The sequence below is a fragment of the Triticum urartu genome, chromosome 3 (genome assembly GCF_003073215.2).
Source record: "Triticum urartu cultivar G1812 chromosome 3, Tu2.1, whole genome shotgun sequence".
NCBI classification, from domain to species: domain Eukaryota; kingdom Viridiplantae; phylum Streptophyta; class Magnoliopsida; order Poales; family Poaceae; genus Triticum; species Triticum urartu.
In genome coordinates, this window is record NC_053024.1 from 582,108,554 (window position 1) to 582,180,642 (window position 72,089).

At 45.9% G+C, this 72,089-nt stretch overlaps 1 protein-coding gene across 1 annotated transcript; it reads left to right on the forward strand.

Annotated features, from left to right (window-relative positions):
- The first annotated feature begins 26,553 nt into the window (after positions 1 to 26,553).
- Positions 26,554 to 30,628, forward strand: LOC125545145 (2,3-bisphosphoglycerate-independent phosphoglycerate mutase). The gene is made up of 10 exons (XM_048709026.1): positions 26,554 to 26,572; positions 26,888 to 27,046; positions 27,456 to 27,583; positions 27,974 to 28,124; positions 28,218 to 28,421; positions 28,537 to 28,961; positions 29,517 to 29,709; positions 29,790 to 29,885; positions 30,033 to 30,188; positions 30,282 to 30,628. Exons 2-10 carry the CDS (start codon positions 26,891 to 26,893, stop codon positions 30,444 to 30,446), a joined length of 1,674 nt encoding a protein of 557 aa, XP_048564983.1. The 5' UTR covers positions 26,554 to 26,572; positions 26,888 to 26,890; the 3' UTR covers positions 30,447 to 30,628.
- The last annotated feature ends 41,461 nt before the right edge of the window (positions 30,629 to 72,089 follow it).

Here is a 72,089-nt window from a genome sequence, read left to right on the forward strand (position 1 = left end):
TAGTACAGGTGAAGGCTAGCAAAAGACTGGGAAGCGACCAGCTAGAGAGCGACAACAGTCATGAACATGCATTAAAATTAATCAACACCGAATGCAAGCATGAGTAGGATATAATCCACCATGAACATAAATATCATGAAGGCTATGTGGATTTTGTTTCAACTACATGCGTGAACATGCGCCAAGTCAAGTCACTTAAATCATTCAGAGGAGGATACCACCCTATCATACCACATCATAACCATTTCAATAGCATGTTGGCACGCAAGGTAAACCATTATAACTCATAGCTAATCAAGCATGGCACAAGAAACTATGATCTCTAGTTGTCATTGCAAACATGTTTATTCATAATAGGCTGAATCAGGAACGATGAACTAATCATATTTACAAAAACAAAAGAGGTCGAGTTCATACTAGCTTTTCTCATCTCAGCCAGTCCATCATATATCATCATAATTGCCTTTCACTTGCACGATCGAATGATGTGAATAATAATAATAGTGCACGTGCATTGGACTAAGCTGGAATCTGCAGGCATTCAATAAACAGGAGAAGACAAGGCAATATGGGCTCTTTTGTCAGATAAACAATAATGCATATAAGAGCCACTTCAACAATTTGATTATGGTCTTCTCCCATCGACCCCCAAAGAAAAGAAAAGAAATAAAACTATTTACACGGGAAAGCTCCCAACAAGCAAAAGAAGAACAGGAAATATTTTTGGGGTTTCTTTTTAATTACTACTACAAGCATGGAAATTAAACTGATTAAAAGCTACAACTAATTTTTTGGTTTTTCTTAAGGTTTATTAAACACACAAGAAGAAAGCATGAAAAAGGAAATAAACTAGCATGGATGATACAATGAAAAAGTATGAGCACCGACATCTAGCAATGAGTGTGTGAACATAAATGTAATGTCGGTGGGAAATACGTACTCCCCCAAGCTTAGGCATTTGGCCTAAGTTGGTCTATGGCCATGGCTGGCCTGGCGGATATCCATAATAGTAGCTGGGGTCGTACTGCGATGCAGCGGCTATCGCCTGCTGGGCTGCAGCGTGGCGACGAGCGGCCTCCGCTCTCCTCTCGTACTCATCAGCCTCCTCTCTGGTAATGGTATACCTTCCTATTGCCTGATAATCAAAGAAGGCAGGAGCAGGGAGAGTAATATGGACAGCACGGCGTCTGTCAAAGATTAGTCGATACTGGAGAGGTGATTCATTCCTCTCAACAAACTGGTGGTGAACCATAGCATTAAAGTCTAGGTAAGCAGGTGGTAATTTAATATCATCTTCGCGTATGGCTACACCAAGAAACTTAGCTGTGCGGGTTGCATAAATTCCTCCAAAGAAATCTCCATTAAATCTATTAAGATGCAACCTACGTGCAACAATGGCTCCCAAATTATAAGATTAGTCTCTAACACAGCACTCCTAAGAATACTGAGATCGGGGACACACATGTGACATGCCTCATCTTTACCATTGATGCATCTACCTATGAAGAGAGCAAAATAATGTATAGCAGGAAAGTGATGCTCCCTATGGTAGCTTGTGTAATATCTCTAGATTCTCCCACCGTTATGCTAGCAAGAAAATCTCTAAATTCAGATTTGCGAGGATCCCTTATACTACCCCATTGTGCAAGTTTGCACGCAGTGGTAAAATCCTCTAAGTCCATAGTGTAAGAATTATCATAAAGATCAAACAGGACAGTTGGAGAATTTTTATTTTCGGGGTATTTTTATATTGCATGGATAATCAGATAAGAGACAGAAAAATATTTATTTTTATTTTATTTAATATAAATAATAGAAAGTAAAATTGGGGTACAGAAGGTTGTGCCTTCTAGTTTCATCCATCTCATGGTCATCAAAAGGAATCCACTAACAAGGTTGATCAAGTCTTGTTAACGAACTCATTCCGAATAACATGGAACTGGAGAAATTTCGAATAACACTATGTTACCTCAACGGGGATATGCACATCCCCAATAATAAGAATATCATATTTCTTCTTGACAGTAGGAAGAGGAAATTCAAAACCTCCAAATATAATCGATGGAATTTTTCCAATAGAGTTGATACTATGAACTTGAGGTTGTTTCCTCGGAAAGTGTACCATATGCTCATTACCATTAACATGAAAAGTGACATTGCCTTTAGTGCAATCAATAACAGCCCCTGCGGTATTCAAAAAGGGTCTTCCAAGAATAATAGACATACTATCGTCCTCGGGAATATCAAGAATAACAAAGTCCGTTAAAATAGTAACATTTGCAACTACAACAGGCACATCCTCACAAATACCGACAGGTATAGCAGTTGATTTATCAGCCATTTGCAAAGATATTTCAGTAGGTGTCAACTTATTCAAATCAAGTCTAAGATATAAAGAGAGAGGCATAACACTAACATCGGCTCCACGATCACATAAAGCAGTTTTAACATAATTTCTTTTAATGGAGCATGGTATAGTTGGTACACCGAGATCTCCAAGTTTCTTTGGTATTCCACCCTTAAAAGTATAATTAGCAAGCATGGTGGAAATTTCAGCTTCCGGTATCTTGCTTTTATTTGTAATGATATCTTTCATGTACTTAGCATAAGGATTGGCTTTGAGCATATCAGTTAGTCGCATATGCAAAAAGATAGGTCTAATCATTTCAGCAAAGCGCTCAAAATCCCCATCATCCTTTTTCTTAGATGGTTTGGGAGGAAAAGGCATGGGTTTCTGAACCCAAGGCTCTCTTTCTTTACCATGTTTCCTAGCAATAAAGTCTTTCTTATCATAACGTTGATTCTTTGATTGTGGGTTATCAAGATCAACAACAGGTTCAATTTCTATATCATTATCATTACTAGGTTGAGCATCATTATGAACATTATCAATAACATTACCACTAGTTTCAGGTTCATTACCAGATTGTGTTTCAGCATCAAAAATAGAAATATCATTTGGATTCTCACGTGTTTCAACAATAGGATCACTAGAAGCATGCAAAGTCATATCATTTTTCTTTTTCTTCTTTTTAGAAGAACTAGGTACATCTATATTATTTCTCTGAGAATCTTGCTCAATTCTCTTAGGGTGGCCTTCAGGATACAAAGGTTCCTGAGTCATTCTACCAGTTCTAGTAGCCACTATAACAACATTATCATTATTCTTATTATTTAATTCATTGAGCGAATCATTTTGAGCTTTAAGTACTTGTTCTACTTGAGTGGTAACCATAGAAGCATGTTTACTAATAAGTTTAAGTTCACCTTTAACATTAGCCATATAATCACCCAAGTGTTCAAGAATATTCGAATTGTATTTCAATTGTCTACCAAAATAAGCATTAAAGTCTTCTTGCTTAGCCATAAATTTATTAAACTCATCTAAGCATGGGCTAGCAAATTTAGTAAATGGGATTTTAGCTTTATCATGCCTGTAGAGAGAGTTTACCTTTACTGCCTGTGTCGGGTTATCAAGACCATGAGTTTCTTCAATAGGTAATGGATTAAGATTATATGTTTCTTCAACACGCGGTAAATTAAGACCATGTATTTCTTCAATAGGAGGTAAATTGTTAACATCTTCAGCTTTAATACCTTTTTCTTTCATAGATTTCTTTGCATCTTGCATATCTTCAAGACTGAGAAATAGAATACCCCTCTTCTTCAGAGTTGGTTTAGGAATAGGCTCAGGAATTGGCTCCGGAGGTGTCCAATTATTTTCATTTGTCAACATATTGTTCAATAGAATTTCAGCTTCATCCGGTGTTCTTTCCCTGAAAACAGAACCAGCACAACTATCCAGGTAATCTCTGGAGGCATCGGTTAGTCCATTATAGAAGATATCAAGTATTTCATTTTTTAAGAGGATGATCAGGCAAAGCATTAAGTAATTGGAGAAGCCTCCCCCAAGCTTGTGGGAGACTCTCTTCTTCAATTTGCACAAAATTATATATATATATCCCTTAAAGCAGCTTGTTTCTTATGAGCAGGGAAATATTTAGCAGAGAAGTAATAAATCATATCCTGGGGACTACGCACACAACCATGATCAAGAGAATTAAACCATATCTTAGCATCACCCTTTAATGAGAACGGAAATATTTTGAGGATGTAAAAGTAACGGGTTCTCTCATCGTTAGTGAACAGGGTGGCTATATCATTCAATTTGGTAAGATGTGCCACAACAGTTTCAGATTCATAACCATGAAAAGGATCAGATTCAACCAAAGTAATAATATCAGGATCAATAGAGAATTCATAATCCTTATCAGTAACAAAGATAGGTGAAGTAGCAAAAGCAGGGTCAGGTTTCATTCTAGCATTTAGAGATTGCTTACTCCATTTAGCTAATAACCTTTTGAGTTCATTTCTATTTTTGCAAGCTAAAATAGCTAAAGAAGCTTCTTGATCAAAAACATAACCCTTAGGAATAACAAGTGATTCTTCATCATCACTTTCATCAGTATCATCAGATTCAATATTTTCAATTTCTCTAGCCCTAGCAAGTTGTTCATCAAGAAAATCACTAAGTGGCACAATAGTATCAGGCATAGAGGTAGTTTCACCATAAGTATCATGCATAGCAGAAGTGGCATCATCAATAACATGCGACGTATCAGAACGAATAGCAGAAGCAGGTGTAGGTGTCGCAAGCTTACTCAAAACAGAAGGTGAATCAAGTGCAGAGCTAGATGGCAGTTCCTTACCTCCCCTCGTAGTTGAGGGATTGATCTTGGTTTTTGGATCTCTCAAGTTCTTCATAATGATAAGCAGATATATATCCCAAGTGACTCAAAGAATAGAGCTATGCTCCCCGGCAACGGCGCCAGAAAATAGTCTTGAAAACCCACAAGTATAGGGGATCGCAACAGTTTTCGAGGGTAAAGTATTCAACCCAAATTTATTGATTCGACACAAGGGGAGCCAAATAATACTCTCAAGTATTAGCAGCTGAGTTGTCAATTCAACCACACCTGGAAACTTAATATCTGCAGCAAAGTGTTTAGTAGCAAAGTAATATGATAGTAGTGATAACGGTAGCAAAAGGTAACCATAGTAAAAGTAATGTTTTGGGTATTTTATAGTGATGATAGCAATAGCAATGGAAAAGTAAATAAGCGGAGAACAATACATGGAAAGCTCGTAGGCAATGGATCAGTGATGGAGAATTATGCCGGATGCGGTTCCTCATGTAACAGTCATAACCTAGGGTGACACAGAACTAGCTCCAGTTCGTTGATGTAATGTAGGCATGTATTCCGAACATAGTCATACGTGCTTATGGAAAAGAACTTGCATGACATATTTTGTCCTACCCTCCCATGGCAGCGGGGTCCTTACGGAAACTAAGGGATATAAAGCCTCCTTTTAATAGAGAACCGGAACAAAGCATTAACACATAGTGAATACATGAACTCCTCAAACTACGGTCATCACCGTTAAGTATCCCGATTATTGTCACTTCGGGCTTAACGGATCATAACACATAATAGGTGACTATAGACTTGCAAGATAGGATCAAGAACACTCATATATTGATGAAAACATAATAGGTTCAGATCTGAAATCATGGCACTCGGGCCCTAGTGACAAGCAATAAGCATAGCAAAGTCATAGCAACATTAATCTCAGAACATAGTGGATACTAGGGATCAAACCCTAACAAAACTAACTCGATTACATGATAGATCTCATCCAACCCATCACCGTCCAGCAAGCCTACGATGGAATTACTCACGCACGGCGGTGAGCATCATGAAATTGGTGATGGAGGATGGTTGATGATGACGATGGCGACGGATTCCCCTCTCCGGAGCCCCGAACGGACTCCAGATCAGCCCTCCTGAGAGGTTTTAGGGCTTGGCGGCTGCTCCGTATCGTAAAACGCGATGATTTCTTCTCTCCAATTTTTCTCTCCCCGAAACACAATATATGGAGTTGGAGTTGGAGTCGGAGAGGCAACAGGGGGCCCACGAGGTAGGGGGCACGCCCTACGGGGGCAGGCGTGCCCCCACCCTCGTGGAGAGGTGGTGGGCCCCCTGGCCTTCATCTTTTGCAGGTATTTTTCATATTTTCTGAAAAGTTGCTCCGTGAAGTTTCAGGTCATTCCGAGAACGTTTGTTTCTGCACATAAATAACACCATAGTAATTCTGCTGAAAAAAGCGTCAGTCCGGGTTAGTTCCATTCAAATCATGCAAGTTAGAGTCCAAAACAAGGGAAAAGGTGTTTGGAAAAGTAGATACGACGGAGACGTATCACCACGCCATCATGCTGCCGGAACTCATCTACTACTTTGCCCCTCTTGCTGGATCGAGAAGGCGAGGACGTCATTGAGCTGAACATGTGTTGAACGTGGAGGTGCCGCTACTTGATCGGGACGGATCGTGAAGGTGTACGACTACATCAACTGCGTTGATAAACGCTTCCTCTTATGGTCCACAAGTGTACGTAGACAACACTCTCCCCTCTCGTTGCTATGCATCACCATGATCCTGCGTGTGCATAGGAATTTTTTTGAAATTACTACGTTCCCCAACAGTGGCATCCGAGCCAGGTTTTATGCGTAGATGTTATATGCACGAGTAGAACACAAGTGAGTTGTGGGCGATACAAGTCATACTGCTTACCAGCATGTCATACTTCGGTTCGGCGGTATTGTTGGATGAAGCGTCCCGGACCGACATTACGCGTACGCTTACACAAGACTGGTTCTACCGACGTGCTTTGCACATAGGTGGCTGGCGGGTGTCATTTTCTCCAACTTTAGTTGAACCGAGTGTGGCTACGCCCGGTCCTTGAGAAGGTTAAAACAACACTAAATTGACGAACTATCGTTGTGGTTTTGATGCGTACGTAAGAACAGTTCTTGCTCAGCCCGTAGCAGCCACGTAAAACTTGCAACAACAAAGTAGAGGGCGTCTAACTTGTTTTTGCAGGGCATGTTGTGATGTGATATGGTCAAGACATGATGCTATATTTTATTGTATGAGATGATCATGTTTTGTAACCGAGTTATTGGCAACTGGCAGGAGCCATATGGTTGTCGCTTTATTGTATGCAATGCAATCGCCCTATAATGCTTTACTTTATCACTAAGCGGTAGCGATAATCGTAGAAGCATAAGTTGGCGAGACGACAACAATGCTATGATGGAGATCAAGGTGTCGCGCCGGTGACGATGGTGATCATGACGGTGGTTCGGAGATGGAGATCACAAGCACAAGATGATGATGGCCATATCATATCACTTATATTGATTGCATGTGATGTTTATCTTTTATGCATCTTATCTTGCTTAGATCGACGGTAGCATTATAAGATGATCTCTCACTAAATTTCAAGGTACAAGTGTTCTCCCTGAGTATGCACCGTTGCAAAAGTTCTTCGTGCTGAGACACCATATGATGATCGGGTGTGATAAGCTCTACGTTCAAATACAACGGGTGCAAGACAGTTTTGCACATGCGGAATACTCAGGTTAAACTTGACGAGCCTAGCATATGCAGATATGGCCTCGGAACACTGGAGACCGAAAGGTCGAGCATCAATCATATAGTAGATATGATCAACATAGTGATGTTCACCATTGAAAACTACTCCATCTCACGTGATGATCGGACATGGTTTAGTTGATATGGATCACGTGATCGCTTAGAAGATTAGAGAGATGTCTATCTAAGTGGGAGTTCTTAAGTAATATGGTTAATTGAACTTTAATTTATTATGAACTTAGTCCTGGTAGTATTAGCATATCTATGTTGTAGATCAATAGCTCGCGTTTTACTCCTCTGTTTTATTTTTGATATGTTCCTAGAGAAAACTAAGTTGAAAGATGTTAGTAGCAATGATGTGGATTGGATCCGTGATCTGAGAATTATCCTCATTGCTGCATGGAAGAATTATGTCCTTGACGCACCGCTAGGTGACAGACCTATTGCAGGAGCAGATGTAGACGTTATGTACATTTGTCTAGCTCAATATGAGGACTACTTGATAGTTTACTGCACCATGCTTAACAGCTTAGAATCGAGACTTCAAAGACGTTTTGAACGTCATGGATCATATGAGATGTTCCAAGAGTTGAAGTTAATATTTCAAGCAAATACCCGAGTTGAGAGATATGAAGTCTCCAACAAGTTCTATAGCTAAAAGATGGAGGAGAATAGCTCAAGCAGTGACCATGTGCTCAGATTGTCTGGGTACTACAATTGCTTGAATCAAGTGGGAGTTAATCTTCCAGATAAAATAGTGATTGACAGAATTCTCTAGTCACCATCACCAAGTTAGTAGAACTTCGTGATGAACTAAAGTATGCAAGGGATGAAGAAAATGATTCCCAGGCTTTTCATGATGATGAAATCGATGAAGGTAGAAATCAAGAAAGAGCATCAAGTGTTGATGATTAACAAGACCACTAGTTTCAAGAAAAGGGCAAAGGGAAAGAAAGGGAACTTCAAGAAGAACGACAAGCAAGTTGCTGCTCAAGTGAAGAAGCCCAAGTCTGGACCTAAGCATGAGACTAAGTGCTTCTACTGCAAAGAGACTGCTCACTGGAAGCGGAACTGCCCCAAGTATTTGGTGGATAAGAAGGATGGCAAAGTGAACAATGCTATATTTGATATACATGTTATTGATATGTCATTTACTAGTGTTTATAGCAACCCCTCAGTATTTGATACTGGTTCAGTTGCTAAGAGTAGTAACTCAAAACGGGAGTTGCAGAATGAACAGAGACTAGTTAAGGGTGACGTGACGATGTGTGTTGGAAGTAGTTCCAAGATTGATATGATCATCATCGCACACTCCCTATACTTTCAGGATTAGTGTTGAACCTAAATAGTGTTATTTAGTGTTTGCGTTGAGCATGAATATGATTTGATCATGTTTATTGCAATACGGTTATTCATTTAAAGTCAGAGAATAATTGTTGTTCTGTTTACATGAATAAAACCTTCGATGGTCATACACCCAATAAAAATAGTTTTTTGGATCTCGATCGTAGTGATACACATATTCATAATATTGAAGCCAAAATATGCAAAGTTAATAATGATAGTGCAACTTATTTGTGGCACTGCCGTTTAGGTCATATTGGTGTAAAGCGCATGAAGAAAATCCATGCTAATGGGCTTTTGGAATCACTTGATTATGAATCAGCTGATGCTTGCGAACCATAACTCATGGGCAAAGATGACTAAGACTCCGTTCTCCAGAACAATGGAGCGAGCAACTGACTTATTGGATATAATACATGCTGATGTATGAGGTCCGATGAGTGTTGAGGCTCGCGGTGGGTATCGTTATTTTCTGACCTTCACAGATGATTTGGGCAGATATGGGTATATCTACTTGAAGACACATAAGTCTGAAACATTTGAAAAGTTCAAAGAATTTCAGAGTGATTTGGAAAATCATCGTAACAAGAAAACAAAGTTTCTACAATCTGATCGCAGAGACAAATATTTGAGTTACGAGTTTGGTCTTCAATTAAAACAATGTGGAATAGTTTCACAAACTCATGCCACCTGGAACACCACAGCGTAATGGTGTGTCCGAACATCATAACCGTACTTTATTTGATATAGTGCAATCTATGATGTCTCTTACCGATTTACCACTATCGTTTTGGGGTTATGCATTAGAGACAACTGCATTCACATTAAAAGGGCACCATCTAAATCCGTTGAGACGACACCGTATGAACTATGGTTTAGCAAGAAACCAAAGTTGTCGTTTCTTAAAGTTTGGGGTTGCGATGCTTATGTGAAAAAGTTTCATCCTGATAAGCTCAAACCCAAATCGGAGAAATATGTCTTCATAGGATACCCAAAGGAGACAGTTGGGTACACCTTCTATCACAGATCCGAACGCAAGATATTCATTGCTAAGAATGGATCCTTTCTAGAGAAGGGGTTTCTCTCGAAAGAAGTGAGTGGGAGGAAAGTAGAACTTGATGAGGTAATTGTACCTGCTCCCTTATTGGAAAGTAGTTCATCACAGGAATCTGTTCCTGTGACTACTACACCAATTAGTGAGGAAGCTAATGATGATGATCATGTAACTTCATATTAAGTTACTACTGAACCTCGTAGGTAAACCAGAGTGAGATCCACACCAGAGTGGTATGGTAATCCTGTTCTAGAAGTCATGTTACTAGACCATGACGAACCTACGAACTATGAGGAAGCGATGATGAGCCCAGATTCCGCAAAATGGCTTGAGGCCATGAAATCTGAGATGGGATCCATGTATGAGAACAAAGTGTGGACTTTGGTTGACTTACCCGATGATCGGCAAGCCATAGAAAATAAATGGATCTTCAAGAGGAAGGCAGACACTGATAGTAGTGTTACTATCTACAAAGCTAGACTTATCAAAAAAAGGTTTTTGACAAAGTTCAAGGTGTTGACTACGATGAGATTTTCTCACTCGTACCGATGCTTAAAAGTTTGTCCGGATCATGTTAGCAGTTACCGCATTTTATGAAATCTGGCAAATGGATATGAAAACTACATTCCTTAATGGATTTATTAAAGAAGAGTTGTATATGATGCAACCATAAGGTTTTGTCAATCCTAAAGATGCTAACAAAGTGAGCAAGCTCCAGCGATCCATCTATGAACTGGTGCAAGCATCTCGGAGTTGGAATATATACTTTGATGAGTTGATCAAAGCATATAATTTTATACAGACTTGTGGTGAAGCCTGTTTTTACAAGAAAGTGAGTGGGAGCACTACAACATTTCTGATAAATATATGTGAATGACATATTGTTGATCGGAAATAATGTAGAATTTTCTGGAAAGCATAAAGGAGTATTTGAAAGGAGTTTTTTCAATAAAGACCTCGGTGAAGCTACTTACATATTGAGCATCAAGATCTATAGAGATAGATCAAGACGCTTGATAAGTTTTTTTCAATGAGTACATACCTTGACAAGATTTTGAAGTAATTCAAAATGGAACAGTCAAAGAAAGAGTTCTTACCTATGTTACAAGGTGTGAAATTGAGTAAGACTCAAAGCCCGGCCACGGCAGAAGATAGAAATAGAATGAAAGTCATTCCCTATGCCTCAGCCATAGTTTCTATAAAGTATGCCATGCTGTGTACCAGATATATTGTATACCCTACACTGAGTTTAGCAAGGGAGTACAATAGTGATCTAGGAGTAGATCACTGGACAACAGTAAAAATTATCCTTAGTGGAATAAGGATATGTTTCTCGATTATGGAGGTGACAAAAGGTTCGTCGTAAAGGGTTACGTCGATGCAAATTTTGACACTGATCCAGATGACTCTAAAGTCTTAATCTGGATACATTTTGAAAGTGGGAGCAATTAGCTAGAGTAGCTCCGTGCAGAGCATTGTTGACATAGAAATTTGCAAAATACATACAGATCTGAATGTGGCAGACCCGTAGACTAAACTTATCTCACAAGCAAAACATGATCACACCTTAGTACTCTTTTGGTGTTAATCACATAGCGATGTGAACTAGATTATTGACTCTAGTAAACCCTTTGGGTGTTGGTCACATGACGATGTGAACTATCGGTGTTAATCACATGGTGATGTGAACTATTGGTATTAAATCACATGGCGATGTGAAATAGATTATTGACTCTAGTGCAAGTGGGAGACTGAAGGAAATATGCCCTAGAGGCAATAATAAAGTTATTATTTATTTCCTTATATCATGATAAATGTTTATTATTCATGCTAGAATTGTATTAACCGAAAACATGATACATGTGTGAATACATAGACAAACATAGTGTCACTAGTATGCCTCTACTTGACTAGCTCGTTGATCAAAGATGGTTATGTTTCCTAACCATAGACATGAGTTGTTATTTGATTAGCGGGATCACATCATTAGGAGAATGATGTGATTGACTTGACCATTCCGTTAGCTTAGCATTTAATCATTTAGTATGTTGCTATTACTTTCTTCATGACTTATACATGTTCCTATGACTATGAGATTATGCAACTCCCGTTTACTGGAGGAACACTTTGTGTGCTACCAAACGTCACAACGTAACTGGGTGATTATAAAGGTGCTCTACAGGTGTCTCCAAAGGTTCTTGTTGGGTTGGCGGATTTCGAGATTAGGATTTGTCACTCCGATTGTCAGGGAGGTATCTCTGGGCCCACTCGGTAATACACATCACTATAAGCCTTGCAAGCATTGTAACTAATGAGTTAGTTGCGGGATGATGTATTATAGAACGAGTAAAGAGACTTGCCGGTAACGAGATTAAACTAGGTATTAAGATACCGACGATCGCTCGGGCAAGTAACATACCGATGACAAAGGGAACAACGTATGTTGTTATGCGGTTCGACCGATAAAGATCTTCATAGAATATGTAGGAGCCAATATGGGCATCCATGTTCCGCTATTGGTTATTGAACAGAGAAGTGTCTCGGTCATGTCTACATAGTTCTCGAACCCGTAGGGTCCGCACGCTTAACGTTCGTTGACGATATAGTATTTATGAGTTATGTATGTTGGTAACCGAATGTTGTTCGGAGTCCCGGATGAGATCACGGACATGACGAGGAGCTCCGGAATGGTCCCGAGGTAAAGATTCATATATTGGATGATATGGTTAGGCCAAGGGGCCAGGCCCACGGGGCTATGAGTCAGTGCAAAAGGAGTTTTGCGGAGGCCAGGGGGCCAAACGCCGGAGACCCTGGCGTCTGGCCCTGGGCCAGACGCCGAGGCCCATGGCGTCTGGGCCAGACACCAAGGATTGTGGCGTTTGGCCCTGGAGTCCGAGAAGGACTCTTGCTTTTCGGGTGAAACCAACTTTGTGGAGGCTTTTACTCCAAGTTTCGACCCCAAGGCTCAACATATAAATAGAGGGGTAGGGCTAGCACCCAAGACACATCAAGAAACACCTAGCCCTGTGCCAGCTACCCCATCCCCTCTAGTTTATCCTTTGTCATAGTTTTCGTAGTGCTTAGGTGAAGCCCTGCGGAGATTGTTATTCACCAACACCGTCACCACGCCGTTGTGTTGCCGGAACTCATCTACTACTTCGCCCCTCTTGCTGGATCAAGAAGGCGAGGACGCCATCAAGCTGAACGTGTGCTGAACGAGGAGGAGCCGTACATTCGGTACTTGATCGGGATGGATCGTGAAGGTGTACGACTACATCAACTGCATTGATAAACGCTTCCGCTTACGGTCTACAACACTCTCCCCTCTCGTTGCTATGCATCACCATGATCCTGCATGTGCATAGGATTTTTTTTGAAATTACTACGTTCCCCAACATGTTGTATTCCAAGCAAGACCGCGAAGGAAATACGGCGAGGGTGTGAGCTCAAGATGCCTTGTCGACGGGCTGGCTTCCCCGGTTGACTCCACGTCGTGAGCACCGCGCGGTCTTGCAGCTCTCAAGTCTAGCGGGAGAAATGAGGCGAGAGGAGGTTGCTTCTCAGGAGATTCCGCGGCCTTGGCAGAAGGGATCCTGAAGAGACATCGTCAGGAAGGGAAGCAACACGCGGAGAATCACCAAGATAAGGTACTTACTTGTCAACAGCGATGTACTTTCTCTGTTTTAACGGCCCGAAGGTGCCGCTGCCGCGGCTTGGGGACCCCTTCCTCTTGCGGAGCTCTTCGAAGTCCACACAAAGCCGACCGAAGCGCTGGACATGGCGGCCAACACGAGGCACAACCGGAGAAGCGCTCGAAGGGGCAACCTCGGGAGCGTCAAGCTGAGGGGAGCTATCGGGCTCTGCCTCGCAGCGACCTGCCGAGGCCTCAGGAGCCTCGGCCTCGGGAGTCGCGGGCTGCATCGCCCCCTCAACTGTCGCCCCAGGGCAAGAATCACGAGTTCCCGAGGATGACGCCTTGGGAGCCCTAGGCGGCATCAACACCTCGGCACCTGTGCCATCAGCCTCCAGCGGTGCTCTCCCCCCTGCATCCACACTTGGAGCGAGCTCGACGCCAGCGGCAAGGAGGGGAACCACGTCGACGGGGTTCTCACGGGGCCCCACCAGACCGACTGGACGCAGCCCCTACTCATCGAAGGAGGGCATACGCTCCACAAATTCCACCTTGTTCAAGCAGCGATACAGCAGGAAACTCTTCACCGGCATGTCATCTGGCAACGGGACACCCGTCAGGACCTTGAGCACCGTTCGCCGCGCCTCAAGGGGGAGCCCAGACTCCTAAAGTCTCATGTGGTCCTTGCTGCTGAGCAAGGCCCGCATTGGTCGGGAATGGCGCTGAAGCGGAGCAACCCAGCGCCGGACGAACTCCTTCACCACCAAAGGCGCAGTCACGCCAAGGTCTTTTAGCCCCTTCAGCTTGAGCCAGACAGGGACAAGGCGCGAATCAGCGAGCCTTTGATGGCACCAACCGGAGTTGGGAATGGCAGGCGCCAACGGGGAATGGAGCAAAGGGTTGAGCACTCCGACATCAACAAATACCCACCGTGTCCAAAACTCGCTCGTGGATGGTGGAAGCTCAAAGTCAATCCCCGCGCCTGCCGTTGCCGCCACGGCCTGGAAGCTCAGGCACCCCGAGCTCTGCCGAGGATCAATCAAGTGCAACGAGAAGAAGTGGCGGAGAAGGGCCACGGAAGGAGCAATGCCCACCATGGCCTCGCAAACAAAGGCGAAGACGACAAGAAGGGTCATAGATTGGGGATCAAGGTGCAGCATGTGGATCTGATAATGGGCAAGCACTGCGTTGAAGAAGGCGGAGAAAGGTGGAACCAGGCCAGCCCAAAGGGCGCCGATGAAGAATGGGACCTCGGTGGTTGTCCGGTCGATACAAGCACAAGACGCAGGCCAAGCCACCACCCTCCCCACTCATTGAAGCTGGAGGCGAGCATGGGACACACCTTGTCCATGGCTTCTTGGTTGAGCACCAGTGACCTGCCAATGACAGGCTCAGTGGCCGGGCGTAGCTCGACGGAGGACAGGGGACTCTTCCCTTTCTCCGATTGGTCCAGTGCCATGGCAATGGGAGCATTGAGCTCAGATTGGATCGGGGGAAGAGGCTGAGCTTCGAGGAAGCAGAAGAATTGGGGAGTGCGCCGCAACAACGAGAGGGAAACCGTGTAGACCGCGGTGGCCGCCTAGCTAGGCGGGTATCAAGGCAGCGTGGGGAAGCAGAGACGCCCATGTCCAATCAACTGCCACACGTCGACCATGGCCACAGGCTGTTGGGGCCCGCGGCGCTCCGCACTTGCCCTTTGGCTTCGCCTCGAAGCCAAGCCCGAGCGCGCCTTAAGCCCGGGGGCTACTGTCGGTGTTCTGGGAACGGGGGTCCCCAGACTTGCCTGCCTGTGGCCCACGGCATGGCTCTACGAGCAGGGCCGTATGGCCCATCTTCAACAAGCATTCAAGACCCTCGCGAGGGGCCAAGCCTTGCAAGGCGGACGACACAAGACCTCCTCGGGAGCGGCCTCACCAGGCTGGCTCGCGAGGGGCGGAGAGATCAAGGCCAGGCAAACCTCATGAGGTTCCAATGACGTGAGACATGACGATCGAGACCAGGCAGGCGCCAGCGCGCACAGTGTCCTTGTTTCCTCTTTGGTGCTAAGGAGGCAAGCGCAGGCGAGGAGTACAGAGGCGTCAAGAAAAGGTTTCCATATCGGTGCAACAAGACCAAGACCAGCAGGACGGCAAGATGGAGGTCACCATGGAGCCCAAGGCGGCATCACCACCAGAGCCTTTGGCAGACGAAGACTGCTTTTGTCAGGATAACTTGTACTAGCTGTCCCCTTTCAAATTGGCCATTGTTGGCTCCCTTCCCGCTCAATATTTGGGGATAGGACCAGGGCCTCTATAAATAGGATTAGCCACCACAGTAGGAGAACGGAGCCTCAGTCATCTCATCTTGGACTAGATCCAACCCATCCTCACACCCACCAAGCACAAGAACACCTTACCTCAGGAGGCTGTTCTTCCCCTTGTACTGTTAATCCTCAGCTCGAGAGGCAATCCACCACACCACACTGGAGTAGGGTATTACACCGAAACAGTGGCCCGAACCAGTATAAATCTTGTGTCTCTTGTGTTGCGAGTTCGTCGAGCTTGCCTTTGAGATCGTGGCGAGGTTGAGGGCGTGAGTTGGTAGGGGGAGATCTTCGTGCGCACCCCAGTGTTTGAACCTTATGGGTTTTACCGGAACCCGAGATCCGACATGATCTATGCCAACTCAACAAACACCATCGGAGACACCTGTAGAGCATCTTTATAGTTACCCAGTTACGTTGTGACGTTTGATAGCATACTAAGTGTTCCTCCGGTATTCAAGAGTTGCATGATCTCATAGTCATAGGAACATGTATAAGTTATGGAGAAAGCAAATAGCAACAAACTAAACGATTATCGTGCTAAGCTAACGGATGGGTCAAGTCAATCACATCATTCTCTAATGATGTGATCCCGTTAATCAAATGACAACTCATGTCTATGGTTAGGAAACATAACCATCATTGATTCAATGAGCTAGTCAAGTAGAGGCATACTAGTGACACTCTATTTGTCTATGTATTCACACATGTACTAAGTTTCCAGTTAATACAATTCTAGCATGAATAATAAATATTTATCATGATATAAGGAAATATAAATAACGACTTTATTATTGCCTCTAGGGCATATTTCCTTCAGCTTCTCAGAGACAATTGATAGCTCATCGACGAACCGGGTGATAAACAAGTAAGTTGCATGGGGGATTTGAAATATGCCTTCATGGATGGCCTTCCTACGCGCTGACCAGGTCACCCACAACGTAACAGAGAGCTTGACAAACATGTCATGAGATAATAGTTCCATCAACGTAAAGATCCATTGTTTGGCATTGGTTTCTGTGGTCTCTGCTAATTTTTGTGCTAACTCGTCATCAACTAGTGCCCATATGCATCGTGACATAGTGCAGTTGACGAGAGAATGCTTCCATGAATCTGGAGCTCTACAAATGCCACATGCTGCTGAATCTGTCATATGTCTATGGGCCCTAACATCGTTCATGGGTATCGAATGTTTAGAGAGGCGCCATAAGAACATCCTGACCTTCCCTAGAACCTTAGTATTCCAAAGAGTTTTCCATGACTTCTCTTCCATGTTCGTCTGGGACAAGCCAGCGGTGCCATCAAGCCATGCCTCCCTCCTTTGCATGGTTGAAACAAGCATTCTATAAGCTGACTTCACCAAGAAATTGCCATTCTTTTTTGAAATTCCAACTCCCAAAATCTGAGATATTTCTTATGCATAGGGGGATCCCGAGAATAACCGAAACATCCATTGGCATAAAGACCTCCTCCACTCGTTGTCTGATCCATGTTGCGGACGTTGGATCAATCAGCTCGGACACTAGAGTGGGCCGCTTATGTGAGATACAACCGTATGGGTGTAGCATCTCATCCCGTGGCAGCCAATTATCGTTCCATATGTTCGTTGTAGTTCCATTGCAAATTCGTTTGATTAAACCCAGTTTCAGAGTGTCCCTTCCCTCTATCATAGCCATCCAGATTTGGCTTGGATGATTTCCCAAAACAGCTTCCAGAATTATGGTGTTTGGGAAGTAAACAACTTTCAAAATTCGGCCACTTGGGGACCCTGGATTCTGCAATAATCGCCATGCCCGGCGGGCTAGCATTGCTAGATTAAATAGCTCAAAATCTTTGAAACCTAAACCTCCCATACCTTTAGGTTGTGTCATTGTTTTCCAGGATACCCAATGTGTCCTCTGCTTGCCATCTTTAGACCCCACCAGAACTTTCTGATCATCATGTTCAAATGCTCACATAAACCTCTAGGGAGTTTGAAACAAGACATAGAGAAAGCCGGCACTGCTTGGGCGACAAATTTAACAAGAACTTCCTTTCCAGCTGATGACAGGGCCTTCACAATCCATCCCTGAATCTTGCTCCATAGGTGATCTTTGAGATATTTAAAAGCACCATTCTTAGACCCTCTAATGTCCGATGGCATCCCAAGATACTTTTCATTTAAAGTTTCGTTCTGGACATTTAGACTGGTTTTAACTTCCCATCTTGTACTATCTGGCACCCCCTTGCTAAAGAAATAGAGGATTTAGCACGATTAATGTGCTGCCCTATGGCCTGACAATACAGATCCAAAACCAGGTTCGCCTCATTAGCTCCCTCACCGTTTGCCTTGAAAAATAGCAGACTGTCATCAGCAAATAACAAATGGTTTACCGGTGGCGCCGATGATGCCACCTATATACCTTGCAAGTTGGATGACTCTCTTCTAGATTTAAGTAGGCACGACAGGCCCTCTGCTGCTAGCAAGAACAAGTAGGGAGATATTGGGTCCCCTTGTCTTATTCCTCTTGATAAACTCTTCCAATCTCTTACCATTAAACATGACAGAAAATTTTACCGTGGTCACCAGACTCATCACAATGTCCACCCATATGTTGGTGAAGCCAAGTTTGACCATAATTGCCCGTAGGTATGACCACTCCAGTCTATCATATGCCTTCATCATGTCAAGCTTCAGCGCACATGACTGGTGTATTTTTGCCTTGTTCCTCTTCATAAAATGTAAACATTCATATGCTGTTATGATATTATCTATGATTAACCTCCCTGGAACAAAGGCTGATTGCTCCTCTGATATTATATCAGGTAAAACTACCTTTATACGGTTAGAGATCACCTTGGATGCTATCTTGTAAAGGACATTGCATAAACTTATTGGGCGAAACTGAGCGAGGAGTGTGGGGCTTTTTATCTTCGGAATCAAAACTAGCACTGTCTCATTGATACTCTCGGCTAACTCCTTTCCTTCACCAATTTTTAGAACCACTTTGGTTACCTTGTCTTTGCATATATCCCAATGCCTTTGGAAAAAGTGGGCTGGGAACCCATCCGGCCCCGGCGCTTTTGTTGGGAACATCTGGAACAAAGCGGTTTTAACTTCGTCTTGGCTATATGTAACACCCCGGATATGATTTACCTAATATGTAATCCAACTCTTGCCGTTTCCGGCGTTAAGTTATTTTATTTTCTCGGGTTCGGGTTTTTGTCTCTGTGTGTTGTTATCGTTGTCATGCATCTCATATCATGTCATCATGTGCATTGCATTTGCATACGTGTTCATCTCATGCATCCGAGCATTTTTCCCCGTTGTCCGCTTTGCATTCCGGCGCTCCGTTCTCCTCCGGTGGTCATTTCTACCTTTCTTTCATGTGTGGGGATTAAACATTTCCGGATTGGACCGAGACTTGCCAAGCGGCCTTGGTTTACTACCGGTAGACCGCCTGTCAAGTTTCGTACCATTTGGACTTCGTTTGATGCTCCAACGGTTAACCGAGGGACCGAAAAGGCCTCGTGTGTGTTGCAGCCCAACACCCTTCCAATTTGGCCCAAAACCCACCAAAACCCTCTCCATCATCTAGAGCGTTCGATCACGATCGCGTGGCCGAAAACCGCACCTCATTTGGACTCTCCTAGCTCCCTCTATGCCTATATATAGACCCCTCCTCGAAATTCCGGATCCCCTCCTTCCAAACCCTAAAAAATCTCATCGCGCCGCCGCCGGACACGTCCGTCCCGGGCGGACGAAGTCACGCCGCCGCCCCGCACCAGTGGCGTAGCACCACGTGGCGCCTCACCGCCCCCGCGCCGCCGGCCCGCTTGGCCCATTGCCGGCCCCCGAGGCCCGTGCGCCCACCGCCGCCACCTACCTCGCCTGCCGGCCTGCCTCGCCTCCTCGCGCCGCCGCACTTCTCCTCGCCGGACGCCGCACTCCCTTGTCGCCGGCGACCGCTGCTGCAGCTCCGGCCGCCGCCCCCGCCGCGCAAGAGCCGCCCGAGTCCGCCGCCCTCCGCCGCGACTCCTCCCCGGCGACCTCTCCCCCGTCCGGCCGCCTCCACCGTCGTCGCCTTCGTCAAGTCCGGCGACGAATCCGGCCATCCTCGGGAACCGCGCCGCTGCTACAGTACCCTCGGGCTGGATCTGGAATCGTTTCGGTTGACTTTTGCCCCGAAACCCTAACTTTTTGCATTTTTCATCATGTTGTATCTCCGCATCCGTAGCTCCATTTTGGACATATAGCATATCAAAATGTTTGTCTCAGAGAGCACATCATTTCATCTCATTGCATCATTTTCATTTGAGTTCATCTTGATGCCCGAAATGCTGTTGGAAGAGTGCTAATTGAGATAATTGTCAGATCTGCTGCTCCATTTAGATATTTGTTTTTTTGCCATGATTAATGTGTGCATGTTATGCCCCTGAGCTCTACATATATTTTGTTTTATGCTTTGCCATCTTTCCAGAGGTGCAACCCATGTATTTTTTTTTTGATGTGTGTGGTGACTAGCACAAGCTTGCAAAGTGGTGCATTCGTTAATGCTAATTTCAGGGACTTAGCAATTCCACTAAGTCCTTGATCTGTTTATTTCAATATGTCATATATTCATGTTGTTTCCTAGTGATCCGTGCCTATTTTAAGGATGATCAGTAAGGATGATTTGTTAATCTTGTAGTACTCTATCCATCCATGTCTTTGTTTGCAATTATGGAGCACCCTAGTTTGAGTCAATCGAGCTCTACTTTTGCTATTTTGTGAATCTGGGCAGATTGTCTACTTGTTAGCGATTTTGCCGAGGATGTTGTAGTTGATCCGTGCATGCTATGTTATTGTTCTTGCCATGTCTAGCTTGTTTAATGTGTATTCTTGATGGGTGTATGCTTAGATGGTCATGACTCGCTCTGTAGTGAGTGTATCGAGCTCATAAACATGCCTACTTGATATCTGATTTGCATGCTCCAGTTTTTCACTAAGTCTGTGATCTGATTATGTTTTTGCCATGTTCACATGCTTGCGAATGTATTTTCCGATCCCTTTTGGCTCAAGGTCACTAAGGGACTTTTGTTAAGCTCTTTGAGTAGCTCCATGCCATGCTTTACTTTGCCATGTTCAGGCCCTGTAGCATATCGTTTTCATGCTCCAAAGTGTGCTACCTGATCTGAAATTCCAGACAAGTGTTAATTTCACTAAGTCTAAAATCTGTTTACCAAATGCATTTTTGCCATGCTTGTTTGAACCTGTTAATGGATGAATTGGCCGTAGCTCAGTGTTCATCTTTTGTTAAGCATCATGAATGGGTCCCTGCCATGTATTTTGTTGTCATGTTTGAGTGTTGTAGCATGTTTAACTTGTTGCATTTAGATGGCTACTTGTTGTATATCGCAGACCGTTGTCATATTTGAATTGCTTGCCATTTCCAAACCGTGACTCCGATTCCGGTGATCTTTATATCATTTTCAAGCATTTTCATCTCACCTTTCCAGTGGCACACTTGGATTTCTAAGTTGAGGCCAGGTTCATTCATTCCTTGTCAAATCTTGCATATGCATCACATATCGCATCCCGCATAGCATACCATGATTGCATCATGTTGTTTGAGTTTGCACGTGGTTGATTGTGTTCCGTTTGCTTGTTTGTCTTTTTTGGGTAGAGCCGGGAGACGAGTTCGCTAACGAGGAGCCCGTTGAGTTTGCTTTCGAGGATCCAGTCAACTCTGACAACTTTGCAGGCAAGATGATCATACCCTCGAAATCACTACTATCTTTGTTTTGCTAGATGCTCGCTCTTTTGCTATGCCTATGCTACGATGCCTACCACTTGCTTATCATTCCTCCCAAATTGTCATGTCAAACCTCTAACCCACCATGTCCTAGCAAACCGTTAATTGGCTATGTTACCGCTTTGCTCAGCCCCTCTTATAGCGTTGCTAGTTGCAGGTGAAGATTGGAGACCGTTCCTTGTTGGAACATTATTTATTTGTTGGGATATCATTATATTATCTTGTTATCTTAATGCATCTATATACTTGGTAAAGGGGGGAAGGCTCGGCCTTTTGCCTAGTGTTTTGTTCTACTCTTGCCGCCCTAATTTCCGTCATATCGGTGTTATGTTCCCGGATTTTGCGTTCCTTACGCGGTTGGGTGCTAATGGGAACCCCTTGATAGTTCGCCTTGAATAAAGCTTTTCCAACAATGCCCAACCTTGGTTTTACCATTTGCCTCCTAGCCTCTTTTTCCCTTGGGTTTCCGGAGCCCGAGGGTCATCTTATTTTAACCCCCCCGGGCCAGTGCTCCTCTAAGTGTTGGTCCACCTGTCAGCTGCCGGTGGCCACCAGGGGCAACTCTGGGGTGGCCTACCCGTACCTAGGACAATCTGAGTGTGCCCTGAGAACGAGATATGTGCAGCTCCTATCGGGATTTGTCGGCACATTCAGGCGGTGTTGCTGGATTTGTTTTAACTTGTCGAAGTGTTTTGTAGAACCGGGATACCGAGTCTGATCGGAATGTCTCGGGAGAAGGTCTATTCCTTCGTTGACCGTGAGAGCTTGTCATGGGCTAAGTTGGGACTCCCCTGCAGGGATTTGAACTTTCGAAAGCCGTGCCCGCGGTTATGGGCAGATGGGAATTTGTTAATGTCCGGTTGTAGATAACTTGAACCTTAACTTAATTAAAATGAATCAACTGTGTGTGTTACCGTGATGGTCTCTTCTCGGCGGAGTCCGGGAAGTGAACACGGTGTTGGAGTAATGCTTGCCGCAGGTTGTTCTTTAGTTACTCGTTCGCGCTTTGCCTTTCTCTTCTCGCTCTCTTTTGCGAACAGGTTAACCACCATATATGCTAGTCGCTTGCTGCAGCTCCACATATTTTACCTTGCTTTACCTATAAGCTTAAATAGTCTTGATCGCAAGGGTGCGAGATTGCTGAGTCCCTGTGGCTCACAGATTACTTCCAAACCAGATGCAGGGTCTGATGACTCCGTTCCAGATGACGCGCTTGAGCTCAAGTGGGAGTTCGACGAGGACCCACGCTGTTACTATGTGTCTTTCCCTGATGATCAGTAGTGGTGCCCAGTTGGGGCGATCGGGACCGTGTCGCATGTCGGGTTGATCTTTTATTTTGGCACCGTAGCCGGGCCATGAGTGATTGGATGATGTAATGCTATTTATATACTTTGATTGACGTGGCGAGTGTAAGCCAACTATGTATCTCCCCTTTTATTGTCTATATTACATGGGATGTTGTGAAGATTGCCTAACTTGCGACATTGCTTTCAATGCGGTTATGCCTCTAAGTCGTGCCTCGACACGTAGGAGATATAGCCGCATCAAGGGCGTTACACTATACGGTGCATTTAAGACTTGTTTCATCTCTGGAGTTACCTTTCTTGGGACTGTATGTAGCACTTGATCCATGTTATGAGTCCCCTCCGAGGTATATAACTCCTTATAAAACGTCGTGGTCAGTGCCTCCATCTCACCGCTATAGTCATCTGCCCATCTTGCAGTGCTTTAATTTGATTTTTCCTTCTTCGTCTACTTGCTTTGAGGTGGAAAAAGTAAGTGCTTTTGTCTCCATGAGCCAGCCAATCAAGTCTTGCTCTTTGGCGCCATAAAATCTCCTCCCGGTGGAATAATTCAACGAGCCTATCAGTCACTTTCAACTCTGCATGGCATGGCCCTGTGCGGCCTGGGATCTGGTGCAGGATCTACAGCTGGCATTTCAGTTGGTCTATTTCTTGTCTCACGCTGCCGAAGTGTGTATACTCCCAATTGGTCAGGTCAGCCGACAACCCCTGCAGCTTTGCATGCAAAGAATCCACCGAATCTCCTGTCACACACGCCCATCCATTCTCCACTATTGCGGGCAGTGCCTCATCGCGTTCCCGGCATAACTCGTATTTAAAGGGACGGAGGCCCCGGCTGCATGCATGCACGTCGTGCAATCGGAGCAAGATAGGGATATGGTCGGACGATGCTGCACTTTTATGTTCAATATTTGCATTAGGGAAGGTCAAGACAAAAGCTGAATTAGCAACGCCTCTATCCAGTCGAACCCTAGTATAGGTCATCCGATGTCTGTTAGCCCACACGTATCCAAGGCATCGCGAAACGAGTCCATCTATGCCTGACTTCGGTTACCAACTCCATCATTCTCATGGGCATGGATTACCTCATTGAAATCACCCATGGCTATCCATGGTAAGGTGCTTACTCCTGTAATTCCTCGGAGCGTGTCCCACGTTTTATACCTTTGGTTGCCTTATGCCTCCCCATAGACAAAAGTCACTCGTATTTGTACATCAACAATATCCTCCACAGCAACATCAATATGATACTCTGAATAACCAAGAACTTCAACTTTTATTGAATCTTTCCAAAAAATCCCAAGACCCCCACTTCTACCAGAACTACTAACTGCATAGCTTTTATCGAAACCAAGAGTACCTACTAAATTCTCAACACGAGATCCCTATATTTGAGTTTTTAAGATACAAAGTATAGAGGAGGCATACTCACGAAGCTCTCGAACTGTCGCGGGTTTGCCACCCCCACGATAGTTCCAACATAGTATACTCATTGCGCGGGGTGCGACCCCACTTGGGGCCCGCCAATCGCGCATCAGACGGTTTGTTTGTTGTTGAATTCTTATCCTTCCCCTTCTCAGTTATCTGTGGAGTTTGTTTGTTCCTCTTTGACTCTTGTTTTGATGAGGGGCTCGCCAGCACAGGTGGAGGCGGAAGGGCAAGCAGAGTGTTGCCCTCTAGCTGAAGATTAGTGGTTGGCTTCATTGTGGCTGGGGCTTGCGGGGCTCCCCTTTTCTGTTTTTATCAGCGTACTCCATCTCAAAGTCACCAGGCTTGCCCATTGAGAGGTCATCCTCGTAGGGCTACTGTTCTTGGGTATTCCCTCTCCCTCGTCCTTTTCCAGTGCTTGATCGACCCCTGCCTCGGCCGCCTCCCGAGCCCCTTCCTTCACCTGGACCACGCGCTGGTCCTCTGAACCAAGAGGTCTGCAGATCCTTGAACGCCAATGCTTCAGGAAGATGGATGCCATTGCCGCACTCATACTTGTGACCAAGATGACCGCACACAACGCATCAATCTGGGAGTCTTTCATATTTGCCCCTATAAATCTCCCTGACTACCCCCTTCTGCCTCTTGATGAGGAGTGACACCGCGTTCTTGAGCAGCTTGTCAACATCTATTCTTATGCGGACTCTGAAAAAGTTACCTTCAAAGTCTTGAGATTTTGGCTCGGCAAAAGTAAACTCTCCCGCTGTCGAGGACAACGATTTTATCTTGCAGAAGTACCCTTTCGGCAGATCATGGATTTGGATCCATATCTCCACCTTGTTCATCTCTATCATGGATGGTTTTGTGAAGCCATCATATGATGCGATTACCACAGTTTTCCCCTTGAAGGTCCAAGGCCCCTCCATCACACGTTCCCAGTCGCCTAGGCATGAGAACTGAAAGGGTGTAGAGGTTTTCTTCCAACGGGCGAAAATTCACCTCTTACGCGAGATCCCATGCCGCGCATATTGCGGAAGAACCAGTACTGGATATATGATTTATCCGTATGAACGCGAGCTAAAGCCATCCATCTTGTAGCCTCCTCAGGAAGTTCATTTGCTTCAATCACCACATTTTCTAATTCGTCTTTCTTCAGACCAAGTTCCTTCATCATCGCCTCCATGTCGCTCACGGCCGCGGCCGAGCTTGAAGACAGATCTGACATCTCTTAATAATCTGGCGCGAAGAAGAAATCTGTTCCGCGAGCGGTGAGAAAGCGAGGGAGTCCGGCCTTTGGGCGCATCGACGGGTTGTCGCTGGATTTTCCGGGCCCCAGGACGCCGGGGCCGCAAGAGCGACCGAACTGTTTTGTTGTGCAGCGACCAACCAACCCATGTGCGTGAGAGCGACGCGAGTCCTCTTTCTTGACCCCCGGCGGCCGGCCAACTCCGACTTGCCTAATTTCCGCCGCCCACGGCCAGCACCATGGATTCAAAAACTTGTCCTGTAAACACGCTGTTTTCCACGCCGCATCACGGAGAAAGCTTGCACGTAGCTCAACCGGGTGGTCCTTTCGAGGGATCGCACAGGTGGTCGGCTATTAGCACGAAAGAACCCGGTTCTCCTTCCCCCGTTGGAGAAACAATACAGAAAAATAAAACATTTTTTCTTGCGGAGAAACATTTTAAAATAGCATGGGAATTCGATTTTGAAAACGGCATCCAAAGAGAATATCCAACTCACGGCCTCACGCTCACGCACGCCGTCACGCCTGATGAGTTTTCAAAATCAAAAGTAATAGAAAGAGGAGGCCTGCGATCTGACGTGGAGAGCCTAGGACTCGTGACGGCGTGACAGCCACATGTCTCCGCGACAGCCGGCCCCATCAGGACCGTCCAATATAAAACTGGCGGACGGATCTCGTCGCGCGCACCGCATCTACCAAATCAGGCGAAGAGACCGGTGACACCTCCTCAGCCGTCCGATGGCCCGACCCGACGCCCCCAGAGCCGATCGGGCCGTCCGAAGATCTTCTTGGCCAACACCCTAAAATTATTCGCACCCCACGGCTCCGTGGCCCGTCCCTCCCCCTTATTAATACCGCGGCCGCCCCGCCTTCGCCTATTATCCTCCGCCACTCCGCTCTCCCAAAAGTTCTTCTTGTTCCGCAAACCACACGAAGAAAAAAAAGCAAAGGTGAGAACAGCCCCTCTCGATCTCGACGACGCCCCTCCCCTGTTCGTAAGCTCGCCGAAATTTGCCTTTTAGTTTCCTCCGATCAATCGCCGGATCTGACCGCCCAGGTCCTATTCATCGAATCTGAATTTTAGAGCAAGAAAAATACAGCCTTTGTCGTTTGATTAGTTATAGGGGGTTGTTACGCTTTAATTCGTGCTCTTGGCGCTTTAATTCGTGCTAATGGGATCGATTTCGGTCGAGATACGCGTCCCGATCTGGTGATTTAGCGCGGGTTAATGACGCCTAGCGCAGATCTGCCTGGATTCGCTGCACGTGACCTGATTTTGTGTGCGGTGGTTTGCTTGATTGATTTTGCAGGAGATGGCGACCACGAATTGGACGCTCCCCGACCACCCCACGCTCCCCAAGGGGAAGACGGTGGCCGTCGTCGTGCTCGACGGATGGGGCGAGGCCAGCCCCGACCAGTACAACTGCATCCATGTCGCCCAGACGCCCGTCATGGATTCGCTCAAGAATGTAGGTTACCCGCACCTGTGCCCAGCTGCACATATTACCTTCATCTATTTAATGTGATTATGGTTGCATGCATCCTTTTGTCGGATTTAATGTGATTAAGTCACATACTCACTCCCGCTGTAGATTAAGCATCCTGATTGCAGTTGTTGCTCTGGTTTGAGCATGATGATGAATCTGATGTGAATGTTGGACCCTTCACTATAAAAAATAGTGTCAATATCGTGCAATCGTAGCTAGTGCACACTGTAATTCTTGAGTCTCGATACAATGTTTGTTTACATTACTACCGTAATTCATATGTTGCATCCAACCTGAACTTGTTCGGATGTACTGTAATTTTTTGCATGCTAAATTTTTACCCCCTAACTTTGCTTGAGATGAGCAATTACTAAGCTTAACTCCGTTTTAGGGTGCTCCTGAGAAGTGGAGACTAGTGAAGGCTCATGGAACTGCCGTTGGTCTCCCAAGTGACGACGACATGGGCAACAGTGAAGTTGGCCACAATGCTCTTGGAGCTGGCCGAATCTTTGCTCAAGGGTATGTGTTTTTCCCCCTTTGAAATATGTATTCTCCGCTGTTAGTACCGAGCAGTGCAATTTTTTGTTACAAGTTCTGATACAGTAGTGAAAAAGGACACCTGACTTCAGCTGGATTCTTGATAGTATCAATATGGTCTTCTAGTTTTGCATCGTCGTCAATATTGTTTGTAACTCTGCTAGGAACCATGTCTTGTGGATGCTTATTAGTTTTTTTGCTTTAGTTATGTTACATAGTTTGCTGTCTAACTGTTTGAGTCGTTTGCATAACCATGTGCTAGACTTTATCAATTACTATTGTCCCATTATATTCTGTTTCACTTGTATGCTTCTTTCACATTTTGTTTTCAACAAAGCTAATTAAGTTACATTATATACTTAATTTCTATAGTGCGAAGCTTGTTGATGCTGCTCTTGCTTCCGGGAAGATTTGGGAAGACGAGGGGTTCAATTACATCAAGGAATCTTTTGATAAGGGTACTCTGCACCTTATTGGTTTGTTGAGTGATGGAGGCGTTCACTCCCGGCTAGACCAAGTGCAGGTTAGCTTAGCAATCATTGTGATGAACGCCAGACGGTCTTGTGATGATTTGTCAAATACTAAATTGCTCTGTTTTGTTTCACTTTATTTTCAGTTGATTGTGAAAGGTGCCAGTGAGAGGGGAGCAAAAAGAATTCGCCTTCACATTCTTACTGATGGGCGTGATGTTTTGGATGGCAGTAGTGTTGGTTTCGTAGAGACAATTGAGAACGATCTTGCTCAGCTTCGTGAGCAGGGTGTTGATGCACGGATTGCATCTGGTGGTGGAAGGATGTATGTTACCATGGACCGCTACGAGGTATACTCTCATTTTATAGTTTAGCTTTGTGAGGTGCAATTTTGTGTTATATTTTAGTTGGAAAAATACACATTTTCCTGGTGAAATTGAAGTCATGTATTTTGATGCATTGCAGAATGACTGGAGTGTGGTCAAGCGTGGGTGGGATGCCCAGGTACTTGGAGAAGCACCACACAAATTCCAAAATGCACTTGAAGCTGTGAAGACTCTAAGAGCAGAGCCCAAGGCCAATGATCAGTATTTGCCCCCCTTTGTGATAGTTGATGAGAGTGGCAAATCGGTTGGTCCTATAGTAGACGGTGATGCAGTCGTGACTTTCAATTTCAGAGCTGATCGCATGGTTATGCTTGCGAAAGCACTCGAGTTTCCTGATTTTGATAAATTTGACCGTGTTCGTGTACCAAAAATTAAGTACGCTGGGATGCTTCAATATGATGGTGAGTTGAAGCTTCCAAGCAAGTACCTTGTTTCCCCACCTTTGATTGAGAGGACATCTGGTGAATACTTGGTGAAGAATGGTGTCCGCACCTTCGCTTGCAGGCAAGTACCTAGTTTTCCATTCTATTTGTTCCAATGCTAAGGCACTTGGTTCTTCATGTTCATCTCTATACTATAATTTCTGGTCATTAGTTAGTCATGACTCGGGTGTTTGATTACATGGAACATTACTTATGTGAGGTTAGCATACTCCCATTGAAAACAAATGTGGGTCAAGTACTGTGTAAAATGTGAATACACAAGTCAGATGCAAAGCTTTATATTTGTTGCCAATCATATATCAATCACCAAAATAGGAAAGTGATTTCTTTGGTTTGTTTTACTTTCTGGAACCTATTAGTATAGTTTGTCTGGGGGCAAAGCTTAACTACAGGGTCCGTAATTGAAATTATCTACATTTGAGTACTTTTTTCTGAAAGTCCATTCAGCGTTTATTGACCTTATGACTCCCCTATTCTCATAATTGTGAGGGAATTATTATTTTTGCAAACCGTTATTTCAGTTGTTTTGAGGTCTAAAGTTTGTTCTGTGCTTCGAAATTTATCCTATGTTTCTGCACATTTGTATTTATGAGTTCTTTTTATTTGTTCATAACAGTGAGACAGTGAAGTTTGGCCATGTCACATTTTTCTGGAATGGAAACCGTTCGGGATACTTTGACGAGACCAGGGAAGAGTATGTAGAAATTCCCAGTGACAGTGGTATCACATTCAATGAGCAGCCCAAAATGAAGGCACTTGAAATTGCTGAGAGAACTCGGGATGCTATCCTCAGTGGGAAGTTTGACCAGGTAAGGAATTTGGAAAGGTGTAACACGCGACATCCTTGGTTTGCCCCCTTAAATTTACATAACATGTTATATGCTTGTAGGTGCGTATTAACCTGCCAAACGGTGACATGGTTGGTCACACTGGTGATATTGAAGCTACAGTTGTTGCTTGCAAGGCTGCCGATGAAGCTGTCAAGGTGAGAACAAACAAGAAACTTCAATGTTTTGTTTACATGATCTATATCCTGAAAGTTGAATTGGGGCACAGTTTCAGTGACAAATTCTCTGAATTCTACCTCATTTGCCTTTTACTTATCTGTATCATTGGTTCCCCTTGAAAACAGATGGTCTTGGATGCTGTGGAGCAAGTTGGTGGTATCTATCTTGTCACAGCTGATCATGGAAACGCAGAGGATATGGTTAAGAGGAACAAAGCTGGCCAGCCGATGCTCGACAAGAGCGGTAGCATCCAGATTCTTACCTCGCATACGCTTCAGCCAGTAAGTGCAATGGCCTTTGATGCTCTTCCTGTAAGACCAGTTTTAAGTGACGATATTTATCGCTTGGTTTTGACCTGCCTGCGAACTTTGCAGGTCCCTGTTGCTATCGGAGGCCCTGGTCTCCACCCCGGAGTGAGATTCCGCTCCGACATCCAGACACCTGGGCTCGCCAACGTTGCCGCCACCGTGATGAACCTCCACGGCTTCCAGGCTCCTGCTGATTATGAGACGACCCTCATCGAAGTCGTCGACAAGTAAAAAAACAATGCGCTCTTTGAAGCCAAAATTGCTGTAGCCAATTTTGTCGCTATAGTTTTGGGGTTGGTCAAGGAATGATCGCATCATTGAATAATTTGAGATTTGACAGCACGCTTGCTCGAACTCATCATGTGTAACATTGAGAAAGGTGGATTTTACTTGCAGTTAGCTCTATTTTGTAATTTGGGGTTTTGCCATGCGGGTTTGCTTAACAGACCGATAGCGATTTTTGCTCAGCTATATGTATGAGATTTCATCTTCAGGTAAACGCCCGATAATAGCGTTCTTATCCTCGCTCTCCCTTGAGCCTAAATAGTCCCCTTCCCCAAGCAATGAAGGAAACGGGGAAAATTTCAAAGCCAGACTGCTTTGTAAGCCGTGACTCACAGAACTGGTGAGGGCGGGGCGTCGACCTGTTGGCTGGGCAGTTGTGGTTGCTGCCAGATCAGCTGAATTCGAGTCCCGGCTTGGACGCACCTTGCATGCCAAACTCCAACTCCCTTTGGAAGAGCTCCGTGCACTAACCCCAGGTTGTGCCTCAGCGGGCGAGTGTTGGGTCGAGTGGTCTGGCTAGCTGTTGGGGCCAAAAGTACAATTGGTGTTACATGCGTGCTCTTCAGCGAAATAAGGAAATAATGAGAAGCTAAACCTCGTCTGTCTTTCGATCATCAGTGATCGGCCATCGCATGGGGCCGAGGGCAGGATAGGGTCATACAAAGCAAAAACACTCTTTTATCCTTGAATTCCTTCGCCTGTCATGGTGACACAGATGACGGTTGAGCAGGAAGACGACGGTGCGCCTTGGCTGGCCATGACGAAGATAAGAATGTGCGGGAGGGTCGTGGTAGACACATAGGTGACAACGGCGGTGTGTGTGGGTGACAACAGAGGAAGCAACAGTTAGGCCAGTGCTCATCAGGAAGACGAGGACAGTGCTGATCCGCATGTGTTCGACCATGAATTAGTCCTCAACAACACGCCCATAGTCGATACGGACCGTGAACTATCTCCCCTAATAATAAAGCATCTATTGCTTCTGATGATACGTCATCTAATTTGCCCCTAAAGTTGCTAAATATTACCCACCAATGCTACCTATAAGTAAGGAAAAACGATTCAGTTTTTTTCTCGCGGCATTCGCCTCTGGTTTATCTACGGGCGGTGTCCAAAAAGTAGCATAAGGACTCCCATAGCGCATTGGCTGGACCGAGCCCTGGCTCTCTCATCTTTTTCAACTTTTTTGTTTCTTTTTCCTGACATATTAAAATGGTCTCAAAATATTTATCTTTCAAACACTAACTCAAAATATAACATGTTATATATGAAATGGTCTTTAAAAAAATTATCTTTCAAACACTAACTCAAAATATAACATGACAATAAAACCTGAGAAAAAAACACTACCTCAGAATATAACATGTTATATATGAAAAAAACCCTGAAAAAATGTGTATAAGTTTTAAATATACATACGTATATACCTAAAAAATCCTTTCGTCCGCCTAAATTTTTACGTCTAACAGATTAAAATGGTCTTTGAAATATTTATCTTTCAAACGCTAACTCAAAATATAACATGTTATATATGAAAAAAAACTGAGAAAAATGTGTATAAATTTTAAATATACATACATACCTAAAAAATCCTTTCGTCGACCTAATTTTTTGCGCCACATTCGTTCGAGTCAGGCACAAACAATACACACGTTTTTTTTGCTCATTTCCCTTTGATATTCCATATGAATCTGTTGAACGTGGACACAGGACTCTAGATATATACATGTATAAAAATATCAGGACCAACACGGTTCTTGAAAAAATAGGCTCGCCTCAGCAAAGCCGTCGCCGCCATCAGTAGCAGCCCTCGAGCGCGGACGCAACGATCTAGACGTCATGCAACACGTTTTCGACCAGGTACATTAGTACCACTATACTGACCGCTTCAGCCGCTGCTTCCATCAATCAATCATCAATGGTATAATGGACCCTCGATGATCACATCGTATGCACATATTAGTGTAGGGAGTTGGCCATCTTGTGATTGACCATACCATTTATACGTGTATGCACTTCATGGAGAGACCGGGAGAAGAAGTACTGCTACCGCAACTTTTGATTGCCCTAAACATACTTGTGACTTGGCATAGTCTACAAGTTTACAACAAGGTGGGGAGCTTGTAGATGTTGGGAACCAGGCTGGCTCCGCATGCCTCGCTTCCCTCGAGTGGGAGCTCATAGGATAAGCAAGTCTCTCGCTGGGAGGCCGACACGGTCATCAATGTCGAATCGGTCACTCACATATCTTCTTTGACTCAGAGCTCAAGCTGATGTACATGCCTTTGCCTGTTGTCTAACTGACCATCAACTGCAACAACACCTGCAGTAACGCATGTCGCAAAATCTAAGTAGATGCTTTCTACCGGACCATACATTATTTGACACGTACTCCCTCTGTAAAGAATTAAGCGCTCTTATAACTCTTTATAAAGGAAGCGCTATTTTTCAAGTTGAATATATTTGTAGGTAACCTACATCTTTTTTACCCTTCATCGTCGTTGGTACCAAAATTTTCCATGTGCATGATCCCACACAAATATATTCGATGCAACATCACAGCCTTCTATTGCAGCTATAATGATTACCATCAAGGAATGTGGACACTAACTCCACGAGGAGCATTTGGTTATATAACCCAGATACAAGCAAATCAGAATCATTAATTGTGCTGACAAGGAAAGTAAAACAGATCGAGGCTCCAATTATTAAGATGACACTCAGAGTAGGCCTTGACCTCCGCCTCTCCTTTCTAACTGGCATTTGCTCAGTATGACGATGGAAACCACAAGGCCGTGTACATAATAAAACTTGCAAAAGGGCAGAAGGATGAATAGGTTGATGACAGTGACGAGACGGAGCAATTGTGATAAGTGACGAAACATAATTTTGTTATCCCGTTGCAAGGCACGGGCTCTTTTGCTAGTTCAACACTCAAATACAGACTGAAGCAGCAAAAAGCGCCATAACAGTCGATACAGACCGAAATCACTAGTTGAGGAGTACTTGTTGCAAAGATCACTCCAACTCCCCTGGTTGCGGCCAGTGGCGCACATGCAGAGCGCCACTTGTCGCGACCTAGGAGTTTTTCCTTTTTTCTAGATCCGTTTATTCAAAATGTTTTATCTCTCAAACCATGCGTCCAAATCTCGAATCGCTTTCACCGTTGGATTCCTCGCGTCGAGATCTTCAAAACTAGATCCCATGTTGCTAGGTTTTGACGAACTTTTTTTTACGAAAAAACGAAGAACGAAAAAACCGAACCGGGAGCACGAGTTTTTTCCCTTTCCGAAAGAGACACGCCCATGCCTCTCACGAAATCACAACCGTGATTCTCGCGGAAGGAAATCCTTGACTCCCGCGGAAGGAAAAAAAAAGAGAAAACACGTTTTTTTCGTTTCCGAGGAGGCACGACCGTGACTCTCGCGAAAGCACAACCGTGCCTCTCGTAGAAGCAAAATCGTAACTCTCACGAAAGGAAAAAAAACAGAAAAGGTGTTTTTTTCGTTTCCGAGAGGCACGACCGTGACTCTCGCGAAAGCACAACCGTGCCTCTCGCGGAAGCAAAACCGTGACTCTCACGAAAGAAAAAAAAAGAAAACGTGTTTTTTTTCCGGTTTCCGAGAGGCACGGCCGTGACTCTCGCTAAAGCATAACCGTGCCTCTCGGAGAAGCAAAACCGTGACTCTCGCGAAAGGAAAAAAACAGAAAACGCGTTTTTTTCGTTTCCGAGAGGCACGGCCGTGACTCTCGCGAAAGCACACCTGTGCCTCTCGCGGAAGCAAAACTGTGACTCTCGCGAAAGAAAGAAAAACAGAAAACGCGTTTTTTTCGTTTCCAAGAGGCACGGCCGTGACTCTTGCGGAAGCAAAACCGTTCCTCACACGGAAGCAAAATCGTAACTCTCGCGAAAGGAAAAAAACATGTTTTTCGCGCAATTTTTTTTCAATTTTTTTATCAAAAAGCTAAGGAAGACCGGTGGAAAACCAAAACGTCAAAAAATAGAAAAAATCGTTTAAAAAGCCGAAAATGCGTGCCAAAAAATAAAAAACAAAATCCGGAGGGAGCGCCCAAAGCGCGACACGTGACGAATGACTGAGAGCGCGCTAAGTGGCGTTGATCGTTGCGAGGCTCCCGAAGGAGCGCTCGTTAACTAGCTGCTCTGGGAGCTTCCTGTACACATCGCGACCATATAGAAATTTATTGCGTACAAACTTGGGGTGATAAGGTTTTTTTAATACAATACACACACAAGCGCTCATATATACGCGTATACACTCACATTATGAACGCACGCGCGCGCACACACACCCTACCTGTGGTAGAAGAAGGAGAGGACCAAAACTCTCCTGACAAGGTCAAGGTAACCCCACGTTCAAATCCTCCTCTTTTCACTCCGTCTACTCCTTGTGATGAGTATCTTGATGCGGAGGATAATTGTGATGATGATGATGATTTAGATGATCCTATGCTTGCTAAACTAAATAAGTTCACGTGCTCCCTTAAAGGAAAGAAGCTCACTATGTTTCGTATGCTTATAGAGATGGTGAGTAAGCACACCATTACCATTAAGGAACTCAAAACCCTCGTCAACAAGGAAAATGAAAAGTATGAAATCCTTGAGCGGAAAGTCCAATATGAGGAAGCACGAAATGATGAACTATGCCTAAAAATTGGTGCAAACATTGATGTTCATGCAAAAAAACTTGCCTCCTTGAAAAAGGCCAAGAACTCTTGCAAGGAGTTGATGAATGATAAAAGTAAGCTTATGGAATCTCATGCTTGTCTCCCTAAGGATTGTGAGCTTCTATCCATTTCCCTCAAGACTAAGGAAGAGGAGCTCACTCTTCTTACAAAGAGTTTTGAGACGCTCAAACTTACTTATCTTGAAACTCTAGCCAAGGTTTACTCTCACCTATTATCAATGTTGATGCTTGTACTAAATCTAGTGGTGACCTAACATCTATTCTTCAGGAAAACCGTTTTCTAAAGGCACAACTCTAGAGAAGACTCATGACATGTGCTCAAGGACAAAAGAACCTTAATGAGGTATTGAGCCAAATGAGGTGTTTGCCAAGGAAGGGCTTGTGTTTGACCCAAGCACAAGCAAGAAGAAGACGTCTTCTCAAAAGTGCACCACCCCTCTCAAAGAAACATTTGTACGAGAAGGGCACAAGGAGAAAGGTAAGGTTGTGAGTGGGAAGGCCACCAGCGGCATGCCCACTCTCAACAAGCCAAAAGAGTTCATGCCTCCATCCTATGTACTTTGTAAAACAAAGGATGGAGAAGTTTATGCGAAATTTGTTGGTCCTCGTAATGCATTCCGGTTTTATGCTATTTGGGTCCATAAGACCCTTGTGACTAACTTGAGAGGTCCCATTGCAAAATGGGTTCCTCTAACCAAGCCATAAATTGTGTGTAGGTTGCTTTCTCTGGTGGAGTCAAATGGTTGATCGATAGTGGATGTACCAACCATATGACCGGAGATAGCAAATTGCTTTTCGATTTCATGGAAGCTATTCAACCATTTATGAGCATTGTGTTTGGTGGAGGATCAAAAGGACAGGTACTTGGGTTGGGTAAGGTGCCTATCAAAAATGACATGTCTCTTGCAAATGGCATGCTTGTCCAATCCCTTAAATACCACTTGCTTTCCATTCGCCAATTGGCTTCCGTTGGTTATGATACACTATTTGGACTAACAGATGTGAAAGTCTTTAAGAGAGATACTCTCGAAGTGGCCTTTGTTGGAGAGTTGGATGGCAACCTTTACACGGTTGATTTCTTGAAAGAGAGCACATTCCATGCAACTTGTCTAACGGCCAAATCCGACAAGGGGTGGCTATGGCATCGCCGGCTAGCCCATGTCGTCATGACAAATCTTCAAGATCTCTTAAAGGGTAATCACATCCTTGGACTAACCAATGTTTCTTTTGAGAAAGATCGTATCTTTAGTGCATGCATAGCCGGGAAGCAACATCAATCAAAGTACCCACCCAAGAATATTGTATCTACTTCAAGGCCTTTGGAGCTTCTTCACGTGGATCTTTTTGGGCCTCCTTCATGTGATAGTCTTGGTGGGAAAAAGTATGGACTTGTCATTGTTGATGATTACTCAAGATATACATGGGTGTTTCTCCTCAAGTCCAAGGACGAGATGAAGATCACCTTCATTGATTTTGCCAAGCAAGCCCAATGCAAGTTTGACAAAGAAATTTTGGCAATAAGAAGTGATAATGGCTCCGAGTTCAAGAACTACACCTTGGAAGAATTTTTTAGTGATGAAGGGATTGAGCATCAATATTCCGCACCCTACACTCCTCAACAAAATGCTGTAGCCGAGAGGAAGAACCGTACACTTGTGGAAATGGCACGGTCCATGTTGGATGAATACAAGTCACCACATAGTTTTTGGGCCGAGGTTGTCAACACCGCATGCCATGCATCAAACCGGCTCTTCCTCCGCACGATATTGGAGAAGACTCCATATGAGCTCCTAACCGGGAACAAACCAAATGTCAAGTACTTCCGTGTATTTGGGTACAAGTGTTTCATCCTCAACAAGACAGAATGGTTAGGAAAATTTCAATCCAAAACAATTGAGGGGATATTTGTTGATTATGGATCAAGCTCTCACGCCTATAGAGTCTACAAAAAATCCAATGAATGTGTTGTAGAAACTTGTGACGTGGTGTTTGATGAATTTAATGGCTCCCATGGGGAGCAAGTTGATCTAAGTGATGCAGGTGAAGAAGATCCCTCTCAAGACATTTTGACCATGGGTGTTGGTGCTCTTCTTCCAATGGAACGAGAACTGTCGGTGTCAAAACCGGCGGATCTTGGGTAGGGGGTCCCGAATTGTGCATCTGAGGTTGATGGTAACAGGAGACAGGGAACACAATGTTTACCCAGGTTCGGGCCCTCTCGATGGAGGTAAAACCCTACATCCTGCTAGATTAATATTGATGAGTATAGGGGTTATAGGAGTTTATCTACCATGAGATCGTAATGTCTAAAACCCTAGAAGTCTAGCCTATCTGATTATGATTGTCCCTACAGACTAAACCCTCCAATTTATATAGACACCGGAGGGGAATAGGGTTATACAAAGTCGGTTACATAGAAAGGAAATAGTATGTCCGGCCGCCTGGCTTGCTGTCCATGCAAAGAAGAGTCCTATCCGGACACGGGAGAAAGTCTTCCATCTTGTATCTTCATGGCCCAATAGTCCGGCCCATGCCCAACAGACCGGACGCCCGAGGACCCCTTAGTCCAGGAGTCCCTCGGTAGCCCCTGAACCAGGCTTCAATGAAGAGGTGTCCGACGCGCAGATTATCTTCGGCATTGCAAGGTGGGTTCCTCCTCCAAATACTTCGACACAGTCTTCAAACACAAAGATCATGTCCAGATCTGCAAAACAAGTTCCACACGCCACTGCAGAGAATATAATATTTCACGAGTCCAATCTGCTGACAATTTTTCTGTGACGTGATATCACGTCATCACCTGGTTATTATATCGAACCGTTTTTTTCTCGCTCACCGTTCCACGTTCCGAGATGTGGTTTCATTGGCACGTCTTGTCAAAGCACAGATCGTGCCCCCTTATTGCGGGATCCTCATCAACACGGGCATGGGTATTCCAACCGTCCGGTTGGCATGATTCCTTACGAATAGGCAGGTTTCAAGGTCGAGGAGGAGGTGTTTGATATTTATTGCCTTTATAAAGGGACTAGGGCCCGTCTGGCTTTGTTACGCCAACCCTTTCCTCATCCTCTCCAACCTCGAGCTCCAGCGCCTAAGGTTTCGATTGTTTCAAGCTTCCCAGTCATGGCCGGCCCCAGTCCTCAAGGTCGGCGGGTGCCCTCCTCCATCACAGAGGAGGACATCGCGAAGCTCCGGGCAGCCAGATACCTGACCGCAGAAATCCCCCACAAGCTTCCTGCTCAAGGGCAGGTTATTCCTACTCCCAGATCCAGCGAGAGGGTCGTATTCATCTCCCACTTCCTCTGAGGGCTAGGGTTTGCCCTACACCCCTTTGTTCGAGGGCTTATGTTCTATTACGGGCTAGATTTTCATGATCTAACTCCGGACTCCTTCCTTCACATCTCGGCATTCATTATCACATGCGAAGCTTTCCTCCGTATTGCCCCACACTTTGGCTTATGTCTTAAGACCTTTAATGTGAAGCCGAAGGTAATCAGCGGGGTACGAGCAGAGTGCGGTGGTGCTACAGTGGGCAAACTTATCAACGCTCCCTGGCTAAAAGGATCCTTCACAGAATCTTCCGACTTATGGCAACGGGAATGGTTTTACATCACTGAACCCCGTGGCACCAAGTGGGCGGCTATACCTGCGTTCCGATCTGGCCCTCCAATTCAACTCGCATCATGGGTTAATAAAGGGTTGGAATGAGGATCATCCGATGAAGTTCAGACTCTACAGAGCCCCATCCGGAGTCTCCTTGAGAAGAACACCAAACTCATCGACGTGATTCAAGTAATGCTAGTCCGCTGAGTCCTCCCGTGCCAAAGACGGCCCCTCCGTATGTGGGAGCTTAATCCAGAAGGACCACGGACCCTTCAGCACTTCTTCGGTGTGACGCACAAAGGAATGTGGAAGTTATTTTTTGGGAAACGAAAACAGTTGCCGGACACTACAGAGGACATCGGCCTTGACTGCAACCATCCGGATACCTCGGTAAGCACTCGATTCTCGAACACAACTTATATACGCATCTCATAATAAGATGCTGAGAAAACCATCTTCTTCCAGGGCTGGATAAAGAAGGCAGAGCGAATCAGGTGTTCGGCTCCTCTTCCCGAAGACTCAGCTAGTCTCGTTCTAGCAAGGATGCTGGTCCCGGCGCCATACCAAGCGCCACGGGAAGAGGAGAGCAAGAAGAGTGGGGGAGCCGAAGGCGGCTCCCATCCTGGAGGTGACCACACACTGTGTTCGGGGAGACTAGGGCTCCCTCTCCCGAACACAAAAGGGAAGGAGAAGCTGACATCCCTTCTTCCTATAGTAAGAAAAGGGCCGCCTCCAAGAGTTGGGAGGTAAGGGCTCCTAAGCGGGGCCAAACGCCCCTGCCGAGTGGTTCAGGTTCGGAAGGTGTTATTGTCGCACAATCCCTTCATAAGGACAAGCCTCCAGCCGAATCGTAAGTGAACAAAGATATTTTGAACATACCCCGTTCCTTCTTTCTTTCTTTGCAAATGTAACATCTAGAATATGCGTTTTGTAGTCCGGCATGCAGTCTTCCTCAACAATCCTCCTCCTCGGGGGACCTCTTACCTGAGATGATGGAAAGAGAAACGCCTCCACAAGCTTCCTCGCCCAACAGGGCGGACGACATCGAGGCGTCGTCCCGGAGGGTCTCTCCCGATCAGGGGATAATAGAGCCAGCGCCCCAAGGTGAAACTTCGGCCGCCCAGAGTCCGAAGTGTGCGGTCCTTGTAAGGGTTAACAATAAAGGCTCCAGACTATTCGGTTTACAGCCGGAGACGACTCTAGGGTCGAGTAAACATACCCAGTCAAAGGGAGTCTGTACTGCCATAGCTGCTTCCAGGAATCTGAATGCGCCAGATACACTAACGGACATGTTACGGTATTCGTCAATCTCAGATGGTCATCATACTTTGATGGGTACGGTGGTTGAGAGGATTCTGTCCGCGAAAAGCGGATTGAATGAAGCCTTCATGGGCATGCTAAGAGGCTTTGAGGTATGTAATATTATATTTTCGATTGTGTTCTACACGCAAAATGTACCTTTGTATAGATAGTAGTGAAGGAAATATGCCCTAGAGGCAATAATAAAGTTATTATTTATTTCCTTATATCATGATAAATGTTTATTATTCATGCTAGAATTGTATTAACCGGAAACATAATACATGTGTGAATACATAGACAAACAGAGTGTCACTAGTATGCCTCTACTTGACTAGCTCGTTGATCGAAGATGGTTATGTTTCCTAACCATAGACATGAGTTGTCATTTGATTAACAGGATCACATCATTAGGAGAATGATGTGATTGACTTGACCCATTCCGTTAGCATAGCACTTGATCGTTTAGTTTGTTGCTATTGCTTTCTTCATGACTTATACATGTTCCTATGACTATGAGATTATGCAACTCCCGTTTACCGGAGGAACACTTTGTGTGCTATCAAACGTCACAACATAACTGGGTGATTATAAAGGTGCTCTACATGTGTCTCCGAAGGTACTTGTTGGGTTGGCGTATTTCGATATTAGGATTTGTCACTCCGATTGTTGGAGAGGTATCTCTGGGCCCACTCGGTAATGCACATCACTATAAGCCTTGCAAGCATTGCAACTAATGAGTTAGTTGCGGGATGATGTGTTACGGAATGAGTAAAGAGACTTGCCGGTAACGAGATTGAACTAGGTATTGAGATACCGACGATCGAATCTCGGGCAAGTAACATACCGATGACAAAGGGAACAACGTATGTTGTTATGCGGTTTGACCGATAAAGATCTTCATAGAATATGTAGGAGCCAATATGAGCATCCAGGTTCCGCTATTGGTTATTGACCGGAGACATGTCTCGGTCATGTCTACATAGTTCTCGAACCCGTAGGGTCCGCACGCTTAAAGTTCAATGACGGTTTTATTATGAGTTTATGTGTTTTGATGTACCTAAGGAGTTCGGAGTCCCGGATGAGATCGGGGACATGACGAGGAGTCTCGAAATGGTCGAGAAGTAAAGATCGATATATTGGACAACTATATTCGGACATCGGAAAGGTTCCGAGTGATTCGGGTATTTTCAGGAGTACCGGGGTGAGGGAGTCCTGGATTAGGGGGTGTCCGGATGGCTGGACTATACCTTCAGCCGGACTCCTAGACTATGAAGATATAAGATTGAAGACTTCGTCCCGTGTCTGGAAGGGACTTTCCTTGGCGTGGAAGGCAAGCTTGGCGATACGAATATGTAGATCTCCTACCATTGTAACCGACTTTGTGACCCTAACCCTCTCCGGTGTCTATATAAACCGGAGGGTTTTAGTCCGTAGGACAACATACAGAACAACAATCATACCATAGGCTAGCTTCTAGGGTTTAGCCTCTCCGATCTCGTGGTAGATCTACTCTTGTACTACCCATTTCATCAATATTAATCAAGCAGGACGTAGGGTTTTACCTCCATCAAGAGGGCCCGAACCTGGGTAAAACTTCGTGTCCCTTGCCTCCTGTTACCATCCGGCCTAGACGCACAGTTCGGGACCCCCTACCCGAGATCTGCTGGTTTTGACACCGACATTGGTGCTTTCATTGAGAGTTCCTCTGTGTCGTCACCATCAGGAAGGATGCCTCGCCCCATCTTTAAAGACGGCACCGTTGCTAAGGGAGCTTTGGCTGTCGGCCAAACCCTCCGGCTAGGTGGTTTTCTTATGACCGCCTGTTCGGCTTCTGCGCCGACGATGACCTCTCGAGCCATCGAAAACAATCTTCATGTCAGCTCAGAACTTGCCGAGCAGTTAGATCCAATGGAGCTCTCCTCCATAAACGAGCTCTTGGATCGCATCGCCGCCCTGGGAGTCGCTACGGATTACGACTAGATTGGGCCTAAACCCGATCTGAGAGAGATTAACTCTCCCCAAGTCACCCATCACGTTGCCGTGGTAGAGGGATAGTGCGGCGACCCTTCATCTATCTTAAGGACTAGCTACGTCCGGATTCCCGATCCATCCAAGCCGGATACCCGCGGAGGGGAGGATATCACCCAAGACCTGAACTTAGAGTCAGGCGACGGGCTGGATTCATTGGACAACATCCAGGAATCCAAATTTTTGAGTTCAGAAATCCCTCGGCCTCTGAGCATCAGATTGGGTGAGGCTTCGGATTTAATTCCACCCACCCACCCAAACATAAGCGATCTATCCCAAATCAGGCAATAGCCCGAAGAAATAGTACATCATTACTGGGCCAGATTCCTCCTGGTTAGGAACATGATAAGGAACTGCCGCGAGGAAGACGCAATCTCAATCTTCCGCAATAATTGCACGGACAAGGGAATCCTCAACGCCATAAGTCGCCGTGATATCACACGTTTCGCTGACTTGGCATCCATTGTACGAAAGTACTGTGCGATGGAAAGTGCCTGGAAAACCGAAATAAAATTTTGGGACGATCCGGCCCTGAATACAAACCTAGTCCGAAATAAAAGGGTGCATCATCGCCAGACACCCGGGTCAAACACCAAAAAGCAAAAACCCTCTACATGGCATGGAACCGTACTGGAAGGATGGCTTAATGGCCCCTGTAAAATTCACAGTACAGAGGACGCCACACCAACTCACAGCCTTAGAGCATGTTGGATACTCCGACAGGTGGCCAAAATTGGCGAAGATCTCCTAATTCTGGAGGCCACAGAAAGCCACCCCAGAGACACCAATACGGTATTAACAGTCTTCGAGACTTTCGCATCAAATAATATGCGAAAAAGGACACTCCGCAGCCTTGCCGAAGTCTACAAGTAGAAACAATAAACCCATGGAGTGACACGGCTATTACCTTTAACGACAGTGATGAACCTAAATTCCGAACAGCCCGAGCACCAGCCGCATTGGTCCTCAGTCCAATAGTGGACGGCTTTTGTCTTACCAAGGTACTCATGGACAGCGGTAGCGGATTGAACCTCATTTATGAGGAAACCCTTCAAAAAATGGAAATAGACTGGAACCGCATTGAGCGAAGCAGCACAACCTTTAGAGGAATAATCCCCAGTCGGGAAGCGCGCTGTACAGGAAAAATCACACTAGATGTGGTGTTCGGCACGCCGGGTAATTACAGGTCCGAAGAGGTCACGTTCCATGTGGCTCCGTTCAGCAGCGGTTATCACGCTCTGCTAGGGCGGGAAGCGTTTACAATCTTCCAAGCAATACCCCATTACGGGTACATGAAGCTCAAGATGCCCGGGCCTAACGGGATCATCACTCTCGCTAGTGATCCGGACATAGCACTCCGCGCCGAAAACAAGACAGCCGCACTGGCCCTCGAGGCACTATCCGAAGCCCTAGCGGCTGAGGAACTGACTACGCTGCGCTCCATGGTGAATAGGGACGATGTGGTACTCGACAAAAGATCCAAGTCCACCTGCTTTAAACCGGCGGACGAAATAGTCAAATTCCAGGTCCATCCAACGGACCCCAACAAAACAGGTTCCATCGGGGCACAGTTAAACCCTGATGTAGAAGCCGCACTACGAGAGTTCCTATGAGAGAACTGGGACATTTTCGCCTGGCACCCTTCAGACATGCCAAGAATCCCACGCAGGCTGGCCGAGCACAGCTTAAATATCCTAAAAGGATTCAAACGTGTCAAACAAGCTCTTCGGCGTTTTTCCGAACCCAAGAGACAGGCCATGGGAGAGGAGCTAGCAAAGCTATTGGAGGCCGGATTCATCAAAGATATAAAACATCCGGACTGGCTCGCAAACCTGGTGATGGTACCAAAGAAGGACAAATCCTAGCGCCTGTGCGTTGATTTTAAAGACCTTAACAAAGCTTGCCCAAAGGATCCCTTCCCCCTCCCCCGCATCGATCAAATTATCGACGCTACCGCAGGACATGATTCGTTGTGTTTCCTCGACGCATATTCCGGCTACCATCAAATCAAGATGGCAGAATCAGACCAAGCCGCAGCGGCATTTATCACACCATACGGCCCATTCTGCTTCAGCACAATGCCCTTCGGGCTCAAAAACGTCGGCGCAACATATCAGCGCATGATTCAGACATGTGTGGCAAACCAGGTCGGCAAAACAGTGGAGGCATATGTAGATGATGTGGTCGTCAAAACAAGACATGTCGAATCTCTAGTAGACGACTTAAGGCTCACATTTGATAACCTCCGAACATACGACATCAAGCTCAACCCGGAAAAATGCGTTTTCGGCGTTCCAGCCGGAAAGCTCTTGGGCTTCATTGTATCCGGTAGAGGAATTGAAGCAAATCCAGCCAAGATCCGAGCTCTGTCACAATTGGATATCCCAAAGGACCTCAAACAAATACAAAAGTTAACCGGATGCGTGGCGGCTCTAAGCCGCTTTATCTCCCGCTTGGGAGAAAAGGCCCTACCCCTTTACCGCCTCCTTCGGCGCACCAAACACTTCGAATGGACGGATGCAGCCACGGCCGGACTCGACGAAATAAAAGCCATATTGGCAACAAACCCAGTTCTGGCCACGCCAAACATTGGCGAACCAATGCTATTGTACATTGCAGCAACACATCAGGTTGTAAGCGCAGTGCTCGTCGTCGAACGAGAAACGGACGGACACAAATTCCCCCTTAAAAAGCCGGTCTATTATGTGTCCACTGTCCTCACTCCGTGCAAATCACGGTACCCGCATTATCAAAAGATTGCTTACGCGGTATTCATGGCATCCCGGAAGCTACAACACTACTTTCAAGAGTGTTCAATAATAGTAGCCTCGGAAGTACCACTTAACGATATTATAAACAACCGTGACGCAATAGGCCGGATTGCAGAATGGGCCATTGAGCTCCTCCCGTTCGACATAACTTATAAGCCACGGCGAGCCATCAAGTCGCAAGTTTTGGCCGACTTCGTCGCAGAATGGACGGAGGCCGAACTCCCTAAAGAGTACGGCACATATTCAAATTGGATCATGCATTTCGATGGCTCCAAGATGTTGGCCGGACTAGGGGCTGACGTCGTTTTGACGTCCCCCACAGGAGACACAGTTCAATATCTACTCCAGATTATGTACACAAACTCCAACAATGCAGCCGAATATGAGGCCCTTTTACATGGTCTCCGGATGGCAGTATCCATGGGCATTCAACGCCTAGAGGTGCGCGGGGACTCGAACCTCGCAATATCCCAAATAAATGGAGACTTCGATGCCAAGGATCCAAAAATGGCAGCTTACCGCAACGCCGTTCTAAAAACACCAGCTCGGTTCGAAGGGCTTGAATTTCACCATATAGCCCGGGAAAATAATCAGGCGGCAGATGTCCTGGCACGCATCGGCGCAAAACGCGATGTAGTCCCCCCAACATCTTCTTGGAAAGGCTGTTCAAGCCATCCGTAGTATGGGAAGGGGAGCCGAACAATAACAGCCCGGACCCAACCGCACTGCCTGGCACCGAACATTCTGACACAATCGGAGGCTCTGCCAATGAAATAACACCTTCAGCTCACGTAATAATGGCCGTCATCGCCCCGTGGACAGAACCATTCCTTGCCTACCTTACTAGGCAGGAACTCCCCGAGGACCAAAATGAGGCACGCTGCATAGTGCGGCGATCCAAAGCCTACGAAGTCCACGAGGGAGAGCTTTATAAGAAAAGCACTACCGGAGTCCTTCAAAGGTGCATCTCCGAAGAGGAAGGGCGGAACTTCCTGGCTAAAATTCATGCCGGACTCAGCGGTCATCACGCTGCAGCTCGGTCCCTTGTAAGCAAGGCCTTCCGTACAGGCTTTTATTGGCCGACGGCCCGGGCAGACGCCCAGGACTTAGTCCAACGATGCGCCGGTTGCCAGCTCTTTGCAAACCAAAGCCATATGCCACCCACCGCCCTCCAAACTATCCCCATCACTTGGACCTTCGCGGTCTGGGGGCTTGACATGGTTGGACCCCTTAAAGGCAAAACCCACAAGAAAAAATACTTACTGGTCATGGTGGATAAGTTCACCAAATGGATAGAAGCCAAGCCTGTTAAGACGGCCGAATCCGGACCAGTGACAGACTTTATATCGGGGTTGTACACCGTTACGGCGTCCCCCACAGCATCATCACTGATAACAGCACGAACTTTACGGCCGACGAGGTAAAACTCTGGTGCAAAAACATGGGCATCAAGCTCGATTATGCTTCCGTCTATCACCCACAAACTAACGGCCAGGTCGAACGTGCAAATGGTCTTATCATGCGCGGCATCAAACCCAGATTAGTGCGGTCCCTCAAGGAATCTAACACGCACTAGGTAGAGGAGCTCGACTTCGTACTCTGGGGGCTATGGACCACGCCGAATCGCACCATCGGATACACACCATTCTCTATGGTGTACGATGCAGAGGCAGTTTTGCCTTGCGACATAATTCATGACTCACCTCGAGTGCACATGTACGAAGAAAGAGAGGCCGAGCTCGATCGGCAGGACAATTTGGACGCATTGGAGGAGGAGCGTGACGTGGCAAAAGCCCGTTCCACATTCTATCAACAGCAGGCTCGAAGATACCAAAGCAGAGAAGTACGGGCCAAAAATTACAATGTTGGCGAACTAGTTCTACGCCTGCCGGACAAGAAAAAGGCAAACTCCAGCCCAAGTGGGAAGGTCCCTTCATAATTGACCAAGTCCTGACTGGTGGAGCGTACCGCCTGCGAGATGCATCGGATAACCGACTCGAGCCGAACCCATGGAACGCAGCCCGTCTCCGAAGATTCTATGCCTAGCGCCGGACTCTGTGTTCGTCTCCTTCCTCTGTCCATTTTTTATATACTGTCCGTCTTACATTTCTCTCCTTCTCCCCTTCCTTTATCTTATAACCTTTAAAGGCTCATCAAATGACGTGCTATCCGCACTCATTAAACCCGGGGGCTTCTTTTAACAGAAGCTTATTTATACGGGCTTCATGCCCAACACATGTGTTACACTTCCGCATGTACCTTTTATTTCACCATTATATGCATCGATATGACTTAAGTTTTGGCCAAGCTGGGTTGCCTGGCTCCTGTGCTTACCCCTACGTTCCCGATTATTCGGCTAGGCGGTAAAGGGAGCACCTCTGCGATTGTTACTGCCGGATCAGCCGGATGTGTACCTCAGACTGGGTGAAGCCGAAAGCTAGCGTTCTTAAGGGAATATTCGGTCGGTGACCTAAAAGATGATCTTTTCACTTATTTATTTATGCGCTCCCAGATGCTTTTTCCCGCGTCTTTTTCGCAGAATGGGCATGCCTCCCAGGGAAAGGAACCCCTAACAAAACTATTCTCCCTGGAAGATGTTTCTTACTAACCATGTAATATAACATAACTAGTCGGGCACTTGTCTGTTCACGCACTAATGACCCCTACGCCTGGTCTCCATGCATTCCCCAGTTCTTATATAACCGCATGGGAATTCGGACACACTCCGGACCGTCAGGTCCCGAGGCTGAAGCGAAAAGGTCGGCCATGACAAACGATCTACAATCCGGCTAGAAGGCATTATAAATGTCAATTAAATTACATAGTCATTCTGACTGATTGTATTCCTCTTCAATACCATCTAACAGGCTGTCTAATTTATAGTCCTACTGGGAATACTTTGCGGCCAATTCTACTTGGCCGTATACTAAGCTTACAGGGATCTCCTTCCCATCGGGCCCCACAGGACCGACCTTGGCCATGTGGTTGGGGTCAGCCTTTGTGTACCGCGTCTTCACCATGGCCCAGGCCTCCCTAGCGCCTTGACGGCAGGCTGATTTCTTCCACAATCGGAAGCGCCGCCGTGCTCCCTTTAGCTTCTCCGCAAGCTCTCCAAGACCTTCGAGCATGGAGATGGATGGCCACAGGGCCTAGGCGACGCCTTGCATCGCCTGCCGAACTCGCTCGAGCAGTTGCAAGAGCTCGGGAAGAAGGTCACCCGTAGAACTGGGCATCTCCTCTGCAGGACGGCCTGTTAGCACACCTACAGACATTACTCTGTTAGTCGACTTCCCGGCCGAGCTTTTTTTTCAAAGGTTCATTCAAGCACTTACTAAATATGCCGCGCCGAAGCCGCTGATTCTCCTTAACGGAGTCTGACAGCTGGGCACGAACATCTTTCAGTTCGACACCCAGCTTGGTGTTGGCATCTTGGAGATCGTTCTTCTCCCGCCTCACCTTTGTCAGCACCTTCTCACCAGCCTTCAGCTGGCGTAGGAGGTGTTGCCTTTCCGGATTCAATCCGGCGCCATCTGCAATTTCATTTGTCAGATTCGCACCCATGCCGTGCTTCGCAAAATACTTATCTTTCGAAGTGTATATTACTAGAGGGGGTCTCCTTGGGCTCCCCTGCCGCGGCTAGTGCGGCCTCAAGTTGGGCTTTGCACTCTTCCAGCTCCTTGGACAGTAGGGAATTCTTTTCTGTAAGAACCTGCATAACAAATGATCCTTAAATCAGTTATTCTAACTGTTTCAAGTCTCGGGGGCTACTGGTATACATATATATATAATTACCAAAATTTTCTTACCCGTATGTCTTTTACATATTTCTCCGTGGCTCTGGTTAGACCATTTTGAGCGGCACGGAGGTACGCATCTCCCGAATTGAAGGCATCTAATGCCTATTGGGAGAAACAAGCATCGCAAAGAATTATCCGGCGACGCCTGTGGTTCATGGCACTCTCCACCTCAGAATGGGTGGCAGAAAACCTGTCCACATCCTCCGTCGGAGGAGCGTCCGGTGCGCGCCTTGTGTTCGCCTCCACCTCCGGACCAGGCTTTGGAGCCTGGCTGGTGGAGGCACGATTGGTAGCCTCTCCGGATATAGTCCGGTGGGGTCCCTTTGTCCTGAAGAGAGCACGAGTGTTAATATGCCTTGCAGGTATAACACTTGGGATAAGGGGGCGCGCCATACCTTTGCGCTGACGCCTCAGTCCGGACTGCACCTCTTTTCTGCCCACGGGGCCCTGCGGCCCCTCGCTGGCTTGTCGCCGCAGGTTTGGCCTCCCGTCTCAAAAACCTTCCCTGCAAAGCTCGGTTGTAATCAGGAAACTGAAAACACGAGAGGGCGGACCCCTATTTGGGGTACTGGGACTTTGATCTCAGTTACCTGGGAGGCTGGGATTAGCCCTGGGTAATCGGCCGTAATGGCCACCAAGGCGTTGTCCTTGCTCAATTGATGGAACACTCCATCAATCAGCTCCACAGATAAGTCCGGATCCTCTTGAGAGGCCGGGTCGAGGGACCGTCCTGGGTCCTCGGGTTGTGGAGGAGGGCTGTTTATTTCTTTAACAGCCTGGCGCAGTTCCTGCGTGTCGTTAGACTGAATATTTAAAATGAGAATATAAGATGGATGGGCAAGTAAATGTGACTACTTACCCAGCTTGGGGATTGTACATAGAAAATCCACCCTGTGGGTCGACGCGGAGAAATTCCTCCTCTTCTCCCTTGTACAAAGCGGACAAGGTCTTTGTTAGAGCCGCAGCCGAATCCGGCCCCTTACGGCCGTAGCGGGTGGCGTCGTCCTCCCCGTTGAAGTCCCACATGGGGTGGCCTCTATACTGTAGCGGCTGCACCCCTCGCATGATGCATGCGGCCATGACCCCGATCATGGTCAGTCCGGAATGAGCTAACAATCTTATCCGGCCCATCAGGTAATGAACGTCCTTGTCACTTTCCCTCTGAGGGCTCCGTGGACGCCAACTTAGGCGCTTCTTTAGTGGAGCACTGTCGAACTCAGGGAGGCCGATCTGGACAGGATCCGGCAGCGGGACGTCCTCTATGTAAAACCATTCCGAAGGCCAGTCCTCAGATGCCTTCTTCGGGGTTCCGGATAGATATCCGGTCCCGGCGATGCGCCACACTTCGGCTCCGCCCACTTGATATATTGACCCCTTCTGAGAATGGGGCACAAGGCAGAATAGCTCTTTCCACAGCCCGAAATGAGCCTCAACACCCAAGAACAGCTCGCAGAGGGATACGAAGCCCGCGATATGCAATACGGAGGCAGGCGTAAGATTGTGTAGCTGGAGGCCATAGAACTCCAAGAGCCCCCGAAGAAACGGTTGGATTGGAAATCCAAGCCCTCTTATTAAATAAGGGACAAGGCATACCCGCTCTCCTTTGGAGGGATTAGGGGCACTCTCCGCTTGCTCTCCACCATTATAGATGGCAATACCGACTCGAATCAGGACCATATAGGCCGGGGGGAGAAATCCCTTGGTCTGGAGCGTCACTAGCTCGCTATGCGGGATAGAGCATCTCTCCCAATATCCAGGCTGAGGGTTGGAAGGGCGAAAGGAGGAGTTGCGACGGCTGGCCATGGTGGAATGGACCTTTGTCGGATGCGCTCTGATGAACACTCGCGAGGGGGAGAAGGTGTGGTTTGGATCTAAATCCTCGTCCCCTTAAATGGGCGGCTCATTTATGCGGCTAAGGGTGTGGATGTAAAAACACTCAGACTTTTCATATTCGTTTGACACGTGGGAGACGGCCATTATTGGGCGTAGAAGCCAAGGAGCGCAACATTCACAAGAAACCGGACTTTATTCAACAGGTACACGAAATTTGGAGGAGAACCCGCCTTGCAATGCCCAAGACAATCTGCGCGCCGGACTCATCGTCATTGAAGCCTGGTTCGGGGGCTACTGAGGGAGTCCTGGATTAGGGGGTGTCCGGATGGCCGGACTATACCTTCAGCCGGACTCCTGGACTATGAAGATAAAAGATTGAAGACTTCGTCCCGTGTCCGGAAGGGACTTTCCTTGGCGTGGAAGGCAAGCTTGGCGATACGGATATGTAGATCTCCTACCATTGTAACCGACTTTGTGTAACCCTAACCCTCTCCGGTGTCTATATAAACCGGAGGGTTTTAGTCCATAGGACAAAATACAGAACAACAATCATACCATAGGGTAGCTTCTAGGGTTTAGCCTCTCCGATCTCGTGGTAGATCTACTCTTGTACTACCCATATCATCAATATTAATCAAGCAGGACGTAGGGTTTTACCTCCATCAAGAGGGCCCAAACCTGGGTAAAACTTCGTGTCCCTGGTCTCCTGTTACCATCCGGCCTAGACGCACAGTTCGGGACCCCCTACCCGAGATCCGCCGGTTTTGACACCGACACGGGGAGTTACGGGAATTCGTATTGGGCCTTAATGGGCCATACGGGAAAGGAGAGAAAGGCCTCAAAGGGTGGCCGCACCCCTCCCCATGGGCTGGTCCGAATTGGACTAGGGAGGGGGGCGCCCCCTTCCTTCCTTCTCCTTTTCCCTTCCCTTTCCTTCCCTCCTACTCCTACTACTTGGAAGGGCTCCTAGTTCTACTAGGAAAGGGGGAATCCTACTCCTGGTGGGAGTAGGACTCCCCTAGGGCGCGCCATAGAGAGGGCCGGCCCTCCCCCTCCTCCACTCCTTTATATACGGGGGCAGGGAGCACCCCAAAGATACAACAATTGATCTCTTGATCCCTTAGCCGTGTGTGGTGCCCCCCTCCACCATAATCCACCTCGATCATATCGTAGCGGTGCTTAGGCGAATCCCTGCGTCGGTAGAACATCATCATTGTCACCACGCCGTCGTGCTGACGAAACTCTCCCTCAACACTCAGCTGGATCGGAGTTCGAGGGACGTCATCGGGCTAAACGTGTGCTGAACTCGGAGGTGCCGTGCGTTCGGTACTTGATCGGTTGGATCGTGAAGACGTATGACTACATCAACCGCGTTGTGCTAACGCTTCCGCTTTAGGTCTACAAGGGTACATGGACAACACTCTCCCCTCTTGTTGCTATGCATCACCATGATCTTGCGTGTGCGTAGGAAATTTTTGAAATTACTACGTTCCCCAACAAGTAGCCCCTGAGACTCTGGTTGGCGCCCAAAGGTAGGCAATCAGAGGATCGAAAAAGATGATCTCAGGTAATAATCTAATGACTGGAAACACATGCTGTTACCTCCATGACGACTGCCCACGCTACGGAGGTTGCAGGTCTGGAGCATAAGCTTGATGAGGTGGATAACAACATCACGCTTATTAACAGGCGACTCGACGAGGCGCAAGGCATGTGTTAGAATATGTATAATAACACATGCATGAAGCTAGAATTATGTTCTGAGACATGCGTATCTGCAGATGGTGCTGCCGCAGTTGAGACCCTTCGGGCTGAACTTGCCCGAGCCAAGGAGCAAGCCCGGATAAGTAATGTGGCTGCCAAGAAGGCAGCTGATGAGTTAGAAGCCGGACAGACCACACATCGCCAGTGTGAGGAGAGAATGGCCATTATGGCGTGCGAGCTAAAGGAAGCCACTGTCCGGTGCGAATTCCTCGAGAAGGATAACAATGCCAAAGCAGCTGATCTTGACAAGGAATTACAAGAGGCAAGAGAAGCACGATCCGAGTCTAGAGCGGCTCGGGAAGAGATTCGCCAAGCTGCGGAGATAGCGGCCGGTAAGCCTTTCTTATTACAAACTAAGTTTGGTGATCCGAAGTATGCCCCGCTTAATCAGATGTGGAGCTCCCCAGGCGCCTTTTTGGACTTGCCGAAGAGTGCCTCCGATGCGGCGCAGTTTTACGAAGCGCGGGAAGGGCATGCAACGGAGAAGCTTTTTTGGTCACAATTCGGCACGCCAAAGCGCCCACTGTTACTCAACGAACAGATGGCCCAGTGGGCCGAGCTCCACAAGATATCCAACTCTGCCATGAAGGACATCGTAGTCCGGCACATTGTAGTCCGGCTGTGGCCAACTGAGCCAATTCCGAAGAGTTATTTCGGTTTGGTATGGCGACTAGGTGATGCGGTGACGCGTATCGACGTTGTTAAGTGGTCCACGTGCATTGAAGGTGCATGGATGGCCTTTTCCCGTGTGAAGACTTACTGGGCGAAGATGAAGGCCATCGATGTTGCAGCGAAAAGTCCACCCAAGGGCAAGGAGCATCATATGCCAGAGTATTATTTTGAGGATGTCTTAGAGGGTGCCCGCTTGATAGAGGGTCAGTGCTCGAAAGAGATGATGTTCGAGTGAAATGTATTGAGATTGTAAAAACAAATTTATTATATTTTAAGATTATGCCTAGAAGTTGTGGCTCCTCCTGTGCAGCCGTTTTTGTATAATCTAAAAGTTTTCCAGTCGCCGGCTTCAGCTCCCTCGCATAAGATATGGGGGTGTTCGGAAAAGCATTTGATCACTCTTGATCCAACGTCTTGGTCCATGAAGGAGGTGTCAATGCGGCAAACTAGGCAATTGGACTATAGGGCTTTAGCACTTTCACTTAGCCATAGGAGTTTGATGGTGGGTCTACGATATAGCCCCTGGTATGTACACAGTCATCCGAATACGGTGCGTTACATGAGTGACCAGAAGAACGGTCCTTCGTGCAATACGGGAGGAATCACGAAAGATTCTAATAAGTCATCGAGTGGTTGACCAGCTCTTGCCACATCATGACAGTCAGTTTTCGGCTTTCTCTACTGAGGTGATCATCCTCGAGACACAATCGCAGTAGTTCTCCCTTTACTACCCTAGCCGATATAGCGGAACGTAAGGTAGTAAGCACATGAGCCGGGGAACCCAACTATTGACCAAAGACATGATTCGGAGCTGATGCATATAAGGCCAAACTCGCGATGCCGAAGTGTGCTATAAAGTTGTTCGGACTTGTCGGCAATTCATTTGTTCCCATATCGAGCCCCTGGCAACCCATGCCGAGGTACGAGTGTGAAACAACCGAAGAAATTCAGCTTTTGTTTTTAGGAAAAAGCGAATACTGGGCATGGATTATGTTCACAGGTATCTGATCGATATGTCAATTGCCATTTACAAATAATAATGCCACGACCCAGGCCATTTGACATGCCGGTGATCGAAGGCTGAGGGAGAAGGCATTTCTACAGGCTCAAAATAGAGAGTGCAGTCTACAAAATTATTTGGACCTCTTGTCGCACGTCTGCGCTGCCTTGCCTCGGTTAAAGGATGCCTTTAACAGGAACAACCTTGGGGTAAGTGTATGAAGCCGAACTCCGAAAGAGTCTGTTAGATGACCGGTATTTTACATCACCTGTGATAAGATAAAAAGGAATAGTTAGAAATGGGAGTGCTTGAAGGCTTGCCCGTGTTGTGCCTCCGCCGATGGCCAGAGTATCTTAAGTGCATAATTATGCATGCGCGACACAAACTTCGCATGATTGTGAGGCGAAGGAGGGAGGCTGGACTGCTAATTCTACTTCGAGACAGATTGGTTCCATTTAATGGGAACCGGCGACTTAATGGCCGATGAATTGTGTGGCTTGACGAGGCCGCTTTGTGCTTCGGCTGTAATGGTCGTAGTGCAATCCCCTGTTCGGTAGGAGTGTCCCGTATTTCCGTTTATTGTTATGACGCCGCATGGACCGGGCATTTGAAATTTTGCGAGGGCGTAGAGTATGACCGCATTGAATTGAGCAAAAGCGGTATGCCCCATTAGTGCGTGGTAGTCACTGTGGAACGGGGCAATATCAAAGGTCAAGCCCTCGCTTCGGAAGTTGTTTGGCGAACCGAAAACGACTTCCAGTGTGGCGGAGCCCATGCAGTGGGCTTCTACGCCGGGTACTGCTCCCTTGAGGATTGTTGCGTGGGTTTGATTCTAGAAGGATCAATGCCCATTTTGTGGACAGTGTCTTGGTACAGTAGATTAAGTCTACTGCCGCCGTCCATAAGGACTTTCGTGAGATGGGACCCATCAATAACTGGATCGATGATCAGAGCTACCGATCCTTTGGGACGGGTATGTCTAATTTTAGAGGGAACCCGCTCTATGGCGTATGTGTCCCGTAGTGCGTGCGTGTGCTCCCTTGTAGGGGTGCGCGTCACATATATCATATTTACGGTTTTCACTTCTGGGGGGAATTGCTTTTGAACCCCGGTGTTCGGCTGGCGAGTCTCTTCGTCATCGTTGTCACTGGGCGGCCCCTTCCCCTTGTGTTTGGCTTTTAGCTTGCCGGCTTGTTTGAAGACCCAGCATCTTCTGTTAGTATGAGTAGCTGGTTTATCGGGGGTGCCATGAATCTGGCAGGGCCGATCCAGTATCTTATCGAGGTTGGATGGTCCGTCTCTGTTTGCCTTGGATGGCTTTTTCCGTTGACCGAGCTTGGGGCCGCTGAATCCGGCGTTAACTGTTGTGTCTTGCGTTATTCCGTCATTATTACGATGCTTGTGTTTGTTGCATCGTGGCATTCCGTTGCCGCCTCGGACTTCGGAAGTGCCTGGGTCGCTGGTGCTGTTGCTCCTATGAGCGAGCCAGCTGTCTTCTCTCATGCAAAAGCGGGTCATTAGAGCGGGAAGGGCTGTCATGGATTTTGGTTTTTCTTGATCGAGGTGGCGAGTGAGCCATTCATCCCGGACGTTGTGTTTGAAGGCCGCGAGGGCTTCGGCGTCCGGACAATCGACAATTTGGTTCTTTTTAATTAAGAACCTAGTCTAGAGCTTTCTGGCTGACTCTCCAGGCTGCTGGATGATGTGACTTAAGTCATCGACATCTGGTGGCCGGACATATGTACCTTGGAAGTTATCATGAAAGGCGTCTTCCAGGTCTTCCCAGCTGCCAATGGAGTTCTCCGGAAGGCTGTTTAACCAGTGCCGAGCTGGTGCCTTTAATTTTAGTGGTAGATATTTAATGGCGTGGAGATCATCACTGCGGGCCATGTGGATATGGAGAAGAAAGTCCTCAATCCATACCGCGGGATCTGTAGTTCCATCGTATGATTCGATGTTTATGGGTTTAAACCCTTCTGGGAATTCATGGTCCATTACTTCGTCAGTGAAGCAAAGTGGGTGAGCGACGCCTCTGTATCAGGCCACGTCGCGACGCAGCTCGAATAGAGTCCGTCTGCGGTTCTCGGCCCGGGCGTGAGTATGGCTGTTGCGTGCGGCTAGATAGCCGTTATCGCGTGTCGGGGCACATCCCCGTGATCCATAGATTGATCTGTTCTGACCTGCTCTACCGTCTGAGTCCTACCGTAGGTCATATGTGTGTCCTTGAGCTATTTTATGTCCGGCTTGAGTTGCCGCTTTATACCGACCGCGTGCTGGTCGGTCAGCCGCATTGCGCAATGATGGTACGGGCTCCCGCGCCTCGTCATCAAACTGAGGTAGCAGTTTGCGCTTTGGGTAACTTTGGGCTGGGTGCTTGAGGTCGTTTTCTTCGGCTTCCAGGACATCAGTACATCTATCATTGAGAAGATCTTGATCAGCTTGAAGCTGTTGTTTCTTTTTCAGGCTCCTTGCAGTGGCTATTAGCTGGCATTTGAAGCGCTCCTGCTCGAGAGGTTCCTTAGGCATGATAAAATCCTCGGTGCTGAGGCTCGCGTCATCCTCGGAGAGCGGAAGATAATTACAGTCCTCCGAGACTTCGTGTGCGGCCTGTTCATCAGGGCTAACTTGCTTGTCTTTCCGTTCATCTTGTTCGGAAGTTGCATCAATGGGGTCTTCATTGTCTTTGGTACCGTCCAGAGTGTTATGTTCTCCTGTGCTAGTGTTGCCATCTTTGCTGCGGCGTGACTTAGAGCGGAGCCGCTGACGCCAGTGCTTTGGTTGTATCTCGAGAGGTTTATCCTCGATTGGATCTTCCTTGGCATCACCGCTATTCTCTTTTGGTGCATCCACCATGTATACATGCTACATCTTGAGCACTGCATCGGTTTTCCCTTGAAGAGGAAAGGGTGATGCAGTAAAGTAGCGTAAGTATTTCCCTCAGTTTTTGAGAACCAAGGTATTAATCCAGTAGGAGACCATGCGTGAGTCACCTCATACCTACACAAACAAATAAGAACCTCGCAACCAACGCAATAAAGGGGTTGTCAATCCCTTCACGACCACTTGCAAGAGTGAGATCTGATAGAGATAATAATAATAAGATAAATATTTTTGGTATTTTTATGATATAGATTGAAAGTAAAAGATAGCAAAATAAAGTAGATTGGAAACTTATATGATGGAGAATAGACCCGGGGGCCATAGGTTTTAATAGTGGCTTCTCTCAAGATAGCATAAGTATTACGGTGGGTGAACAAATAACTGTCGAGCAATTGATAGAAAAGCGAATAATTATGAGAATAACTAGGCATGATCATGTATATAGGCATCACGTCCGTGACAAGTAGATCGAAACGATTCTACATGTACTACTATTACTCCACACATCGACCGCTGTCTAGCATGCATCTAGAGTATTAAGTTCATAAGAACAGAGTAACGCCTTAAGCAAGATGACATGATGTAGAGGGATAAACTCATGCAATATGATATAAACCCCATCTTTTTATCCTCGATGGCAACAATACAATACGTGTCGTTTCCCCTACTATCACTGGGATCGAGCACCCCAAGCTTGAACCCAAAGCTAAGCACTTCTCCCATTGCAAGAAAGATCAATCTAGTAGGCCAAACCAAACTGATTATTCGAAGGGACTTGCAAAGATAAACCAATCATACATAAAAGAATTCAGAGAAGAATCAAATATTGTTCATAGACAATCTGGATCATAAACTCACAATTCATCGGATCTCGACAAACACACCGCAAAAGAAGATTACATCGAATAGATCTCCAAGAGAATCGAGGAGAACTTTGTATTGAGATCCAAAGAGAGAGAAGAAGCCATCTAGCTACTAGCTATGGACCCGAAGGTCTGAAGTAAACTACTCACACATCACCGGAGAGGCCATGGAGTTGATGTAGAGGCCCTCCGTGATCAATGCCCCCTCCGGCGGAGCTCCGGAAAAGGCCCCAAGATGGGATCTCTCGGGTACAGAAGGTTGCGGCAGTGGAATTAGGTTTTCGTGGTGCTCCTGGATGTTTGGGGGTTACGTGGATATATATAGGAGGAAGAAGTACGTTGGGGGAGCAACTAGGGGCCCACGAGGGTGGAGGGCGCGCCCACGGGGGTAGGCGCGCCCCCTGCCTCGTGGCCTCCTCGATTGTTTCTTGACGCCCACTCCAAGTCTCCTGGATCACGTTTGTTGAGAAAATCACGTCCCTGAAGGTTTCATTCCGTTTGGACTCCATTTGATATTCCTTTTCGACGAAAATCTAAAATAGGCAAAAAACAGCAATTTGGGCTGGGCCTCCGGTTAGTAGGTTAGTCCCAAAAATGATATAAAAGTGTAAAATAAATCCCATTAACATCCAAAATAGATAATATAATAGCAAGGAGCAATCAAAAATTATAGATACGTCAAGCATCCCCAAGCTTAATTCCTGCTCGTCCTTGAGTAGGTAAATGAAAAAAAAGAATTTTTGATGTGGAATGCTTCCTAATATATTTCTCAATGTAATTTTTCTTTATTGTGGCATGAATGTTCAGATCCGAAAGATTCAAGATAAATGTTTAATATTGACATAAAAACAATAATACTTCAAGTATACTAACTAAGCAATCATGTCTTCTCAAAATAACATGGCTAAAGAAAGTTATCCCTACAAAATCGTATAGTCTGGCTATGCTCTATCTTCACCACACAAAATATTTAAATCATGCACAACCCCGATGACAAGCCAATCAATTGTTTCATACGTTTGATGTTCTCAAACTTTTTCAATCTTCACGCAATATATGAGCGTGAGCCATGGATATAGCACTATATGAGGAATAGAATGGTGGTTGTGGAGAAGACAAAAAGGAGAAGATAGGCTCACATCAACTAGGCGTGTCAACGGGCTATGGAGATGCCCATTAATAGATATCAATGTGAGTGAGTAGGGATTGCCATGCAACGGATGCACTAGAGCTATAAGTGTATGAAAGCTCAACAAAAGAAACTAAGTGGGTGTGCATCCAACTTGCTTGCTCATGAAGACCTAGGGAAATTTTGAGGAAGCCCATCATTGGAATATACAAGCCAAGTTCTATAATTTAAAATTCCCACTAGTATATAAAAGTGATAACATAGGAGACTCTCTATCATGAAGATCATGGTGCTACTTTGAAGCACAAGTGTGGAAAAAGGATAGTAACATTGTCCCTTCTCTCTTTTTCTCTCATTTTTGTTTTTTTATTTGGGCCTTCTTTCTTTTTTTCTTTTTGGCCTCTTTTTTTCTTTTTTCTTTTTTCTCCGGAGTCTCATCCCGACTTGTGGGGGAATCACAGTCTCCATCATCCTTTCCTCACTTGGACAATGCTCTAATAATGATGATCATCACACTTTAATTTACTTACAACTCAAGAATTACAACTCAATACTTAGAACAAAATATGACTCTATGTGAATGCCTCCGGCGGTGTACCGGGATGTGCAGTGATGCATGAGTGACATGTATGAAGAATTATGAACGGTGGCTTTGCCACAAATACGATGTCAACTACATGATCATGCAAGCAATATGACAATGATGAAGCGTGTCATAATAACGGAACGGTGGAAAGTTGCATGACAATATATCTCGGAATGGCTATGGAAATGCCATAATAGGTAGGTATGGTGCTTGTTTTGAGGAAGGTATATGGTGGGTTTATGGTACCGGCGAAAGTTGCGCGATACTAGAGAGGCTAGCAATGGTGGAAGGGTGAGAGTGTGTATAATCCATGGACTCAACATTAGTCATAAAGAACCCACATACTTATTGCAAAAATCTATTAGTTATCGAAACAAAGTATTACGCGCATGCTCCTAGGGGGATAGATTGGTAGGAGAAGACCATCGCTCGTCCCCGACCGCCACTCATAAGGAAGACAGTCAATAAATAAATCATTTTCCGACTTCATCACATAACGGTTCACCATACGTGCATGCTACGGGAATCATAAACTTCAACACATGTATTTCTCAAATTCACAACTACTCAACTAGCATGACTCTAATATCACCATCTCCATATCTCAAAACAATTATCAAGTATCAAACTTATCATAGTATTCAATGCACCTGTATGAAAGTTTTTATATTATTCCTAAAAGCAAATTTCCATCTTGTTCTAAGGGACTCTCAAAATAATTTAGGTGAAGCATGAGAGATCAACTATTTCTATAAAATAAAACCACCGCCGTGCAATAAAAGATATAAGTGACACACTAGAGCAAAAACTATATAGCTCAAAAGATATAAGTGAAGCACATAGAGTATTCTAATAAATTTAAAATCATGTGAGTCTCTATCAAAAGGTGCGTACAGCAAGGATGATTTTGGTAAACTAAAAAGCAAAGACTCAAATCATACAAGACGCTCCAAGCAAAACACATATCATGCGGTGAATAAAAATATAGCTCCAAGTAAAGTTACCGAAAGACGAAGACGAAAGAGGGGATGCCTTCCGGGGCATCCCCAAGCTTAGGCTTTTTGGTGTCCTTTAATTTTACCTTGGAGTGCCATGGGCATCCCCAAGCTTAGGCTCTTGCCACTCCTTGTTCCATAATCCATCAAATCTTTACCCAAAACTTGAAAACTTCACAACACAAAACTCAAAATAGAAAATCTCGTGAGCTCCGTTAGCGAAAGAAAACAAAACACCACTTCAAGGTACTGTAATGAAATAATTCTTGATTTATATTGGTGTTAAACCTACTGTATTCCAACTTCTCTATGGTTTATAAACTCTTTTACTAGCCATAGATTCATCAAAATAAGCAAACAACACACGAAAACCAGAATCTGTCAAAAACAGAACAGTCTGTAGTAATCTGTAGCTAACGCCAACTTAAGGAACCCCAAAAATTCTAAAATAAATTTATGGACGTGAGAAATTTATATAGTAATCATCTGCAAAAAGAATTAACTAAATAGCACTTTTCAAATAAAAATGGTAGCAATTCTTGTGAGCACTAAAGTTTCTGTTTTTTACAGCAAGATCAAGAAGACTTTCCCCAAGTCTTCCCAACGGTTCTACTTGGCACAAACACTAAGTAAAAACAAAAAACACAACCAAAACAGTGGCTAGATAAATTATTTATTACTAAACAGGAGCAAAAATCAAGAAATAAAAATAAAATTGAGTTGCCTCCCAACAAGCGCTATCGTTTAACGTCCCTAGCTAGGCATAAAAGCGAGGATAGATCTAGGTATTGCCATCTTTGGTATTAGGAAATAAAAGAGAAAATTTATTTTCTATAGCATTTATCTTTCTATTATGAGATAGCATGTGGCCATTAATGGTGGAATAAAGATTAGGCACATTATGGAAATTGGCATTTAAGCTAGCCTTCATTTATTTGATAATTTCATTTTGATAAAAGCACAAAAGGGAGGTAGATTCAACCTTCTCACACATGGGGTGCCCAAATATAGTTTTCATCCTTTCATAAGTATCAATAGGACCCCCCTCAAGAAAACCTTCTTCAATGATAGAATCTAAAACTTGCTTGGATGAAGAGGGTAAACCAATATAAAAGCTTTTCAGGTAAACCTCAATTTGATATTGGGGAACATAGCTAGCTCGAATCCTTAATAGCCTATCCCAAGCGTCTTTCAAAGATTCATCAAGTAAATAACGAAAAATTCTGGGATCATCTTCATCGAAATTATTCAAACTCTCATTGATTACCCCGGTAGGTCTCTCCATATCATCATTATTTATGAGCTTAGAGAGGACAGAGGGACTATCCAAGGTAAAACCCGGGAGAGAACCCTTAGCCCTTTTTGAACCGGCCATGGTACAAGAAAACAAATGGAAAAGAGGTGAATAAAACGGCAAGGGTGAAGTGGGGGAGAGGAAAATAGGAGGCAAATGGCAAATAATGTAATGCGAAGGATAAGAGTTGTGATGGGTACTTGGTATGTCTTGACTTGGCGTAGATCTCCCTGGCAACAGCGCCAGAAATCCTTCTTGCTACCTCTTGAGCACTGCGTTGGTTTTCCCTTGAAGAGGAAAGGGTGATGCAGTAAAGTAGCGTAAGCATTTCCCTCAGTCTTTTAAGAACCAAGGTATCAATGCAGTAGGAGACCACGCACGAGTCACCTTGTACCTACACAAACAAATAAGAACCTCGCAACCAACGCGATAAAGGGGTTGTAAATCCCTTCACGGCCACTTGCAAGAGTGAGATCTGATAGAGATAATAATAATAAGATAAATATTTTTGGTATTTTTATGATATAGATTGAAAGTAAAAGATAGCAAAATAAAGTAGATTGGAAACTTATATAATGGAGAATAGACCTGGAGGCCATAGGTTTCACTAGTGGCTTCTCTCAAGATAGCATAAGTATTACGGTGGGTGAACAAATTACTGTCGAGCAATTGATAGAAAAGCGAATAATTATGAGAATATCTAGGCATGATCATGTATATAGGCATCACGTCCATGACAAGTAGACCGAAACGATTCTGCATCTACTACTATTACTCCACACATCGACCACTATCCAGCATGCATCTAGAGTATTAAGTTCATAAGAACAGAGTAACGCCTTAAGCAAGATGACATGATATAGAGGGATAAACTCATGCAATATAATATAAACCCCATCTTTTTATCCTCGATGGCAACAATACAATACGTGTCGTTTCCCCTACTGTCACTGGGATCGAGCACCGCAAGATTGAACCCAAAGCTAAGCACTTCTCCCATTGCAAGAAAGATCAATCTAGTAGGCCAAACCAAACTGATTATTCGAAGATACTTGCAAAGATAAACCAATCATACATAAAAGAATTCAGAGAAGAATCAAATATTGCTCATAGATAATCTGGATCATCAACCCACAATTCATTGGATCTCGACAAACACACCGCAAAAGAAGATTACATCGAATAGATCTCCAAGAGAATCGGGGAGAACTTTGTATTGAGATCCAAAGAGAGAGAAGAAGTCATCTATCTACTAGCTATGGACCCAAAGATCTGAAGTAAACTACTCACACATCACCGGAGAGGCCATGGAGTTGATGTAGAGGCCCTCCATGATCAATGCCCCCTCCAACAAAGCTCCGGAAAAGGCCCCAAGATGGGATCTCTCGGGTACAGAAGTTTGCGGCGGTGGAATTAGGTTTTCGTGGTGCTCCTGGATGTTTGGGGGTACGTGGATATATATAGGAGGAAGAAGTACGTCGGTGGAGCAACGAGGGGCCCACGAGGGTGGAGGGCGCGCTCAAGGGGGTAGGCGCGCCCCCTGCCTCGTGGCCTCCTTGATTGTTTCTTGACGCCCAATCCAAATCTCCTGGATCACGTTTGTTGAGAAAATCACGTTCTCAAAGGTTTCATTCCGTTTGGACTCCGTTTGATATTCCTTTTCGATGAAACTCTAAAATAGGCAAAAAAAACATCAATTTGGGCTGGGCCTCTGGTTAGTAGGTTAGTCCCAAAAATGATATAAAAGTGTAAAATAAAGCCCATTAACATCCAAAATAGATAATATAATAGCATGAAGTAATCAAAATTATAGATATGTTGGAGACATATCAATACGTCATACGAGGAAGTGGTCGTCCCGCGTCCGGTGAACAGCGGGTTTTGGGCCTCTTCTTCTCCGGCATCGTCGTCCATACTGTTGGAGCCGTAATCGAGCATGTCTGTTGAGTCTTTGACAGTGGCTATTAAGTGGGCGGGGGTGGGAAGCGAAATTCGTCATCAGCCTCTAGTTCGAACTGGATATAACTCGATCGTGAGTCCCCTCTAAGGAGAGTGTTTTTAATGAGTTTAGCACATCGCCTAAGGGCGAGTACCGGAAGACATCCGCGGAGCTGAATTCAACGATCAACACTCGATCAAGCTCGTCATGCGCGGACGCACATTCCTCAGAACCTGTAGCCGGAAACGTGTCCGAGGTTCTGGCAACACAGATTTCTCTTGATGTTGCGTCTGTGTGCAGCTCCAACGCCGCTGAGTCTGCGGCCTCCATGGCGGGGTTGAGCCTCCCGTCCTCGGATGGCGTGATCTGCTCCGGATCTAGAGCCGGAGCGGTTGTAGGTTCCATCTCCTGGGTGTGGTTCGATGACAGATTTAAGTCATGTTCATCGTGGTGACAGGGAGCGGCTACTGCCGCGGTCTCGAATCCGTCGAAGATCAAGTCTCCGCGGATGTCCGCGACATAGTTCAAGCTTCCAAATCTGACCTGATGGCCAGGGGCATAGCTATCGATCTGCTCTAGATGGCCAAGCGAGTTGGCCCGCAGTGCGAAGCTGCCGAACACAAAGATCTGTCCGGGGAGGAAGGTTTCTCCCTGGACAATGTTGTTGTGGATGATTGATGGGGCCATCAAACCTCTTGGCGGCGACACAGCGGGACTCTCAATTAATGAAAGCACCAATGTCGGTGTCAAAACCGACGGATCTCGAGTAGGGTGTCCCGAACTGTGCGTCTGAGGTTGATGGTAACAGGAGACAAGGAGCACAATGTTTACCTAGGTTCGGGCCCTCTCGATGGAGGTAAAACCCTACGTCCTGCTATATTAATATTGATGAGTATAGGGGTTACATGAGTTTATCTACCGCGAGATCGTAATGGCTAAAACCCTAGAAGTCTAGCCTATCTAATTATGATTGTCCCTACAGACTAAACCCTCTAGTTTATATAGACACCGGAGGGGACTAGGGTTATACAAAGTCGGTTACATAGAAATGAAATAGTATGTCCGGCCGCCTGGCTTTCCGTCCAAGTAAAGAAGAGTCCTATCCAGACACGGGAGAAAGTCTTCCATCTTGTATCTTCATGGCCCAATAGTCCGGCCCATGCCCAACAGATCGGACACCCGAGGACCCCTTAGTCCAGGACTCCCTCAAGAACCTCATGATGATGATGGAGAAGATGGAAGTTTCTCTCATCCTCAAGCCACCTCAACACCCATACCTCCACAAGATCCTATTTCTCACACTATGCCCGTTGTTCAAAATCAAGAAGGAGAACAAGTCCCTCACCATGATCACATTCAAGATCATCACCAAGAGTAAGAACAATAAAGTGCAATCATTGATGATGAACCTCAGCAAATGCAACATGAAGAAGAAGATCTTCCACCACACATTAATGATCCATATGTTGAGGATGTGGATGATGGAAATGAAGTTGAACCTCATGAAACCCTAACCTCCATCATGCCACAAGTGACCAGTCGTGTTGATGCTGATCAAATTCTTAACGGAATATCGGAAGGTAGAGTCACTCGTAAACAATTGACAAACTTTTGTGCTCACTTTTCATTTGTCTCTAGTGTTGAGCCACTCAAGGTACAAGATGCTTGATGGACAATGATTGGCTCATTGCTATGCAAGAAGAGCCGAACAGTTTTGAATGCAACAAAGTGTGGTCATTAGTCAAGAGACCAACTAAGGAACACAATGTCATTGGAACACAATGGATTTTCAAGAACAAACAAGATGAGAATGGCGTAATCATCTGCAACAAGGCAAGGTTAGTGGCACAAGGGAACGCAACAAAGTTTGGACTTTGATGAGACCTTTGCTCCCATTGCCCGTCTTGAATCTATTCGCATCTTACTTGCCTACACTACTTTCAATGGTTTTACATTACACCAAATGGATGTGAAGAGTGCTTTCCTTAAACGGTCCTCTACAAGAAGAAGTATATGTATCACAACCACCTGGGTTCATTGATCCCAATCACAAAGACTATGTGTATAAACTTCACAAAGCTTTGTATGGCCTCAAACAAGCACCTCATGCTTGGTATGATCATCTTAAGAAGTTTCTACTCGATGATGGTTTTGTGAGAGGGGTGATCGATCCCACTCTTTTTACTAAGAGGGAAAAGGGTGATTTGATCTTATGCCAAATCTATGTAGATGACATCATTTTTGGTTCTCCTAACATTCATTTGTGCAAGAAGTTTGTGGCCTCCATGACCAAGACCTTTGAGATGTCACTCAATGCAGACTTGAAGTTCTTTCTCGGTTTTCTTGTCTCAAACAAAATATCTAAAGGATATTCTAGAGAAGTTTGACATGACAAATGCTAGCCCATGCAAGACACCCATTCCAACAAAACTTGTACTCACTAAAGACACAAAAGGTATCCCTTTCGACCCATCTCTCTACCACTCTATGATTGGTTCATTGCTTTATCTTTGAGAATCTAGACCAGACATATGTGCTAGATTTCCAGCTTCCCCTAGGGAAAGTCATCATAAGGCAGTTAAGCACATTCTTATATACCTTGTTCACACCCCAAAGTTGGGTCTATGGTACCCCAAGGATGCAAAGTTTGATCTCATTGGGTACACGGATGCGGATTGGGCTGGAGACAAAGTGGGACAGAAGTCCACCTCCGATGCATGTCAATTTCTTAGATGCTCCTTGGTAAGTTGGTCCTTGAAGAAGCAAAATTGTGTCTCTCTCTCCACCGCCGAAGCCGAATACATTGCAACCGCCAGTTGTGCAACTCAATTACTATGGATGAGGCAAACTTTGAAGGATTATGGTATCAGAATCCCATTGATCATCCTCACACCAAGCATATTGATATTAGGTATCACTTCTTAAGAGACCATGTGCAAAAGGGGGACATTGATATTGCTCATGTTGGTGCAGATATGCAACCTGTAGACATTTTCACTAAACCATTGGATGAAGCAAGGTTTTATCAACTTAGGCATGAACTTGGTATCTTGGAGCTTGACAACATTATGTGAAATCTAGTACCCATGCATGCATTCATTTTATGTCTTGTCTTGATGTAGGCATATATTTAGGGGGAAACACTCAACTCATGAGTACTCTCATCCTATATAATGCATAAAAAGAACAAACACTCTCAAAGTTTCCCTGTTCCTCAAACTACGGTGCTTTTAATGATGGAGTAGTGATTGTGAACCCAAGGATAACATCTTCGCGGTATCACGACACACATACTAACACATGGTGGCCTTTGGCCACCGCCTCTCCTTGAGGGAGGATTTCTCAATCATGCGTAGGGTCCATAATGTGTGTGTCTAGTTAATAATCATATGGTATCATCTCTGACTGGTTGCTCATATACTTATATCTGTCACCTATTCTTGTCTTTTGATTCCTCTAAGCGCCGTCTCTAAAAATCCTTTGTCACCGGTCGTCTGATATTTGTCGGACGTCCGATGACTCACAGCTTCCGGTCGTCCGACGCTGGTCGGATGTCCGGTCGCTCTGCAGAAATCATTTCACTGGCCTTTTCTCCCCAGGCCTCGGGCGTCTGAGGTTGCCCGGTCATCTGCCGCCTGGCACTCCCATCAGTCCCCGAACGTCCGACATCTGTCGGTCCCATGGCCCATATAAAATCTGGGGTCGGGATTGTCCGGGCAGTTGCCCTATTCCCCACCCGAGCCTCTATCCTCCACCGTGTCGCTTGGGTGCGGCTCTATCGCCGCCGGGGGAGGACGTGCTACCGCCCATTTTCTTCGCCACCGTGAAGGATCTCCGTCGATCTGACCCTCTCACTTCGATCCGGCCCGGTATTATCCCTCGATCCATTGCCCTCTCCTTGCCCTATTGGTCTTCATGCCGTGTTAGTGATCCCCTTTATATCTTGGATAATCTCTCAAGTGTTGTTCTCCCCACGATGGTGAAAATCAAACACACCGCTCAAAAGAATACCGCGGGTGCCTTTGTCCGCGGTAATTGTTGTCTTTTCCATTCCGATTTTCATCGTCTCCGCCCCCATTCCTCACAAGGTCTCACTGTGCAAAACTTCCATGTCCATGTCTCCTTGGTTTTAGCTTCTCGTCGCGATGGTTCTGATGACTCACAAGAGAATCAACATCCGCGCAAACGAGGTGGGAAACATCCTGTGATCGAGGAGTCCTCTTCTTCTAAGGGCTCTGACTACGAAGAGGAGATGGAATCCGAGGAGCGAGGTGTGCATATGGGTGTTTCAACCCGCCCCCGCGGTTCTCGAAGGGCCACCTACATGCCCGCTCCTCCTCCGACACAGCCGAATGTGGATAGTCGACGCATACCTCTTAAGGCTCCTCAACTTCATGGGCATGCCCTCAACGATTTTACCAAAGTACCCAAGCCTGCATATCTTAAGTTCCGTCGCGACGTTGATCAATTCGAGGTGGTTCAAGACTCTCTAGATCAACGTTTTTGCACCAATGTTTAGGCAGACATCTACACCTCCATTGTCCTCCCAAAGGGACTCTCTCTGCACCACTTAATTGACTTGGAGCACATTCAGGCTCATCCCATGAAGTACCCGGCTGTTATTGAACTCATTGAGTCATCCGGTCTTGCCGCTCCATTTGCATTTCAGCACGACTTTAATCATGCCACTATACATCAGTTTTATGTAGGGGTGGGCATAAAGACCGAGAACCGAAGACCGGAGCCGAAAAAACCGAGACCGAAGCCGAAAAACCCGAGGACCGAAGTTTCGGTCGTTCGATCGGTTAGCGAACGCGAGAAACCGAAATTACATCGGTAGATTCGGTCATTGGACTGTGCTGACCGAATCCCCGAATTAACCGAAGTAGTATTGTATGAAAGCCCAGCAACGAAGCCCAATAGCCCATCCACGTTAATAGATAGCCTGCCTAACGAACCATCCAACTACACGAATCCCTTTTCCCAGCCCTTTCTCACCACACACGCAACCTTATCTGAATACAGGCACGCACTGCGCCGCCTCTGTTTTCTCACCTCGAGCAATCTTAGCGATGGCCGGCTGTGCCCATGGGTCCTACGCGGCGGCGGCGGCTGGAGGCGATCATGACTCCCGCGCGGCGGTGGCTGACGACTTCCATCGAGCTCCCACTCAGTCACGGCAATCACTTCTTCACGGTCGGCGGCCCGCTTCCAGCGATATTCTGCGGCATTTTTTTGCTCTTACCATTACCGTATCTCCCACATCCTCTGTATGATGTTTCTTTCATTCTTGTTTTGCCATTCATGGTATTTTGCCCACCCGATTTCTTACTTCCCACCAATTTCGGATCCGTTCGGTTGTACCCGAAGACCGAACCGTATTATCGATGACCCGAATGCTCGGTTGTTGATTTCTTGTAGGACCGTTCGGTCAGGAAAATCAAGAAACCGAAATTTAAAATAGACTGAGGCACCGAACCGATCGGTTCGGTCTAACCGAACGCCCAGGCCTAGTTTTATGCCACATGCTTCTTTGGTCCTGACAAGACCGTCACCTGGATGACCTCTAACACGGAGCTCACTGCCACTTATGCTTAGTTTGTCGCTGCCCTTGGCTTTCCTGACATTGGATTCAAGGTCCATAAGGATGACCCCAATCACAAACCCAAAGCTGTTGAGGCTTGTGGCTATCTTCTTAAGGACCTGGATGATCTTTCTGAGGAGGATAATATGAAGGATCTGAATCAAGTCTCTACTTGGAGATCTCCTTTCTACATCATTTATCAATGTGTCATCCACAGCATCTATCCCAAGATAGGTGACAAGGGATCTTGCAACAGTTATTGTATTGATCTCATGTCTCGCCTCTACGAGTCTCCCAAAGGAAAGATCAATGTTCCTCATTTTCTGTGGCATGAAATACGTCTTGCTAGCTTTCAGTACAAGCGGGCTTTCCCTCATGCTCCATTCATCCAGGTTCTCATTGAGAGTGTGTCTCCATTCCCTCTTGAATGGACTCATGTGCATGAGAAGTGGATTACCCCTCCTCTCATGGCGAATGATTGGGCTCCAAAGGGTTCCTCCAAGCCTACCCCTACTCGTCGGTCTACTGCTAGGTCTCACCCTACTAGTTCCAACTCTGTGTCTGTTGGGCGTCTTTCCCGTTTTCTCAGGAAGGCTCACTCTTCCATGATGAAGGCTTTTACCTTCAACTGCACACAAGACCATGATGTTGTCACTTGCATGATCACCTCCAAGAATGCCTTGAAGTATCATCTGCGTGACTCTGGGGCTACCGATGTTAGTGACGATGAGCGTCTTCCGGTGGCTCCTCCTTCAGATTTTGGCTTTCCTTCAGGGCCTGAGTGGGTTGATTTCTTCGACGAGGCTTGTGGTAGTGGAGCTCATAACGATGATGATGATGACCTCTGACTGTCTGTTTGGTCCTCTTTCTCCCTTTTGGTTACTTGATGCCAAGGGGGAGAACTAGTTATTGTTCTATCTATCTTAATACATGTTGGTTATGTTATGTTAAACCATTATGTTTTAAGTGGGTGTATGACTTTATCTATGTCTTTTATGTATGAGGAGATATTTATGATATTATGCCATCATGGGTTTCTTCATGATTTGATACCTTCTTCTGTGTGAGCTATGCATATCCGAAAATAGTTTGCTCATATGATTATAATGGTTGTTATTGTTAGGGGGAGCTCTCCATATAATGTTCGTAATAATTATCACTGTGAGGGGGGGCTCCATATTTGTGCATCTACACTTTGAAGTGCTCTTTGACAAATCTGTCTTAAATATAGAACAATCTTATTTTTTTACTATATATGTGTATATTGTCATCAAATATCAAAAAGGGGGAGATTGAAAGTGCAATCATGCCCTTAATTGTTTTTCTGATGTTGATGACAGTATACACATAGGGGACTAACAATGTTTGTCAAGTACGGAGTATACTCAGGTTAGGTCCCCTCAGAATCATGTGTGTGTGTGTGGATCACGACTATGGAACATATATATATATATTGCTCAAGAACGAAGAAACATGACTACTAGCTTATGCTCTTTATGTTTGCTCTTGAGTATAGGGATCCCACACTATTAAGAGGGTTACATGGGGTCTCGCGAAGGTCTTCCTCAATGATCATTTTCTCTTTTCACCATCTGTTCTCTACCTCTCTCAGACATCGGATACTTGTCGGTCGACCGGTATCGACTGGACGTCCGGTACTAGCTATACAGAGCCAAAACGTCAGATTTCCGGTGTCCACCGAACGTCCGACATTTCCCTCACAATACCAAAACATTGGATTTCCGGTGTCCACCAGACGTTTGACACTTCCTTTACAGTACCAAAACGTTGGTACTTCCTATACAGGGGCGAAACGTTGGACTTCCGGTCCCTGTCTGACGTCCGATGTCTGCCAAGGCCTCGGACGTCCGGCAAGTCTCATACGTCCGACAGTTGCTGCACTCAGTGGCTCCAACGACCCCTATTGAGGGATACTATAAATACCTCTCACCTATCCCGTGGAAGGTTTGACTATTCACTTTGAACATCCCCACAAACACATTTCACTTTCTCTCTCACACTCATACACCAAATCTTAGATCCCTAAGGGATTTGAGAGCATTTGTGAGAACTTGTCCACTCAAGTGATAGATCCACTCCTTCCCCTTCTTTGCACCAAAGGAATTCGTGATTTGATCAAGTCTTGAGCTTTTCCCCATTTTTCTTGTTACTCTTGGAGGTTGGAGACTCCTAGGCGGTAGGAGTTCTTCGAAAAGGAATCAACCATTGTGATTACCCCCGTAAAGTTTATGAGGGTTTGGAGACGACCCCAAGGTCTACCACTAGTGGTTGGGAATCGCCTTCGTGGTGATATCTCAAAGAGAGAATAGGGTGAGCCTTCGTGGCATTGGTGTCCCTTCGTGGTAACATCCACCTCTCTAAACGGCGACGTAGCTTTCCTCCAAGGAAGTGAACATCGGCATACATCCTCGTCTCTCGGAGTTGCGGTTATTCCTAACCCTAGCTCCCTACTTGTGGTTACTTGTCTCTTAGTCTCTACTTGTCTCATTGTGCTTGTTTACTCATATACTTGTGGTACTTGTTTACCTTGCCTAGCTCTTAGTATCATACCTGCAATCGTTAGGCTCAACTTGATATTCTGCATTATTGCCTAAAAATTGCTAAGTAAGAATTAAAATTTGTAATTGTACCTATTCACCCCCTCTAGGTCCATCTCGATCCTTTCAGAGGCCTGGACTAATAAGGGTTGGCCAAATAGGCTGAATAAAACAACCAACAATGAAGGTCTCATGTTGTTTGCGACGAACACAAAACACATGATCAGTGCTACCTTAGCGTTGAGGCTGATTGACATGCTCAACTACTCATGAACCAGTGGCACA

Bases quoted from the DNA above. Each gene is read 5' to 3' on its own strand.
- LOC125545145 (XM_048709026.1), top strand. From the start codon at position 26,891: ATGGCGACCACGAATTGGACGCTCCCCGACCACCCCACGCTCCCCAAG. The intron at 28,125-28,217 runs GTTAGCTTAGCA...CTTTATTTTCAG, and splicing joins CCCGGCTAGACCAAGTGCAG to TTGATTGTGAAAGGTGCCAG. The intron at 29,710-29,789 runs GTAAGGAATTTG...ATATGCTTGTAG, and splicing joins TCAGTGGGAAGTTTGACCAG to GTGCGTATTAACCTGCCAAA.